A 65,000-nucleotide genomic window follows, 5' to 3' on the forward strand; every position below is an offset into this window, starting at 1 on the left:
CCCCACCCAGTCCGCAGACCCTTCTGGTCTGCAGCTGTCGCCCTCGCTTCAGCCGCAGCCGCCGCTGGCCAGAGAGGTGAGGATGCGGGCACCGAGGGCGGGAGCAGCGGTCCGGGATACTTGGTCCAAGGGTGGAATGGGCTACAGTTCAAAATGTCTGGGTCCCTAGAAAGACCGAGGTTGGACCAGAATTCCAGGGTTCTGGAGAGCAGAGGGTTGAGAACCTAGACTCCTACAGGTCACACATCTGAAAGAGGAGACTGTGGACTAGACCCCTGAAAGAGGGCTGGGGCCTAGGCTCCTGGGTCAGAGGGAGGAGGGCTGGGGGCTGGGTTCCTGCATCTGAGGGAAGAGGGGCTGGGGGCCTAGGCTTCTGGGTCTGTGGAAAGAGGGCTGGGTCCTGGACCCCGGGGTCTAAGGGAGGAGGGCTAGGGTCTGTAGCCTGGGTCTGAGGGAGGAGGCCTGAGGGTCTGTTCACCTGGGTATGAGGAAGGAGGGCTGGGGACTAAGTCCCTGTGTTAGAGGGAGGAGGGCTGGGATCCGAACTCCAGGGTCTGAGGGCGTGGACAGATGGGTCTCCCTCCTAAGTGTGGGGCTAGAATCTGGTGCGCTGAGGTGCTCTGGGGAAGCGGGGCATGGGGCTGTGAGTCCTGGGCTTGAGAAAGATAATGGTTGTAGTTCTTGATTTCTGATCCTCTCCGGATCCAGGGGACCCAAAGAATTGGAACTCTGGACTCGCTGCAAGGCTGAGACCCGGCTCCAGGGCTCCTGAAGTGCGGCTGGCGCTGAAAAGCCAGAAGACGAGACAAGGCTGAGGTCAGCTCCCGAAGTGGAGAGAGGCCGGATTCGGGGGCTCGGGGCCGCCCCTGAGTCTACTGGGTGAAGGGCGCGGCGTCTGGAGGGGCGGTGGGGCGGGTACTGGGTTGCTGGGTGTGGCCAGGGAATCAGCTCCTCGTGGAAACCCGAAGGGGCGTTTCCTCTCCCCGCTTGGGTCTGCGGCTGTGCATTCCAGAGCTCTGACCTCAAGCGGCGGCTGGCGGCCCTCTGGGCGGGGGTGGACTCCTTCGGTTCGCTGGATCCGCCTCGCCTTCCTTTCCGCTCCTAAACTGATCCACCTTCCGCGAAGACTGAATGAGCCCCGCCCCTGGCTCTTCCTCCTCCTCCCCCCGCCTGGGGCGGGGCAGCGCGGCGCCCTGAGCGCCGAGGGTGCGGCCCGCAGCGACTTCTGCTAACGGGTCCCAGCCGGTCGTGGCCTACCGGAGGTCCCGACTCGGCGTGGCCCCTCCCCGGTCCCCAGGAGGCCAGCCCTTGCCTGGGACCGGCGTTCATTGTGGCTAGCCAGCTCCCTTCGAACGGTTCTCATGGTTTCCGGCCTGGAGCCAGGGTGATGATAAGGGGTGGGTGTCTTCAAGGTAAACTCAGAAGTGTAGGGTTCCAGCTCATCTTTCTCTCCTATCCTCTCCTTTCTTCTCTCTTCTCCCTTCTCCTCTCTTTATGGATTGAACCCAGAAGCATTCAACCTCCAAGTATCAGCCCTTTTTACATTTATTTATTTATTTATTTATTTATTTGCGGGTCTGGGGATGGAACCCAGGGGCATTCGACCTCTGAGCTACAGCCCCTGTCCTATTTTTTTTTTTTTAAGTCTTTATTTTGAAACCGGGTCACATTGAGCTGCAGAGGGCCTCACTAAGTAGCTAAGGCTGTCTGCGAACCGCGATCCTCCGGTCTCGGCCTCCCGAATGCTGGGATTACAAGCGTGCGCCACCACACCCGGCTACTTTCTATTTTGAAACAAGGTCTCACTAAATTGCTAAGGCTGGCCCCGAACCTGGGATCAGCGTTGTCTCAGCCTCCCAAGTACTGGGATTGTAGGCATGTGGCCCCCCAACTGCCCCCTCCCCTCGTTCCACTTTTCTTAGAGACCCTCTAGCACTCCATCCAGGCTGCCAGCCCATCCTTATAGAAACTCCGAACTCATTCTTTTTGGACTCAGAAATTCGGGCTTCCAGCACTTTGCTAGGACCTGGGATTTGGGGCACCCCACCTTCGCCCATCCAGAACTGGGACCTGCAATGCCCTGACAGGCCTAGTGGCAGGGGTCCCCGCACCACCTCCGGATCCCGGCCACATTCCAGATGGCTTGGCCGACTGGAGGCCCTTATAAGGCCAGAAGACTTCAGGCCAGGCTGGGCCTCCCGCCCCCGCAGCCACCGCCCAGGGCCTCCCGCTGCTGGCCGCGCTGCCTTCCCGGGCCCTTCCCGCCTGGGTCGGACAGAGTTAAGATCACACACCACACACCCCCGGCTCGGCTCTCTCTCTCACCGGTGTCCTTTCACTCCCTCCTGCGCAGTTAGTGTAAGGGGAGGAAGAGGCGGCGCCTAGCTGGGGTCACCTCCGGGCCCCTTTTCGGGGTTTGGCGCTAAGTGCTGGTCCCGGGCCAGGCTGGGGGTGGGAGGGGGGCAAGGCGCCAAGCCCCTTCTCCGCAGGGAGGCACACCCAGGCTGAGGCACCTCTTGGCGGGGGCGGCGGCGGCTGGCTTCCTGAGCCCCGGGGGAGGAGCCCGCTCTGAGCTGACACCGAGGGCCTCTCTCTGCTTCAGGTGCTCTGTCTGACCCGCCTTTCCCAGGAGTGCGACTCAATCCATCTCCACAGCCGGATCTTTCTCCTTGGGGTTCTCAACTAAGACACCAGGTGAGTGTGCTGAGAGCCCAGACCACCCACCCCCCTGAGGGAGAAGAGCTGGGGTCTGAACTCCTGGATCTGGAGGAGGGGCCGAGGTCTAGGCTCCTGGGTCTGAAGGTGGAGGGCGGGCTAGGGCCTGGACCCCTGGGCTGGATGGCAGAGGGACCTGGAACTTGGGTTTCAGGAAAAGGGCCAGAGACACTCTCTTGTATAAGGAAGTAGTGTCCTGTGTCCTCTGAGCCCTTTGAACCGAGGGCTGGGAAGGGTAAAAAGCCTGTGCTATTGCTCTGTAAAAAGGAAGTTTGGTTTCCCAGTGCCTGGGAGCCATCTCCTGATATTTTTAGTGGTGTCAGCTGAGAGATGTTGCATCCTGAAAGGGGTCTGGGTATCTGGTCTCAATTTCTGAGCTTCTTTAAGACAGGGAGGTGGAAGGGGTAGGATTTGGAAGTGGGGACAAAGGAATTACTCTCTCCAGTGTGGGGCATGTGGCTTAGTCCAGGCCAAGGGCTGAGGGCTGAGTAATTGGCCTGGGAGGCAGATGTGATGCTGGACATTTGAGACTGTGGGGAGCTGCGTTTCCCAGAACTTGGGGAACCAGCTGGCTGAGTTTCTGGATGGGGGGTAGACTCAGCATGGAGGAGGGTAGAGGGAGGAAGAAACCACTGTTCCTGACCTCTGAAGCAGGGTGGACAGAAGTGAGGCAGGTAAGGTTTAGACTCTATTCCAAGCCCAGCATGGTGGCTCACACTTGTAACCCAGCATTTGAGAGGCTGAGACAGGAGGATCGCGGTTCGTGGACGGCCTCAGCTACTTAGTGAGGCCCTTTACAAAGTGAGACCCTGTTTCAAAATAAAGAATAAAAAAAAAAAAATCGGGGTAGGGGTGTAGCTCCAAGGTAGAATGGTCCGGGGTTCTCCAGTGCACAAAGTAAAAAAAAAAAAGACCCCATTCCAGAAGGGAGGGGGGAAAGAGGGCTTGGTCATCCAGGAGCTAAGAGTTCCATGAGAGGAGCTAGGTAGTAGGTCGGAAGCTCTGATCAGATGTGAGAACATAAAGCATTTTGAAGTTGGATGTGTCAAGACTGGAAATGTAGGCCGGGTGTGGTGGCGCACGCTTGTAATCCCAGCATTTGGGAGGCTGAGACCGGAGGATCGCGGTTTGCGGAAAGCCTCAGCTACTTAGTGAGGCCCTCTGCAACTCACTGAGACCCTGTTTCAAAATAAAGAATAAACAATTGGGCAGGGGGTGTAGCTCGGAGGTCGAATGCCCCTAGGTTCCATCCCCAGACCTGCAAAACAAAACAAAACAAGACTGGAAATGTCTGGGTTACTATTAGGTGAAAGGAGGAACTTTATTTACTGGGGCTGGGCTGCAGAGCCCTAGGTCTCCAAAGGGAGGAGGAAGTTGACAGGGGATTTTAGAGCCTGCAAAAGATTGGCCTCAGCCCAGGGTGGTGGTGGTGCACTCTTGTAATCCCAGCTTTTGGGAGGCTGAGACAGGAGGATCGAGGTTGGCGGACAGCCTCAGCTATTTAGTGAGGCCCTCTGCAACTCAAAAACTAGGGCTGGGGGTGTATCTCACAGGTAGAGTGCCCCTGGGTTTTATCCCCAGTAACACACACACACACACACACACACACACACACACACACAGAGAGAGAAAAGAATATAGGACTGGGGCTGTAGCTAGAAGGTAGAATGCCCCCTGGTTTCAATCCTAGTACCATAAAAAAAAATAAGACTGGCCTCTTATATTGACAGGTGGGTGGAGCTAGGAGAAGAGAGAGACAATGTTTAGACCACAGTATTATTTATTTACTCATTCTTTCATTTATTGGGACCCAGGAACACTCAATCTTCCGACTACATCTCTGCCTTTTATTTTTTTAGTTTGAAACTGGGAGGGTCTCACTAAGTTGCTGAGTCTGACCACAATCTTACGATCCTCCTGTCTCAGCCTCCCAAGTACTGGGATTAAAAGCATGTGCCGCCACGCCCTGCTTTTATTTATTTCTTTAGGTATTGGGGATTAAACCCAGGAGTTTTCTACTTTCAAGTCACACCCTCAGCCTTATTTATTTATTTAGTGGTGCTGAGGATTGATTCTAGGTGTGTTCTACCTCTAATATATACCCCCAGCCCTATTTTATTTTTAGTTTGAAATTTTTAGCTTACTTTGTTTTTATTTTTGTTTCAAAATAAGTTGCTGAAATCCTTCGCTAAGTAGCTGAGGCTGGCTGCAAACCTGCAATCCTCTTGTCTCGGCCTCCCAAGTACTAGGATTACTGTCGTGTGCCCCCACTGCTGGCTAGTCTTAATTGGTGGGGTTGCCTAGGGGAATGAAGAAGGGAGGGCAGCTTTGTATGTCTGAAGTGGGGAGGAGGAGAAAGATCAGAGCCTCAAATTCTGGGCCGTAGTGGGGTGTGGTAGTGCACGTTCATAATGCCGGCATTCGGGAGGCTGAGACCAGAGGATTGGGGTTCTCAGACAGCCTCAAGCTACTTAGTGAGACCCTTTGCAACTCAGTGAGCCTCTGTTTCAAAATTAAAAAGACTAGGCCGGGCGTGGTGGCGCACGCTTGTAATCCCCGCGCTTGGGAGGCTGAGACAGGAGGATCGCGCAGGTGCAAAGCCAGCCTCAACTACTTAGTGAGGCTCTCAGCAACTTAGTGAGACCCTGTTTCCAAATAAAATATAAATGGGTCTGGGAGTATAGCCCAGAGGTAGAAAGCCTCTGGGTTCTACCCCCAGTACCACCAAAAAAAAAAAAACCAAACAAAAAAACAAAACAAAATTCAAAAGATTAAAAAATAGGGCTGGGTTTGTAGCTTGGAGGTACAATGCCCCTGGGTTCCATCCCCAGTCCCCACACCCCGCAAAAAAAAAGAAAAGAAAAATTCTGGGTTGTGACATGAACCTGAAACTGGGGTGAGCAACTTGGCCCTAGATGCCTGGAACTGTTCTTGTTTGCAAAGGGAAAGCCCCAGTCCTGAGAATTCCCTCTCTAGAGTCCAAAGTCATTTGTTGCAGGAGAGGCGAGGGCTGGGAGCCTCGGTCCCTGTGTCCAGGATTTCATGGAGAAACCATCTTTTGCCTTTCCCAGCCATGCCGGTGACGGTGACCCGCACAACCATCACCACCACATCTTCATCCTCAGGGTCCCCAGTGGTCGTGGGGTCTCCTCGGGCCCTGACCCAGCCCCTGGGCCTCCTGCGCCTGCTGCAGCTGCTGTCCACCTGTGTGGCCTTCTCGCTGGTGGCCAGCGTGGGCGCCTGGGCAGGGCCCATGGGTAACTGGTCCATGTTCACCTGGTGCTTCTGCTTCTCGGTGACCCTCATCATCCTCATCGTGGAGCTGGGCGGCCTCCAGGCCCGCTTTCCCCTGTCGTGGCGTAACTTCCCCATCACCTATGCCTGCTACGCTGCCCTCTTCTGCCTGTCGTCCTCCATCATCTACCCTACCACCTACGTGCAGTTCTTGTCTCACGGCCGTTCCCGGGACCACGCCATTGCCGCCACCACCTTCTCCTGCATCGCCTGTGTGGCTTATGCCACCGAAGTGGCCTGGACCCGGGCCAGGCCCGGCGAGATCACCGGCTACATGGCTACAGTGCCGGGGCTGCTCAAGGTGCTGGAGACCTTCATTGCCTGCATCATCTTCGCCTTCATCAGCAACCCCAACGTGTACCAGCGCCAGCCAGCCCTGGAGTGGTGTGTGGCGGTATACGCCATCTGCTTCATCCTGGCAGCCGTGGCCATCTTGCTGAACCTGGGAGACTGCACCAATATGTTGCCCATCTCCTTCCCCAGCTTCCTGTCAGGACTGGCCTTGCTCTCTGTCATCTTCTACGCCACCGCCCTTGTTCTCTGGCCCCTGTATCAGTTTGACGAGAGGTACGGCGGCCAGCCCCAGAGGCGATGGGATCCGAACTGCGCTGTCAGACACCCCCACTTTGTGTGCGACTGGGACCGCCGCCTGGCTGTGGCCATCTTGACGGCCATCAACCTGCTGGCGTATGTGGCCGATCTGGTGTACTCTGCCCGCCTGGTGTTTGTCAAGGTCTAAGACTCACAAGGGGCTCCTGGATCCCAGATCCCTCTTTCCAACCTCTTCATTCTTCTTGCTCAGGTTTTTAATTCTGAGTCCTTATTTCTCGCCCACTCCTGTTTGGTATTCTCTGCCTGAATCCTCACCTAGTCTTTCTGGCTTCTTTTTTTCAAAACTCTTATCTATTTGCTGTTTCCTTCTGGTTTGATTTAGTTCCCCACATTCTGTTTTGCCCCAGAGCTGTCCCCAACCCTTCTTCTTTTCTACTGTTTTTTCATCTGCCAGTCTCTGATCCCATCTTCCTACTTCTTCAGGAGCCCTGACTTCTTTCTCTTCCACCCAACCCACCTCTAACGGTGCTCAGCTTCACACACCCCACACCCCTTTGCAATTGTTCATGCCATGGGCCCCCCCCCCAAGGGCCCTCATTGCCAAAGCATGCCTGCCTGCCCTAGCTGTGCCTTAGTTGATGTGTATTTGTGCGAGTTGGAGGGGTGGGTTGGGGTGGGGGGTGGGTAGCTAGGCATCAGCCTCCTCTCCCAGTAGAGGAGGGTGTACATGCACCTCCCCTTTAAATTAAATCTCTGGAGGTCAGTAATTCCCAGCGGATGGGAGGCTTTAAGCACCTAGGGAGCCCGCTTTTTCCCTAGGCCTCACCTGGCACTCAGTCTTGCTGAGATGGGCTCCAGAACTTTTGCCAGGCTTAGTAAAAACCCCCAGAGGCCATCCTTGGGAAGCAAGAGCTCTGGGTGTCTCTCATTTTAACTGTTCTCTGTGCTGTCACAAAAAGGAAACAGGCAAAGAACCACATGGTCTTGAAGATAGCCATCTCAAGTATTTGTAAGGGGTAGTGACGTGGCTCTCAGTGTTGAAAATAATTTGTTCTAGGCTGAGGTCGCAGGTTTGTAGACAGCCTCAGCTGCTTAGTGAGGCCCTCCACAACTTAGTGAGATCCTGTTTCAAGAAAAAAAAAAAAAAAGGCTGGGAGTATAGCTTGGAGGTAGAATGCCCCTGGGTTCCATCCCCAGTCCTGCAAAATAAATATATAAGTTATAATAATAAATGTGTTCTAGCTGGGGTGTGGTGACACATACCTGTAATCCTAGTACTTGGGAGGCTGAGACAGGAGGATCGCAGTTGCAGCCAGCCTCAGCAATCTTATGAGGCCCTCTGCAACCTTGTGAGACCTTATTTCAAAATAAAAAATAAGGCTGGGGGTAGAGCTCAGAGGTAGAATGTCTCTGGATTTAATCCCTAGTACTAAAAAAAAAAAAAAAGTGTTCTGTTTTGGTCAGAAATAACTGGCCAATGCCAGCCTTAAAGGCAATATTGGCCTGGTGTTTTGTTTTGTTTTGTTTCCTCCTTTTTTTTCTTTTTCTTTTTCCTGGTCATAAGGGCAAAAACTACAGAGTGGCCCTATTCTTCCATGGAGAAATTAAAACCAGGCATGGAACCGGGCATGGTGGCACACACTTGTAATCCCAGTACTTGGGAGGCTGAGACAGGAGGATTACACGTTCGCAGACAGCCTTAGTTACTTAGTGAGGCCCTCCGCAAGTTAGTGAGACCCTGTTTCAAAATAAAGAATAAAAAATAGGACTGGGGCTGTAGCTCAGAGGTAGACTGCCTTTGGGTTCCATCCCCAGTACCGTAAAACAAACAAACAACAACAACAACAAAAACTGATCATGGGGGTGCACAACTGTAATCCCAGTACTTGGGAGGCCGAGCTAGGAAGGATGCAGGTTTGAGGCCAGCCTCAGCAACTTAGCAAGACCCTGTTTCAAATAAAGTTGGGGGTGTAGCTTGGAGGTGAATGCCCCTGGGTTGAATCCCCAGTACCAAAGAAAGAACTGAAAAGGCAAAAGAGGGATGTCTCTCTTTGGTTTTTCTTTTGTTTTGGGGCGGGTGGGTAGGGAAATGAGGACCTCTGCAGACCTAGCCAGAGGGACATTGCTTGAATGTGTGGTGCACATGCCTGTGTGTTTTTGTGTGCCAGATGCTTCTCGCTGCTGCCTCCTGCTTCTCGCTGCTGCCTCCTGCTTCTCACTGCTGCTTCCTGCTTCTCGCTGCTGCTTCCTGCTTCTCGGGGACTCACATGCATAATATGACATATAAATGTATAAATATATATTTTATTTTTTTTAATGCCCTGGAGCTTTTGGTTCCAGTAGCTCCTGCTGGCAGTCATAGAAGCCTTGTCCCTCCTCCCACTGCCACATTCATAATGTTCTTTTTTTTTTAAAAAAAATCTCGATATAAAGATAAAAAAGAGGACTTGTGCTTTCTTTATTACTGGGGGAGGGCTCCAGGAAGAGTGCTGAAGCCCAGATTCTTCAATCTGGTGGGAGAAAGGAGTTGGAGCCAAGACAATCTTGGCCTGATCAGAAAACACTAGCAGAAGCCAGGAGTGGTGGCACATACTTGCAACCCTAGTACTTGGAAGGATGTGACAGGAGGATCACAGGTTCAAAGCCAGCCTCAGCAACTTAGTGAAGCCCTGTTTCAAAAAAAAAAAAAATTAAACAGGGCTAGGGTTGTAGGTCAGAGGCAGAATGCCCCTGGCTTCAGTCACCAGTACTTGGGAGGCTGAGACGGGAGGATTGCAGATTCAAGGCCAGTCTCAGCAATTTAGTAAGTCTGTTTCCAAATAAAAAGGGCTGGGGGTGCTAGGCATGGTGGCACAAGCCTGTAATCCCAGTACTTGGGAGGCTGAAACAGGAGGATTGCAGGTTCAAGGACACCCTCAGTAAGTAGTGAGACTCTCATCAACCTAGTGAGACCCTGCTTCAAAATAAAAATAAAAAAAATTAAATTAGGGCTGGGGGTATTGCTCCGAGGTAGATTGGTCCTGGGTTTAATCCCAAGTACCACAATATGAGCTGGGCGTGGTGGCACACACTTGTAATCCAGGGCTTGGGAGGCTGAGACAGGAGGATCACACAGGTTCAAAGCCAGCCTCAGCTACTGAGTGAGGCTCTCAGCAACATAGTGAGACCCTGTTTCCAAGTAAAATATTAAAAAAAAAAAGGTCTGAGCTGGGCGTGGTGGCGCACGATTGTAATCCCCGCGCTTGGGAGGCTGAGACAGGAGGATCGCACAGGTTCGAAGCCAGCCTCAGCTACTTCGTGAGGCTCTCAGCAACTTAGACCCTGTTTCCAAAGAAAATATAAAATAGGTCTGGGAGTATAGCCCAGAGGTAAAAAGCCCCTGGGTTCCACCCCCAATACCACCAAAAAAAAAAAAAAATAGGTCTGGGATATAGTCCGGAGGTAGAAAAGCCCCTGGGTTCCACCCCCAGTGCTACCCCCCCCAAAAAAAAAACCAAGTACCACACACAGAACAAAAGGCTGGTGGTATACCTTGGGGGTAGAATGCCCTGGGTTCAACCCCTAGTAACCTCCCACAAAAAGGCTGGGCATGGAGCTCGGCAGTTCAATCCCTAGTGCAAAAAGAGAAAACATTAGCAGAGCTGGGTCTTCTAAATTAATCTCTCGAGCCAGGAGGGTGGGGTGGGATAGTAATGAGAAAGATTTCTCCCTCCTTGGAATCCCATGGAAATAACAATGTCCCAATTTGAATTTGCATCTTTCCTTCAAAATCAATTCTCCCACGTTCCCCATCTCAACTGTAAACTTAGAAGGCAGAGAACCCAAACACTTGTTCTTTCTCCCCCATGGGTCAGTTTCTCATCAAACACCATCTAGTCTGGGCATGGTTGCGCACACTTGTAATCCCAGAACTTGGAAGGCTGAGACGGGAGGATCACAGGTTCGCGACCAGCCCCAACTCAATGAGGGACCCCGTTTCACGGGAGCCCAGTGTGGTGGTGAACACTTGTAATCCCAGTACTTAAGAGGCTGAGAGAGGAGGACTGCAGGTTCTCAGCCAACCTCAGGTACTTGGTGAGGCCCTTAGCAATTTAATGAGACCCTGTTTCAAAATAAAGAATAAAAAATAGGGCTGGGAGGTAGATCAGAGGTAGAATGCCTCTGGGTTTAATCCCCAGTACTGAAAAAAATTAATAAATTAAATAATAAACCGGGCGTGGTGGCGCACGCTTGTAATCCCAACATTTGGGAGGCTGAGACAGGAGGAGCACGGTTGGCAGACAGCCTCAGCTACTACTTATGCCCTTTGCAACTTAGTGAGACCCTGTTTCAATATAAAGAATAAAAAAGGGCTGGGGGTGTAGCTCGGAGGTAGAATGCCCCTGGGGTCCATCCCCAGTACCGCAAAATAATAAATAAATAAATAAATAAATAATAGGGCTCAGCTCAAGATCCATTTCATTTCTGCTGAGCTACTGTCCCAGCCTCCTTGACCAGAGGGATTAACTTTTAGCCCGCCCTGGATCCAGAGGGATTTTCCCAGCATCCTTGTCTAATCTTGCCCTCTCTGCTGAAATCCTTCCACATCCTCCACACTGCCTATAGGGGCTATCAAAGCCACTCAGTTTGGCATTGGAGGCCTTCGAGATCTGAACCTGCCTACATTCTCGTCATCAGCTCCCTGCACACTGCCTACACCTGGTCAGTAGAAGACCCTGAAGATCAAGTGAATTGCTACTGCGGTGACTCTGTCCCACGGAAGGGCCGTACATCTGGGAAAACTCCAGGATCACGCAATCCCCTCTCTGCACCTGCCCCCCTCCCCCACACGCGCACACTGGTGGACCTGCTGCAAAGTCGGGAAGGAGAGGGGGAAGGGCCAGGGGAGACACACTTTTTGATTGAGGAAAAGCCTTTTCGCCTCTGCAGTGTCCGCCCTAGCGTCCGATTTACTCCAATCCACACTCCCTGAGGGTGTGTCGCACACCCTTCCCCCGCCCCACCGCGTGCCACCGCCCCTGGGATGAAACTCTAACTCAGAAAAGGGCGTGGTCGAGGTGAGGCTCCGATGCCAAGCCTCGGGGCCACCCCGCCCGCTGTCTTCCACCGCCCATGCAGCCCACGTTTAGGGAAGGGGCAGGTAAAGGCCATACCTTTCCTCCCCCAAGAAAAGCAACTCACTTGCAGCCCCGGGCCCGAGGCCCCGCCCACCGCGCGCAGCATGCCGGGAGAAGAAGTTCCAGCGGCACGGCCTGCAGGTCCCAGAGTGCACCGCGCCCTCAGCCCCGGGCGGGCCGCGGTTGTCCTGGCAACGGGGCGGCCAATCCGAACAAGGACCCCGAAGCGCGTGAGAGGGGCGGGTCCCCGACTCGCGGACCCCGCCCAATAGAGGCGGGCGACTAGGGGTGCTCAGATTCTCAGAGACGCCGGAGGGACCCCCCTCCCCCCCCCCCCCGAGACGGAGAGCCCCAAGGAAACACAGGAGGTGCCGTCCTCAGAGACAGATTCCCGGGGAAAGACAGGGGGCGAGACCCCCCCGAGACATTCCCAGGGAGACACAGGAGAGAGATCCCGTTGACGGAGAGTCACAGGGAGACCCGAAGGGGGGTACACAACCCCCAGAGACAGATTTCCAGGGAGACAAGAGGGAGGACCCCTAGAGACCGGAGAAGCCCAGGGAGACACCGACACCCAGAGACAGATTCTTAGGGAGACACGGGGGGCGCAACCCCCTAAGGCAGATTCTTTTTAGGAGACATGGGGGAACAACCCCTAGAGACGAGAGCCCCAGGAAGACGCGGGAGAGGAAGTCAGGGAAGAAACCTCCAGAGGCAGAGATTCTTGGACACCAGAGTGCAACTCCCAGAGACAGGTTCTCTGGGAGACTGGGTGGGTGTGACCCCCAGACTGAGAGTCACAGGGAGATGGGGGTTGACCTCCAGAGACGCAGAAACCCAGGGAGAGGGGAAGGGAGCAACTCTTAGGGATGGAGATTCCTAAGAAGTAGGGACTACAGTCCCCAGGGATGAAGATTTCCAGGGAGACATGGAGCACAGAGACCCCAAAGACGGATTTGCAGGGAGACGGGGGAGTGGAGAGAGACGTTCGGAGATAGAGATTCTCGGGGAGGCGGAGGTCGGGGGGGGAGCGGGGTAGGGGCACCCAGACAGATTCCCAGAAAGCGACCCTTAGAGATGGAGATTCCCAGAAAGACACTGGGGTTGGGGGGGTTCCCAGAAAGAATCGCAGGAAGACACTGAGGGGTTAAGAGACCCCCGGAGTCAGAGAGATAGAGCGTAGATCAAAGAGAAAGGGACGTAGAAGACTGGAGAAAGACTGAATCGGAGACAGTTGTAAATATTTGGAGATGCCCCCTAGCGACAGAAAAAGAGTTTCGCAAAGCCGGGGAGAGGCTGGCACAGAGCAACATTGAATCGGAGAGACAGAGGCAAGCGAAAACCGAAGGAGATTGGCAGAAAAAGAGAAACAGAGATAAAAGTCTGCATAGACGAGGATGAGTGTGGGAGAAAGACAAAGGCAAAGGGTGACCCTTAGGACGAAAGATGCAGAGGGAAGGAGACAGAGACCCACAGAGTCACCGGCAGAGTGAAACAAAGAGAAGAGACGCAGGGACACAGGCGGAGGAATTGCTGACATACAGACAGAGAGAGACAGAGGGAGACTGAGCCCCAATGACACAGAAAGCAAAAAAGACAAGACCCAAAGAAGGTCAATGACACCAAGACCCAGAGAGGGTGACCGAGCTGGATATGCGCAGCAAAGGAAATAGAGAAACAGAAGCAGACATTCTCTGAGACAAGGAAAGGAAAACGCGAGAGAAAGGGGGGGGGGTCCGAGATATCTAGGAATAGAAGGGCAGGAACAGAGTTCAAGAGAAAAAGACTATCCCAGAGAGGAAGACATATCAATAAAAATTCTGTCGTTTCGAGAGAAATAAAGACTCCAGTGGCACCGCTGCGTCTGCCCCTCGGCTCACCATTGAATCCGCAGCACTGAGCAGAAAGTTTGCTGATTGAGGCAATGACAGGGTCAGAGACCCGGAGATTTCAGCAGAGACGCAGGGGGCTACCAGGACCCACCGCGGCCATTCAGTGGGGGCGGGCACGGGGGCGGGGCTGGATGACAGATGGGGGGACCAGGCTCGGAGGATGCCCCCTCCCTGCAGCCAACCTCCGGAGTGGGTGTGTGCACGTGTGAGAGGGAGGGAGGGCATTTGTCCCGAGTCTCCGGGAGGGGGGGCGCCTTTAAGCTGAAACCCCGCCCCCTCGGTCGCCATGGCAACGCCTCCCCCCACCCGGGGCTCCCACATTTGAGCAGGTGCGGAGCCCGAGCTCCCGCCGCCGCCGCCCGTGCCTCCGGCTCCGCGGCTCCCCTGCCCTGCTCTGCCGCTCCCGCCCCGCTCCCCCTGGCGGGGCCGGCCGGGGTGCCGCACCCTGCCCCGCGCTGCGCACCCGGAGGAGTCTCGCCTCGGTCCTCCCCAGCTCGGAGTCAGTCTCCCGAGTCCCGGCTCCTCTCGCGTCCACCTGTTTCCCCAGAAAGGCAGGATCCCGGTCCCTGCTGCATTCTTGGGGCCATGGCGGGTCTGGGCCCCGGCGGAGGCGATTCAGAGGGGGGCCCCCGGCCCCTGTTTTGCAGAAAGGGGGCTCTGAGGCAGAAGGTGGTCCACGAAGTCAAGAGCCACAAGTTCACCGCCCGCTTCTTCAAGCAGCCCACCTTCTGCAGCCACTGCACGGACTTCATCTGGTGAGGGAAGGGGCTGGGGCGGAGGGCAGAAGGCAGAGGGCGGAGGGCTGGGGCGCAGACTCCTGTCACAGACCCCCCAAGAATGAGCAGAGAGGGGGTGCAGCCTGACTTCTGGAACCTAGCATGGTGGGGGGCGGGGAGCTGAACTCCTGGATCTGATGGAGGAGGGGCTGGGGGCTGGACTCTAGGGTCGGGGGAGGAGGGGCTGGGGCCAGAATTCTGGGGTTCTAGAAAGCAGAGGTGCGGCTGGGGTTCAAACACCTGGGCCCTGCGCCGACGGTGCGAGGCCACAGCCCCCAGACCTCGGGTGGCTGGCGGAGGCGTAAGGGCTCAGGTCCCCTATCGGCACTGACTTCAGGTCCTTGACTCTTCAGGGGTATTGGAAAACAGGGCCTGCAGTGTCAAGGTAAGAGCGGGGACCAGACTTCTGGGACCCCTGGAGGGTGGAGGCTGGGGCCCCACAGCTAGGCTGCTGACACACGTGTTCTCCGGTCCCCAGAGAGGCGCGGGGGAGCCCGGGGCGGGGGGTGTGGCAGAGACAGCCTGTGGTGGGGTGGGAGCTCCGATGGCTGGGCCACCGCGGAGGTGGTGCTGGGGCCCCTCCCTCGGCCGGCTCCAGGTGGGGACAGATATTTGGAGAATCTGTTGCCATGGGAACAGGGAGATTTGGAAAAGGGGAGCCGAATGGGGGGGAAGGGGCTGGAGATGCAAAGCTAGAGCCCCCCCTGCCGTCACCATGACAACACCATCAGTCCTAGGCAGGGGCAGGCCGGGTGGGGTCACCCTTGGCGGGTGGGGGCCGTGAGGGCCGGCAGTTCTGGGGGGTGGAAAAGGGGGCGAGTCCTAAAGCACCAGCTGCCGCTGTTGGGAACAGAGTGAGTCAGGGTGGGGGGCGGGCCGGAGCAGCGCCCCCAGACTCACTTCTGCTCAAGTTGTTGCGCTCTCTGCGGTGTCTGAGGATATTTCTGTTTTCTCTCTTCAAATCTGTGCCTCTCTCCTGGCTTTCTCCTGTCTTATCTGTGGGCCTGGGTCTTTTTGTCCACAAGGTTTAATTTTCTTTCTCCCTGTCCCACCTGTGTGTGCACAGCGGGGTCTCTGTACTCCAACGTCTTTCTAATTTCCTACATCTCTGAGGCTTTCTCTTGGATTCTGTGTCCTGTGCGTGCTGGGGCTTCTACTTCGGGGATTTTTCGTCTGATTTTTTCCCCCCTCTCTGTTAGATTGTCTCTGTTGGGATCCTCTCTGTTTTCCTCTCTGATCAAATCTTTCTCTTTTCAATTTTGCACCTGTCGGGGGCTCTCTGAACTTCTCCCCACATCTCCCGGCCTCCGTATCTCTGTGTTTTTCGCCTTCAGTCTGCAGCTTTGTGGTTCATCGGCGATGCCACGAATTTGTGACCTTCGAATGTCCAGGCGCTGGGAAGGGCCCCCAGACGGACGTGAGTGCCCGGACACCTGGTTCTTCCTCCTCAAGCCGCGCCCCGCCCTCACCCCCTCGGCGTCCGTCCCAATTTCTCCTGCTATTTTTAAGGCTGGGAGGGGAGGGGGGCTGGATAGATAGGGGAGCTAGTCTGGCCCAGATTCTTTGCCCTTGGCCTGGAAAGGGGGAATGCGAGGGGGCCTGGGATAGGCTGGGGACACAGGTGGGGGAAAGAGAGGAGGTAGGGGTGAGGGGACCAAAGTCCAACACTGGCGAGGGTAGGCTGCCATCCAGGTGTGAGGGGATTTGAGGAAATTGAAGCCTGAAGGATAGCGGCACAGATCAATGCAGACACCAGGCTCCTGAGATAACACAGAGAGATGTTCAGAAAGAGGGACAGGAAAAGAAAGAGACCCAGGAGGAGAGATTGATGCGGAGGCAGAAAAACGGAACAGAGAAAGCAACAGAGTGGACAAGAGGGAGTCTGGAGGCACTGAGAGAGACAGGCGGAGAATCAGAGAGACAGAGGTGCGGATGCTGGAGAGAGAGAGGCTAAAATAGGAAACGATGGGTACTGGAGATGCTAGAGAGACCCTGCAGTGCACATCACTCACGTGTGCATGTACAGATGCCCCTGCAGCCACACAGGTGCACGCACTCAGATCTACACAGCCTCTCCACCCTGTCTCTGCCTACATCCGGGGCTAATGAAAACAATCAACTCTGGGGGCTCATCTCTGCCCCCTTCTTCATTTTTTGCCCAGCCTCGGTTTCCTCCCCCTATAAAATGGAGCTGATGATTAGCTCTGCCTAGGAGAATTGTCATGATAGAAATGGTATCTGTAAGCACTCTCTGGTAGGTGGCCCTCAGCCCCATGCAGCTATGAGCACAGGACATGGGACTACTTTAACCGGGGATCAGAATCCAACATTGTTTTTTGTTTTTCATTCAGAGCCACATGTATTCGGTGGCTTCTGAATGGGATGGCACAAATCTAGACATTGCCAGGCTTGTGTTGACAATTCAGTGAAGTCTAGTGATTTATGACTTTCATCTAAGATAGGCATGCTCGTGCGTGCCTATAATCCTAGTACTTAGGAGGCTGAAACGGGAGGATCACAGGTTTGAGGTCAGCCTTTGGCAATTCAGCAAGGCCCTCGGCGACTTAGCAAGACCCTGTTTCAAAATAAGGTGGCACACACCTGTAACCCCTGTACTTGGAAGACTAAAACAGGAGGAGTTCAGGTTTGAAGCCATCCTCGGCAACTTAGTGAGGCTCTCAGCAACTAAGACCCTGTTTCCAAATAAAAAAATAAACTAGGACTTGGGGTTGTAGCTCAAAGGTTGAATGCCCCTGGATTCCAGCACAGTAAAATTAATAAATAAGGAAGGCCGGAGGTGTAGCTTGAAGGCAGAATCCCCCTGAGTTCAACTGCCAGTACCAAAAAGACAAAAACAACTTTCATTCAGGGTTTGACATAAGGCAGAAAAAATTTTTCATGATCACTAGTTAAGAGGGGGTAGGGAAGAGATCCATAGAAATTCACAAGACATTTAGACAGCTTGTCAGGTGAGGAAAACACGTTTACGTGTGACTTACACTGGGCATCAGTGTCTCCCAGCATCTATATATGCTATTGCTTGCTGAAACACCGAGGTCTTCTACCAACACTGGCTCTGATCTCTAGTGTCCCTGTGTGCACCCATTAAGTATCTTATATATAGTATAGGATTGAGTCCACAGGACAGCTTATAAAGTTAGGTCCCCATTTGAAGAGAGGTTTGAGTCCCAGGCTTTCTGTGGGCTTCCCCCAAAGGATCTACTTCTTGCACTTCCTGATGCAAGAAGATGGGTTCGCACTCAGTCAGGTGCTCTCTTGCACACCTGTAAAATCTCAGTACTTGGGAGGCAGAGACAGAAGGAACGCAGGTTCACTGCCAGCCTCAGCAACTTAGTGAGGCCCTCTACAACTTAGTGAGACCCTATTTCAAACTAAAAAATAAGATAGGGCTCACGGGTAGAACTCCCCCAAGTTCAGTCTCCAGCACTAAATAAATAAATAAATAAATAAATAAATAAATAAATAATCAGCAAGGAAGCAGAGTGAGTAGTGAAGAGGAGGTTGTCATTCCTCTGCGCCCCCCCCCCTTTCTTCTTCTTCTTTTTTTTTTTTTGAGGGCTTGGGGATGGAACCCAGGGACATTTGACCTCCGAGCTACACCCCCCTGCCCTATTTTTATTCTTTATTTTGAAACAGGGTCTCACTAAGTTGCAGAGGGCCTCACTAAGTAGATGAGGCTGTCCATGAACTGCGATCCTCTGGTTTCAGCCTCCCGAATGCTGGGATTACAAGCGTGTGCCACCATGCCCGTCTTCTTCTTCTTCTTAATGCTTTTGATTTTGTTGTAAACAGCATGGATCCAGGGCTTTAGCTGTGCTAAAGGCTAGCCAGGGGTGGTGGTGCCTTGTGAGGCTGAGACAGGAGGATCACAGGTTTGTAGCCGGCCTCAGCAACTTTGTGAGACCCTGTTTCAAAATAAAAAATAAAAAAAGGATTGGGGGTGTAGCTCAGAGGTAGAATACTCCTGGGTTCAACCTTTGGTAACACACACACATACACACACACACACACACACACACACACACACACCATGCTAGGGATATAGCTCAGGGGAGAGTGCTTGCCTAGCAAGTATGAGGCCCTGTGTTCAATCCCCAGTACTATAAAGAAAAAAAGTGTTATTGGTTTGGAAGCATGACTTTGCTTTGTTATCACAGACCCCTTTGGGAGGGTCTCATAGTCTCCATTTTACAGAGGGAGTAGTGGGCAGAGTCAGTTTGGAGGTCAGCATTAGTGTGTGTGTGTGTGTGTGTGTGTGTGTGTGTGTGTGTGTGTGTGTGTTTTATGAAGGATTGAACTTGAACCCGGGAACTATAAAATAGGGTCTTCCTAAATTGCCAAGGGCCTCACTGAGTTCCCGAGGCTGGTCCTGAACCTGTGGTCCTCTGCCTAAGCCTCCTAAGTACTGGAATTACAGGTGTGCACCACCACACCTGGCTTCTCTTACCTTCCTAATCAGGACTTTCACTTTCAGAAGAATAACAGCTTCCGCCTGTGCGTAGCTTGTGTGTTGGGCACAGAACTCACATGCACCCACGCATGCTATGGATATCCTAGGGAGGGTTAGAGGCCTGGAACACTAAAAGAAATCATGAGAACTACAAACACCCTCCCCCCACCCAAACATATATATTCAAAATAGATACCCCACTAAAATAGAGTTCAGCCGGGCGTGGTGCTGCATGCTTGTAATCCCCTCCCTTGGGAGGCAGAGACAGGAGGATCACGCAGGTTTGAAGCCAGCCTTGCTGGCTTAAGAGACCCTGTTTCCAAATAAAAATATAAAAAGTAGGTATCTGGGAGTGTAGCCTAGAGGTAGAAGGGTTTCCAGGAACCCCAGTACCACCAATAAGTAAGTAAGTAAGTGAGTAAATAAATAATAGAGTTAAAAAATAAAGTCCTTTCTCCCTATATTTTTTTCAATGCAGTCTTAGAAAAAGGCAAAGATCGAATCTTTTTTTTTTTTTTTTCCGGTACTGGGGATGAAACCCAGGGGCATTCTACCTCCAAACTACACCCCAGCCCTATTTCGTATTCTTTATTTTGAAACAGGGTCTCACTGAGTTTCAAAGGCCCTCACTAAGTAGCTGAGGCTGTCGGTGAATGGCAATCCTCCTGTCGCCTCCGGAATGCTGGGATTACAAGTGTGCACCACCACGCCCTGCTCAAATCATTTTTTTTTTAACAACCAGACATTGCCCTGGAGGGTAGAGGGTGGGAGGACATGCGCTAGCATACTGAATTTATGTATAATTAGACTCTGGAAATTTAGCATGGTTTCAAGATATAAATTGTTGTTGTTGTTGCTGTTGTTTTGCAGGCCTGGGGATAGAACCCAGAGGCATTTGACCTCCAAGCTACACCCCCTGCTCTATTTTTTATTCTTTATTTTGAAACAGGGTCTCACTAAGCTGCGGAAGGCCTCACTAAGTAGCTGAGGCTGTCCGCGAACCGCAATCCTCTAGTCTCAGCCTCCTGAATGCTGGGATTACGAAGTTGCACCACCCCACCTGGCTAAGATATACATTGTTTATTTCCATTTGACAGAGGAGGATGCTGAGGATCAAAATTGGGAAGGAACTTATGTGTAAAACCACACAGCCGGAAAATAGCCTATCTCTTATTTAAACTCAGGACTGTGTGACTGGTAAATAAATAAATAAATAAATCACAAATAATGACCACAGCAGCAATAATGCATTAAGAGTAATGTTAAACACATCTAACATGCTAAGTCCTGTTGTGTGTTTTATACTAGTTCACTCAGTCTTTTTGGATGGGTACTCTAACTGCGGGGGCATGATCTCTATCCCATATAGGACTCAGAGGAGGCGGGCCATGCAGCTGGCAGACACTGACAGAGGCTGCAGGGAACAACCCAGGGGTCAGGGTGGCCCACAAGGCCTCTGAAAACACCTCGTGAGAGGATGATGGTAGCCCCTTCCTCCTCATGTTCTGACCAAATGCCATTTAGTAGGGCATCCCCTGACCACACTTTATTTCAAATTTCAACCTCTTAACTTCTAGTGGACCCCATCCAGCTTCTTTTTAATAATTTATTTTGGCACTGGGGATTGACTTCGGAGGCATTCTATTTTCGAGTTACCACCCACAGCCTGTGTGTGTGTGTGTGTGTGTGTGTGTGTGTGTGTGTGTGTGTGTGGTACTGAAGGTGGAACCCAGGGGCTTTTTTTACCTCCGGGCTATACCCCCAGACCTATTTTATAGTTTATTTGGAAACGGGGTCTCACTAAGTTGCTGAGAGCCTCACTAAGTAGCTGAGGCTGGCTTGGAACTTGTGCGATCCTCCTGTCTCAGCCTCCCAAGTGCTGGAATTACAAGCATGTGCCACCACGCTCGGCTTTCCACAGCCTCTTTTTAAAACATTTTATTTTGAAGCTTGTAACCCCCACACTTGGGAGGCTGAGACAGGAGGATCACACAGGTTCCAAGCCAGCCTCAGCTGCTTAGTGAGGCTCTCAGCAACTTAGTGAGACCCTGTTTCCAAATAAACTATAAAATAGGTCTGGGAGCATAGCCTGGAGGTAGAAAGCCTCTGGGTTCCACCCCCAGTACCCCCAAAATAAATAAATAAATAAATAAATAAATAAAACATTTTATTTTGAAACAGGGTCTAAGCTGCAGTGGGGGGAGGGGGAGTGTGCCTCCCCAAGTTTCTGAGACTGACCTTAAACCTGTGATCTTCTTGTCTCTGCCTCCCAAGTAGGGATTACAGGCATGCACCACTGAGCCCGGCTCCCATTTGCCTTCATTTTTCTCCAGAGTACATAGCATCCATCACACTATATATTTATTTATCCTGTTAAGTCTCCACTAGAAAGTAAGCTCCAAATAGCAACTTTTCATTTGATTTGTTCGGTGCTGGATCCTATTATCAACAAAAACAAGTGTGTGACACAAAGTAGGCGCCCAGTGAATATTCTGTGTGGAGTGGGCGAGATGGAGCAGGAAGCAGGCAGGGAAGGGTCCTGGGACCCGCTGGCGTCCCGCTAAATGACTCTCCTCTGCCCAGGACCCCCGGAACAAGCACAAATTCCGCCTGCACAGCTACAGCAGCCCCACCTTCTGCGACCACTGCGGCTCCCTGCTCTACGGACTGGTGCACCAGGGCATGAAGTGCTCGTGTGAGTGCGGCTGTGGCCTGCCCCAGCTTCCCGGCCGCTCAAAAGCGCAGGGTCTGGGTTCCTGGAAAGACAGGGTTGCCGCGCGGGGGCGGGGCGGCCTGGAAGTGCTACCCCCGGTTTTGTCCTGCCAGGTTGTGAGATGAACGTGCACCGGCGCTGTGTGCGTAGCGTGCCCTCGCTGTGCGGTGTGGACCACACCGAGCGCCGTGGGCGCCTGCAGCTGGAAATCCGGGCTCCAACAGCCGACGAGATTCACGTCACCGGTGAGGCCCCGCCCCTCCCCAGGTGCGAGGCCCCGCCCAGCGAGCCCACCATGCTGTCCATCCCCTCCAAACCCAGAGGCCAGGCCCTTCTCAAGGGCCACGCCCACACCTTCCACACCTGGAGCGGGATCGGCCAAGCCACGCCCCTTTCAGCTGTAGCTGAGTCTGCAGCTTGGACCCTTGAAATAGGATTTGGTAGGCCGGGCGTGGTGGCGCACGCTTGTAATCCCCGCGCTTGGGAGGCTGAGACAGGAGGATCGCACGGGTTCGAAGTCAGCCTCAGCTACTTAGTGAGGCTCTCAGCAACATAGTGAGACCCTGTTTCCAAATTAAAAAAAAAAAAAAACGGTCTGGGAGTATAGCCTCTGGTAGAAAGCCTCTGGGTTCTACCCTCAGTACCACCACCACCAAAAAAAAAAAAAAAAAAAAAAAAATAGGATTTGGTTCCCCAGGGGATCTAGTTTTCTACTGGTGATAGGGTCAGGGCCTAGGGGTCAGATTTCTGGGTGAATGGTTGGGTAGGGGCCTTGTGCCCTGTTTTCTGGTCTTGGAGAGGTGAAAGATCATGAGAAAGGTGTCTGAGTTTAGGATATTTGACTGTGACTTGGGGGGCGGCGGGGGTAAGGCTGAAAGCCTCTTTCAAGGTCTCTAACCCAAGTAAATGACCCTCCCTCATCTCGCCCTTCAGTTGGTGAGGCCCGTAACCTCATTCCTATGGACCCCAATGGTCTGTCTGATCCCTATGTTAAGCTGAAGCTCATCCCAGACCCTCGGAACCTGACAAAACAGAAGACCCGGACTGTGAAAGCCACGCTAAACCCCGTGTGGAACGAGACCTTTGTGTTGTGAGCTGGGGTGCTGGGGAGGCTATGGTGACAGGCAGTATGGTCCGAGGGCCCTGGTGGCCCTCACAACCCCAGAGAGAAGCTGGTGGGGGGTGTTAGCATGAAGGGAAATCCTAAAAGGGGGACAGAAAAACATGGTGGGAGAAAGGGATGGAGCGACTGAGGGAGAAGGATGGAGATACAGAAGCTGAGAGACAGGTCTCTAGAGTGAGACAGAGGTCAGAAGAGAGACAGAGCAAGAGGTCCATAAAAAAAGAAGTTCAGAGGACAGGGAGATGGGCACACAACTACTCAGAGAACTGGTGAAAACAGGCAGGAGAGAGAGGGAGGGAGGGAGTGAGGGAGAGAGAGAGAGAGAGAGAGAGAGAGAGAGAGAGAAGGAAGGAGAGAAGGAGACAGGAGACACCGAGACCTGGAGGGAAAGCAAGATCCAGACAAAGAGTCTAGAAAAGGAAAAAGAGAAAAGGGTTGGAGGGGTGTAGAGAGAAACAGGGAGAGACAGAGGTGGTCACGTAGGGAAAAAAGAGGTGAACAACGCGGAAGGAAAGAGGAGAGACGTGGCAGGACAGAAGGAGAAGCCAGAAAGACAGGAGGACAGAGACCCGGGGAAAGGAGACCAGAGCTGGGAAGTCTGGAGAGACAGAGAGACAGACAGACAGACAGACAGACAGACAGACAGACAGACAGTCACCAGGAGACAGGGACTCCTGGAAGAGGGCCTGGAGCCCTTTTCCCTATGGCCCCAACAGCCAAAGCAAGAGAGGAGGCTCACCCGGCCTTCAGCACCAAGGACAGGGAAAGGGGGCGTGGCCCCTCACGATGCCCCACCCTCCCGCAGCAACCTGAAGCCCGGGGACGTGGAGCGCAGGCTCAGCGTGGAGGTGTGGGACTGGGACCGGACCTCCCGCAATGACTTCATGGGTGCCATGTCCTTTGGCGTCTCGGAACTTCTCAAGACGCCCGTGGATGGCTGGTGAGGGGCAAGGCTGGGGCTGGGGGCGGAGCTCGGCATCACCTTCTCCATCCGGGCGTGGTCTCCCCAGACCACCATCTTCCCCTCTGCCTCGCAGCACTACTCCCTCCTCCTCTCCCTACCCCTCCTCTACTTTTTCCTCCCCTTTTTCTCCTCCTCTTCTTTTCTCCTTCCTTCCCTTCCTCCTTCTCCTACCCATCTTTCTCTTCTTTCTGTTCTTTCTCCTCTCCTTCCTCTTCTTCTTTCTCCTTCCCCCTTTTTCTCCTCCCACCTCCTTTACCCCTCCTCTTCCTCTTCCTCCTCCTTCCCCTCCTCTTTCTCTTCTTTCTGTTCTTTCTCCTCTCCTTTCCCCTCCATCTACTCTCTCCTCTTCCTCTCCCTCCTTCTCCATTTTTCTTTTTTCCCTCCTTCTCTTCCTCTTTCTCCTCCTTTTCTTCTTCTCTTGTTTCCTTCTTCCTCCTCTTCTTTCTCCTTCCCTTCCTCCTCTCCCTCCTTCTCTTTCCCTCCCCTCTTTCTCCTTTCTTCTTTGCTTCCCCTGCACTTTTTCTCTCCTTCCTTCTCTCCCTCCTCCTCCTCCTCTCTCCCCCTTCTCCCTCTCCCTCCTCTCCTTATCTCACTCTTTCTTTCCATCTCTGTGTCCGTCTCTCTGTGTCTCTTTCCTCCCCTTGGTTGTCTTTGCCTCTCCCATGGGTGCCTGCTTCCCCCACCCCTGCCCGGCCCTGGTCTCCGTCTGTATGTCAGGTACAAGTTACTGAACCAGGAGGAGGGTGAATATTACAATGTGCCGGTGGCCGATGCTGACAACTGCAGCCTCCTCCAGAAGTTTGAGGTACCCAGATGGCTTCCCCGGGGGAGCCCAGCCCAGCCTCCCCCAGTTCAGAGCTGGCCTTGCTCTCTGCCCGCTGGGTGTCCACTGGTCCTGGGACTACAATTCCCAGAAGACCCTGGGGCTTTTTCCTTTATCCTTCTAGGGGCTTTGGCCCCGTGGCCTGATGGGAATTGTAGTTACTCTTCATCCCATGGCTCAGGGATGACTGGAGCCCCTGGCTCCCAATCTAGGGCAATAGCTTACTCCTTTCAGGGCCCTAACTCTTGCTTTTTTTCTCCCCCAGGCCTGTAACTACCCCTTGGAGTTGTATGAGGTGAGTACAGCTGAGGCTTTAACAAGGCTCTCTCTCCCTGTCCCCCTTTTGACTAGCTTCCAGTTCTATATGTGGGTTGAAAGCATACTTTGTGCCAGGTCCTTTCTGTGCTTGTTAAACAATGCTAGTGATCCTTAGGTGAATCTGGCCCTCCAGTGACTTCCCAAGGCAGGGACACATCACAGATACTTAAAATACAGGAAGATGTGCTAAATTAGAAGTGGCCACGCCCCGGAGAGGCTTGGGAAGGTGCCACCCAGCCTGAGGGCGCCTGTGGCCAGGAAGGGCTTCCCTGAGTCAGTAGCCTCATTTGACTCTTGGCATTTTCTGCCTATCATGGCTGAGACACTTCTCCCTCCATCACTCACTTGAACACTAGTTTGTGGGGTGTGACCTCAGCCAGGCCCCCGTTCCAGAGTAGAATCAGGCTTTTTTTTTTTTTTTCCCCTGGGGGAACCTCTTCTAATGGAAGAGGCAGTCTGAGATGGTCAAGACAGGGAGATGTACATTTGACAATAGTGATGATTTCAGGCACCAGGGAGCCCACAGCCAGGGAAGTCAAACAGCTTCCCAGACAGCTGATACTAGCAGAAGGAAGGAGAGCTCTCTTCCTCAGTCACTTTTTCTCCCCCCCCCCACAACTTTTTAAAAAATTCTCTTATGAGATTTGCATTTGGAGGAAGACATGAAGCAAAATAAACAAGCACATGATAGCCAGGTGTGGTGGGGCACGCCTGTAATTCCAGTAAATGGGAGGCTGAGACAGGAGGATCAAAGGTTGGAGGCCAGCTTCAACAACTTAACGAGACTCTATTTCAAAATAAAATAAAATAAAATAAGCCAAGTGTGGTGGTGCACACTTCTTGTAATCCCAGCATTCGGGAGGCTGAGACAGGAAGATCTCAGTTCACAGCCAACCTCAGCTACTTAGTGAGGTCCTTTGCAACTCAGTAAGATCCTGTTTCAAAACAAAGAATCAAAAACAGGGCTGGGGGTGTAGCTCAGAAGTAGAATGCCCCTGGGTTCCATCCTCAGTCCTGCAAATAAATAAATAAAATAAGGCTGGGGTGTACCTTAGAGGTAGAATGTCCCTGAGTTCAACTCCAGTACCACATTAAAAGTTCATGATAATGTGCCAAAAGGTGAAAAGCAAAAAAGAGGAAAATGGGCTTTGCACTAGATAAGAAATGCTACTGGTAGAAGATTTTGAAGTTTTAATTGCAGTAAGCACAAGAGCTTCGCCAAGAAAGTGACTATTGGGCAAAGACCTAAAAAGAGTGCGGGAGAACACTGTGAGGATCCCTGGGAGAAAGGCTTTCCAGGCAGAGGGAAAGGCATGTGCAAGGGTCCTGGGTGGGAGCAGGCTTGGAGTACCAGCACAGTGAAGTCCTTGTGGAGAAAGGGGTGTGGAGGAGACAGGGATGGAATCAGAGAGGGAAGGCATGCCTCTTCATCCCTTGTGAGGATGTTGGTTGGCTCTTAAACCAAGCGAGAGGAGAAGGCATAGGAGGGAGAAGTTCTGAGCAGTGGAGTTGCCTGAGATGATTTCGATTTTAACAAAGCTCCTGGCACTGTGTATAGTAGGCAATGAAGCAGAGGTAGAAGCAGGAGACAGGCAGTCTTGAAGTCAGGCAGGGGATGGGTTTGCTCCGATGGATGGGTGGTACTGCATTCAGCATCCATTCCCCATCTTCATCCATTCAACACCCGTTTGCTGAGATCTTTCATGTACCAAGCTACTTGATGGGTGATGTTGGAGAAACAGAGGGAGACATGGTCTCTAACTCTAAGCTGCTCACTTTCTGCTGCAGAAAAAGTCTCAGAATCCTCAGTACAAATTACTAGGACAGAGAAGTTGTAGGCACAATGGAGATCTTGCAGGCCAAGGCAGGAGCCCTGAGGAGGCCTCAACACCCAGCCTGGAGGCTTCCCAGAAGAGGCGCTCTCATTTAGGTTGAGATCCGAAATATAGATACTCTCAGTAAGGATTTTGAAGGTTAAATAGCAATTTGCTATCGTCTTTCCTCGAATCTCAGAATAGCTCCCACCAAGGTTTTCCAGTTGTTTGTGGCCACTTGAATCAGACTTATAAGAGCACTTGCTTCAAAAATCATATTTTTCACCAGGTGTTGTGGTGCATGCCTATAATACCAGGTCTTGGGAGACCAGACAGGAGGAATTGCAGGTTCAAAGCCAGATTCAGCAACTTATCAGTGTTCTCAGCAACTTGGAGAGACCCTCTTTCAAAAGCAAAAAGTAAAATAGGTCTGGGGGTATAGCTTGGAAGTAGAATGCCCCTGTGCTCAATGCTCAACACCACAAAAAATTATATTTCTTATATCTTTGCAGACTAAGTGAGACTCTCTGCTTAGTATTATTATCACTATCGTTATTGTTATTATTATTATTATTATTATTATTATTATTATTATTAGTGGTAGTAATGGATACTGAACCCATGAACATTCTGTCTCTGTGCTATACCCCCAGCCCTTTTAATTTTTATTTTTTAATTAATTTATTTTATTTTATTGTGGTACTGGGGATGGAACCCAGGGGCCTTATACCTCTAGACTATACTCCCAGACCTATTTTTTTGTTGTTGTTTGCAAGTCTGGGAATGAAACCCAGGGGCATTTAACCTCCAAGCTATACCCCTGCCCCATTTTTTATTCTTTATTTTGAAACCGGGTCTCACTGAGTTGCAAAGGGCCTCACCAAGTAGCTGAGGCTGTCCGCGAACCACGATCCTCTGGTCTCAGCCTCCTAAATGCTGGGATTACAAGCCTGTGCAACCACGCCCAGATCAGACCTGTGTTTTATATTTTGTTTGAAAACAGGGTCTCACTAAGTTGCTGAGAGCCTCACTAAGTAGCTGAGGCTGGCTTTGAACCTGTGCGATCTTCCTGTCTCAGCCTCCCAAGTGCTGGGATTACAAGCGTGCGGCACCACACCCGGCTCTTAATTTTTTATTTTGAAACAGATTCTCACTAAATTGCTGAGGCTGACTTCAAACCTGCAGTCTTCCTGTTTCAGCCTCTGAAGTACTGGGATTACAGACATGCGTCACTGTGCTTGCCTTTTTAGACTCGACTCATTCCACAGCTTCTTTGGCTCATTCTTTTGCATAGTTAAGTTTAACCACTGGGTATTCTCTCCACCTTTTGGGGGTTAACATGTCCCATAAAAATTAGGTATTCTAGGCCAGGCATTGTGGTGCATGCTTGTAATCCCAATATTTGGGAGGCTGAGACTGGAGGATTGCGGTTTGCGGCCGGCCTCCGCTACTTAGTGAGGCCCCTTTGCAACTCAGTGAGACCCAGTTTCAAAACAAAGAATTAAAAATAGTGTCGGGGCCGGGCGTGGTGGCACACACTTGTAATCTCCGTACTTGGGAGGCAGAGACAGGAGGATCGTGCAGGTTCAAAGCCAGCCACACTGGCTTAAGAGACCCTATTTCCAAATAAAAATATAAAAATAGGTCTGGGAGTGTATCCCGGAGGTAGAAGGGTTTCCGGGAACCCCAGTACCCCCCCCCACACACACATACACACATGCACACACACACAAAATAGTGTTGGGGTGTAGCTTGGAGGTAGAATGCTTCTGGGTTCCATCCCCAGTACTGCCACAAAAAAAAAAAAAAATAGGTATTCTGCACTGAGGAAAACAAAGTAAAGCAAAATAAAGTATAAGCATGTGATAGCATGCATAATTTTCTTTGAATTCTACCTTTGGATTGTTATCAATTAATACCTTAATCCATGCCCATCACTGATAGGGCAGGATGCGTTTACGATGTCTATGGTATTGTTCTCAACTGTCTCCAATAACTCAGTAGGTGCCAATTAGTGTTACCAATGCTCACCCATGTGCCAGACACTGGGCTAGGTCCCAGGGATGTAACAGTAACAGCAAACAGAAACAACCCTCATTGCATTCTGGGCACCCGTTCTGAGCGCTTTGCATTTACTCATTTATGTACTCGGCACAACTCCTCTATGGAAGTTGGCCCTGCATTCTAGATGAGGTTCTGGAGATAGCGCAACAGTGACTGGGCCCAAATCCAGGAGGTCAGCCTGCCCTTCTGCACAAGAGTGCATCATTCAGCAAACATTTATTGAGTTCCAGTTATGCCCCAGGCACTGTCACTGTGTCTCGGAGAACAAAACGGACCTCCTGCCATGAGAAGCTCTTAGGGGCAAGCAGATAGTCACACGGACGGAAATTACTAAGCACGATGGAGGAGCTGTCCATGGTAGCAAAGGTCAGGACGGCAGCAAAGGCCAGGAGAGCAGGACCGGAGCTGTCCATCGTGACAAAGATCAGTAGAGAAGAAACTGATTCTATTAAAGGGATCAAAAGCCTCTGGAAAAGTGGAGCCTGAGCCGGGCGTGGTGGCACACGCTTGTAATCCCAGCATTTGGGAGGCTGAGACAGGAGGATCGCGCTTCACAGACAGCCTCAGCTACTTAGTGAGGCCCTTTGCAACTCAGGGAGACCCTGTTTCAAAACAAAGAATTAAACATAGGACTGGGGGTGTAGCTTGGAGGTAGAATGTTCCTGGGTTTCATCCCCAGTACCACACACAAAAAAGTGAAGCCTGAGTCAAGGTCTCAAAGATGTTTGAGAAAAAGGAGAGGGGAATGCCGGGCATGGTGGCACACGCTTGTAATCCCCACACTTGGGAGGTGGAGACAGGAGGATGGTGCAGGTTTGAAGCCAGCTGCACTGGCTTAAGAGACCCTGTTTCCAAAAAAATATATAAAATAGGTCTGGGAGTGTAGCCCGGAGGTAGTAGGGCTTCCAGGGCTTTCAGGAATCCCAGTACCACCAAAAGAAAAAAGAAAAATAAAAAGAGAAAATAAAGAGAGGGGAAATGAGAATTTCTTGGGGCTACATCCCTGAGATGGAAGAAAGAACAGTTTATATAAGGCTAGGATGGCTGGACATGGAGGTGGGGGGAGGAGAGGGACCTGCAGGATCCGCCAGAACCTGGTCTTAAAGCCACGTGGAACACTGTCTCAACACAGAGAGAAGCCATTAGAGGGTTTGAAAGCATAGGGGAGACATGACCTGGTTTATTTATTTTTAAATCAGTCTCTCTGCCTGCTGCGTGGAGAATGCACTAGAAAGGGCAGCGGTGCATGTGGATGGACAGTGCGGAAGCTATTACAGGAGTCCAGTTGGTAGACCCCCTCCTGGGAGTGGAGGCAGGAAAAGGTAGAGGAGGTGCCCTAACTAAAAGCCCAGGGTGGTCTCCAGACCCACAGTAGGCAACACCATCCAGGAACTTGTTGGAAGTGCAAATTATCAGCCAGGCATGTGGTGCACGCCTGTAATCCCAGTACTTAGGGGGCTAGCTGGGAGAATCACAGGTTTTTGGCCATCTCAACAATTTGTTGAGGCCTTCAGCAACTTAGTGAGACCCCATTTTAAAACAGAAAATAAAAAAGGGCTGGGGTGTAGCTCAGAGGTGCAATACCCCTGGGTTTAATCTCTAGAACAACAGAAGAAAGAGAGAAAGATAAAGGAAAACAAAGATAAAGACAAAGAAATTCTCAGGCCCCACACCAAACTTACAGAATCAGAAAACCTGGGAGTGGGACCCCATAATTTATTTTTTATCAAACCCTCTAGGGGTTTGTGGTTTAAGAGGATAAGAGTGGCAAGATTCTAGGGAAGGACTGCGTGAGTTTTATTTCTGGCTCAGTTATATGCCCGATTTGGGACAAATTATTTAACCTCTCTGTGCTGATTTCTTTTTATATAAAATGGAAAGTATAGCAAGGTCTTCCTCCAGGAGGATCCAGAGAAAGTTCTTTTTTTTTTTTTTTTTTTTTTTTTGGTGGTGCTGGGGTTTCTGGAAACCCTTCTCTGGGCTACACTCCCAGACCTATTTTATATTTTTATTGGAAACAGGGTCTCTTAAGCCAGTGAGGCTGGCTTCGAACCTGCGCGATCCTCCTGTCTCTGCCTCCCAAGCGCAGGGATTACAAGCGCGCGCCACCACGCTTGGCCAGAGAAAGTTCTTAACAAGCACACCCCCTTATTATCTTTTCCCACCCTTATTGTCCCCCCCACCCCCTTATTATCTCTTCCTATCCCTGTCACCCTTGAACACTGTCTCTTTTGAGGACATCTCCTTATCTCTGTCTGGGCTCTGACTGCCTTTGAACCTGTCTCTCCCCTCTCTCACAGCGAGTGCGGATGGGTCCTTCTTCCTCCCCCATCCCCTCTCCATCTCCTAGTCCCACGGACCCCAAACGCTGCTTCTTCGGGGCTGGCCCAGGACGATTGCACATCTCGGACTTCAGTTTCCTCATGGTTCTAGGAAAAGGAAGTTTCGGGAAGGTTGTATTCCTGGGGGGCTCTGGGGGAAGGGGAGGATGTCTGTGGGAAGGTTGAATTTGTGATTCTTATGGAGGTGGGGAAGCCAGCTCTCTTGAACTCCTTAGTTCAAGAGAATAGAGGAGGTTGACCTTCTTAGGTTCCTGAAGAGGAGAAGTTCATAGATGCAGATACTTTCCTTGATGGGATGGAACAAAGCCAAGGTACCAGGTCCCTTGAGAGAGGGAGAAAGGCCTGGGATCCCATTCTCTGTCCCTGGCAGGAGCAGGGGTAAGACCTTGCACTACTGAGTTTCTAAAACAAACTGGCCTATTTGGACCTCTGTCTCTAGGTGATGCTGGCTGAGCGCAGGGGTTCCGATGAGCTCTACGCCATCAAGATCCTGAAAAAGGATGTGATCGTCCAGGACGATGACGTGGATTGTACCCTGGTGGAAAAACGAGTGCTGGCGCTGGGGGGCCGAGGTCCTGGTGGCCGGCCCCACTTTCTCACTCAGCTCCACTCCACTTTCCAGACACCGGTGAGGAAGGAAGGGGACAGAGGATGGCGCTGTAGCCCTGACTTGTCCCCCTCTGGATGGCTTTGATGTCAGCTTTGAGATTCTAAGTTTAGGGTCAGGCAAAAGAAACTAATGGATCCTGAGTGGGCTTAGCCTGTGGGCTAATTGATGGACACAACCAAGATGTAGGTGTTCTGGGGATATGGCCAGGTGATGGGATCTGGAGCGGCCGTGGCCAGGATGCCAGCCTCCCAGGTGAGCTTCGTCTTGAGCGTATGTAGACAGCACTCTGGATTATTGAGCACAGGTGAATGGGAAATCAGTCTTCTGAATGATGTGCCTAGAATTGGGCTCTGAGTGATGAGGTAATTACTTCTGGATTCTGACGGAAGGATATGTCTAAAATGATGTGTTTCCTTAAAATTGTAGCATGGAGCAAAGGAATATGATCTTTGGAATTTTGAGAGCATGTGACTCAAATTCCAAGGGCTGTAAATGAGTATAGCTAGCATTCTTAATTAGCTGGGGCGTGGTGGTGCATGCTTGCACCACCTAGTACTTGGGAGACTGAGACAGGAGGATCCCAGGTTCACAGCCAGCCTCAGCTACTTAGTGAGGCCATCTGTAACTTAGTGAAACCCTGTCTCCAAATAAAGAATAAAAAGTAGGGCTGGGAATGTAGCTCAGAGGCAGAATGTCTCTGGTTCCAATCACAGTACTGTAATTAATAATAATAATAATAATGATGATAATAATAATAATAATAATAAAAGTGATGCCAGGCATGGTGGTGCACACTTGTAATTCCAGTTCTTGGGAGGCTGAGAGAGGAGGATCACAGGTTCATGGCCAGCCTCAGCTACTTAGTGAGGCTCTCCACAACTTAATGAGATCCTGTTTCAAAATAAAGAATAAAAATAGGGCTGGGGGTATAGGTTAGAGGTAGAATGCCCTTGCGTCTAATCCCTAGTACTGCAAAATAATAATAATAATAATAATAATAATAATAATAATAATGAGGAGGAGGAGGAGGAGGAGTTAGTCGGGCATGGCAGTGCTCACCTGTAATCCCAGTACTTGGGAGACTGAGTCAGGAGAATTGCAGGTTTAAGGACAGCTTCAGCAACTTAGTGAGACCTTGTTTCAAAATAAAAAGGGCTGAGATGGGCATGCTGGCAAATACTTGTAATACCAGTACTTAGGGTGCTGAGATAAGAGGATCGCAGGTTCACAGCCAGCCACAGTTACATAGTGAGGCCCTCTGCAACTTAGTGAGATTCTGTTTCCAAATAATAAATAAGCCAGGCATGGTGGCGCACGCTTGTAATCCCAGCATTTGGGAGGCTGAGACCAGAGGATCGTGGTTCGCGGACAGCCTCAGATACTTAGTGAGGCCCTCTGCAACTTAGTGAGACCCTGTTTCAAACATAAAGAATAAAAAATAGGGCAGAGGGTGTAGCTCGGAGGTCAAATGCCCCTGGGTTCCATTCCCCCCCCCAAAAAAAAACAAAAAATAAAAATAGCCGGGCGTGGTGGCGCACGCTTGTAATCCCCACGCTTGGGAGGCAGAGACAGGAGGATCGCGCAGGTTCTAAGCCACCCGCGCGTGTTGGCTTAGGAGACCCTGTTTCCAAATAAAAATGTAAAAAATAGGTCTGGGAGTATAGCCTGGAGGTAGAAGGGCTTCCAGGAACCCCAGTACCACCAAAATGAATAAATAAATAAATAAAAATAAAAATAAATAAAAATAGTGCTGGGGCTGTAGCTCAGAGGTAGAATGCCCCCAGGTTCAATCCCCAGGACCACACACAGACAAAAAAAAAAAAATAAAAATAAAAAAATAAAAAGGGCATGAGGTATAGTTCAGAGATAGAGTGTTTTTAAGTTAAATTTCCAGAATAATAATAATTATTCATTCAGGTATAGCATGAACACTTTAGCCATGAGTATCCAGAATTACTTGTGTAGTATAGCTGGATATGGAAAAAAGGTTTTAGCAAGCCTGGTTTTCAGGCGAATGGTGAGGACCTTGGTATTCAATTTTAGGAGGGCAGGGAGGGCCAGAACACCTAATGCTTAGTAGAAAGGAGGAATGATCTATCGGGCTATGGAGATGGAGGAGGCAGGGCTCTCCTAGGGCTCTTCCTGGGGGTTGGCCAGTTGCTCGGGATTTCTAATAGGATGAATCCAGAGCCCTCCACATTTGCTCCGAGTGGGCAGGAAAAGACTTTTTCTGCTCACTTTTCCTACCGGAGGCAAGCCCTGGCCACTCCTTCCCAGGACCGCCTGTATTTCGTGATGGAGTACGTCACCGGGGGCGACTTGATGTACCACATCCAGCAGTTGGGCAAGTTTAAGGAGCCCCATGCAGCGTGAGTCCCAGCTGGGAGAGAAGGGAGGGGAGGGAGGAAGGGGCCGGGTCCAACCACTGACCTTCCGACTTCACACCTGCTCCTCCAGGTTCTATGCAGCAGAAATTGCCATCGGCCTCTTCTTCCTTCACAATCAGGGCATCATCTACAGGTTAGCAGCTCAGGACTTTCCATGGAGGGAAGTCGGGTCCCTAGAGGGGAAGGGTTTAGAACACATGGCTCCCGGCTGATGAACTGATGAGCCCTTCCCACAATTCCCATGGCCACTCCCATCCTCCAGGGACCTGAAGCTGGACAACGTGATGCTGGATGCTGAAGGACACATCAAGATCACTGACTTTGGCATGTGTAAGGAGAATGTCTTCCCTGGGACCACTACCCGTACCTTCTGCGGGACCCCAGACTACATAGCCCCTGAGGTAATCCTAAACTGGCTGCTCCACCTATTAATCGGTGTGACTGTCTAGTATTCATGGTGGGTGAGGCCTGGGGCTTGTTCTAACCAGGTGAGGCCTCTCTCCGGGGATCTGCATGGAGATGTGTGGGCTGAGCACTCTAGCTGGGTCTTTAAATTGGTAAAATGAGCAGGACCTGATGGCTGATGCTCTAAGACAGTGGGACCAACTTGTAGGAATTCTGTGTGAGCAGGGTATGGATCATTGAAAGAAGGTGGAGACTGTTTCTAGGGCTCTCTGAGTAGGCAAGGGTCTGTGCCCTGAGAACACTATGTGTCATCTGAGGCTGTCTGCAAGTGTATTCTAACTGGGTGAACTTGCCCTTGAGTATTCCGCTGGGTGAAAGCTCATTGATAAATATTGTATACAGTGGATTTGGGGAGTTTTTGGTTGTTGTTGTTTGTTTTGTTGAGGGATACTAAAAATTGGATTTAAGGCCTGGGGTACACACATGGTTCTTTGATCTATGTAGGTCACCCCTCTGCCATTCCAAAGGGACAGGGCCTGATCCCTAAGAATCCCAAGAGAGCGGCTGCTGTCCCTTAATTATTTTTAGTGGGTGGAGAATCATTCTAATTCTAAGCAAACTAGAACTGGTGTTGTGAATGTCCATACAGATGGGTGGTATGTGTCCCAAATTTGTGTGTGTGTGTGTGTGTGTGTGTGTGTGGTGATGTTGTAGACTGAACCCAGGGGCATTCTACTTCTGAGCTATATCCCCAGCCCTATTTTATTTTTTATTTGGAAACAGGGTGTTGCTAAATTGATGCAAGCCTCACTGAATTGCTGAGACTGGCTTAAACCTGCAGTCCTCCTGTCTTAGCCTCCCAAGTACTGAGATTGCAGGTGTGCACCACCATGCCTGGCTGTCATAACCTTCCTAAGTTGAGGAGGAGGTTGTGTTGGGAGTGTAGTCCCTCCATCTTTTCAATTGACTAATGCAAATGCTGAAGTAATTAGTGTCAGTGGTCACAAAACCCGGTTGGAAAATTAGAAAACTATGCAAAGACTCCTGACTACCACTTGTGTTTATTGAGGCCAGGTTTCTTCAGGTATGGCAACATCTTTTTTTTTTTTTTTTTTTGGTTGTACTGGGATTCCTGGAAGCCCTTCTACCTCCAGGCTACACTCCCAGACCTATTTTTACATTTTATATTTGGAAACAGGGTCTCCTAAGCCAGTGCGTGTGGCTGGCTTCGAACCTGCGCGATCCTCCTGTCTCCGCCTCCCAAGCGCGGGGATTACAAGCGTGCGCCACCACGCCCGGCTGGCAACATCTTTTTAAACAGTCCCTAAAGCCGGGCGTGGTGGTGCACTCTTGCGATCCCCGCGCTTGGGAGGCTGAGACAGGAGGATCGCACGGGTTCGAAGCCAGCCTCAGCTATTTAGTGAGGCTTTCAGCAACTTAGTGAGACCCTGATTCCAAATAAAATATAAAACAAGGTCTGGGAGTATGGCCCAGAGGTAGAAAGCCTCTGGGTTCCACCCCCAGTACCACCAAAATAAAATAAAATAAAATAAATAAAAAATAAAAAATAAACAGTACCTAAGATGAATCTAATGTGCATTCAAGAATCTGTGGGGCCAGGCGTGCTGGTGCACACATGTAATCCCAGAATTGGGGCAGTTGAGACAAATGGATCATGGTTCGTGGACAGCCACAGCTACTTAGTGAGGCCCCTTGCAACTCAGTGATACCCTGTTTTAAAAACAAAAAATAGGCCAGGCGTGGTGGTGCACTCTTGTAATCCCAGCATTTGGGAGGCTGAAACCAGAGGATCATGGTTCGTGGACAGCCCCAGCTACTTAGTGAGGCCCTCTGCAACTCAGTGAGACCCTGTTTCAAAATAAAGAATGAAAAATAGGGCAGGGGGTGTAGCTTGGAGGTTGAATGCCCCTGGGTTCCATCCCCAGACCTTCAAAAAAATAGGGCAGGGGGGTGTATCTCGGAGGTCAAATGCCCCTGGGTTCCATCCCCAAACCCACAAAAATGAAATAAAATAAAATAAAAATAAAAATAAAAATAAAAACTAGCCGGGTGTGGTGGCGCATGCTTGTAATCCCCGCGCTTGGGAGGCAGAGACAGGAGGATCACGCAGGTTCGAAGCCAGCCGCGCTGGCTAAGAGACCCTGTTTCAAAAAAAAAAAAAAATAGGTTTGGGAGTGTAGCGTGGAGGTAAAAGGGCTTCCAGGAACCCCAGTACCACACACACACAAAAATTAGGGCTGGGTATATCACTAAGAGGTAGAATGCCCTTGGGTTTCCAGTACCGTAAAAAAAAAAATGTGATCTCTGAAATTTAGCCCCCATATACCTGACATTGAAAGGAAAGATCCAGTTATCCAAATATTCTGGGTGGGTGCCCTTTGGTAGTCCGTGTGTGTGTGTGTGTGTGTGTGTGTGTGTGTGTGTGTGTGTATTTCACTGGGGATTGAACCCAGGACATTCTACCTCTGAGCTACACCTCTAGCTCTAATATATTTTTATTTGGAAACAGAGTCTCATTAGGTTGATGAGAGGCATACAACTTGCTAAGGCTGTCCTCAAACCTGCAATCCTCCTCTCTCAGCCTCCCAAGTACTGGGATTACAGGCGTGTGCTGTCACGCCCAACCCTTAGTTTGTCTTTATATTTGAGAGTAAAAGAGTGTTTTAAGTAGGTAAACTTTCTTTCCTGAAGAGTGGAGCTGTAGCCAAAATACTGAGTGGGAAGAGTTTGTGCTGAAAAGCACTTGAAGTGGGTAGGGATCCTGGGAGTGGGGCCAGAGGAATCCTAGGCTTCTTAAAGAAAAATTATGATTTCTTGCCTTCTACCTTCTCTTCAGATCATCGCATACCAGCCCTACGGGAAGTCTGTCGATTGGTGGTCCTTTGGAGTTCTGCTATACGAGATGTTGGCAGGACAGGTAAGGGAAAATGGTTTGACTATAGGTAACAGGGTGAGGTACCCCCTCTTATGTGGCCCTTGTCTCCAGAAAGAGCAGGGTAGAAAGGAGTTCTATAGTTTAGGGAGGTATGTGGAAGCCAGGGGAAGGGCAAGCCTGGGTCGCAACCAGGGTCGCTGTCCAGGGTCCTGAAGCATTATTTTACTAGAATCCAGGAGTGTGTTAGTTACTGGGTGTTGAACCCAGGGGTATTCTACCTCTAAGCTACTCCCCTCACCCCTTTTTATTTTTTAATTTGAAACGGAATCTCACTAAATTGCTGAGGCTGGCCTCAAACCTGTGATCCTCCCGTCTCAGCCTGCCAAGTACTAGGATTACATTCATGAACCACCACACTGTTCGGAGTCCAGGGGCTAATGTCTTACTTCCAGCAGCAGTCTGGAAAAACATGAACTCTTTTTTTTCAGTACTGGGGATGGAACCCAGGGATATTCTACCTTCGAGCTACACCCCCAGCCCTATTTTTAATTCTTTCTTTCTTTCTTTCTTATTTATTTATTTATTGGTGGTACTGGGGATGTAACCCAGGGGCCTTCTACATCCAGGCTACACTCCCAGACCTATTTTATATTTTATTTGGAAACAGGGTCTCTTAAGCCAGCAAGGCTGGCTTCGAACCTACATGATCCTCCTGTCTCCGCCTCCCAAGCACGGGGATTACAAGCATGTGCCACCACACCTGGCTTAATTCTTTCTTTCTTATTTATTTATTTATTTATTTATTTATTTATTTATGATACTGGGGTTGCTGGAAGCCCTTCTACCTCCAGGCTACACTCCCAGACCTATTTTATTTTTGGGAAACAGGGTCTCTTAAGCCAGTGTAGCTGGCTTCGAACCTGCGCGATCCTCCTGTCTCCACCTCCCAAGTGTGGGGATTACAAGCGTGCGCCACCACGCCTTGCTAATTCTTTATTTTTGAAACAGGGTCTCACTAAGTTGCAGAAGGCCTCACTAAATAGCTGAAGTATTCTGTGAACCCAGATCCTCCTGTCTCAGCCTCCCAAATGCTGGGATTACAAGCATGTGCCACCATGCCCGGCTTATGATTTCTTTCTTGAAGCACTGTTTTCATGTATATAAAATAATGGAGTGACAAATTAAATCACTCATATAGTTATTAAAACAAAATTTAGCCAGGCATGGTGGTGCACGCTTGTAATCCCCATGCTTGGGAGGCTGGGACAGGAGGATTGTGCAGGGTTGAAGCCAACCTCATCTGGCTTAAGAGACCCTGTTTCCAAATAAAATATAAAATAGGTCTGGGAGTGTAGCCCATAGGTAGAAGGCCCCTGGGTTCCATCCCCAGTACCACCAAAAAAATTTAATTGAATCTTACTTAACCAACTAAATTAAGTATACACAGTTGTCTAAATATTAAAAAATGTCCATTTATGCTATTTTCTATCAATTCATTAAATAGTAAGCTGTAACAATAATGGGAAGAAAAAAGGAAGGTCTGACAGTAGTTTCGAGGGAGAAATGATCATTTAAAATATCTCCAACTCTCATGATAAAATATCCGTGACTTCTATTGGCAAGAAAGTCACACGTACTCCTGTTGGAGATTTTTTGCCCACAACCATAATTGGAGGAAATGATAACTTTCAGTGAGCAGCTTAAAGAAATAAAGGTGCTAGCTGGGGATGGTGGCGCATGCTTGTAATCCTAGTACTTGGGAGACTGAGACAGGAGGATCGCAGGTTTGCGGCCAGCCTCAGCTACTTAATGAGGCCTTCTGAAACTTAGTGAGACCCTGTTTCAAAATCAAGAATAAAAAAATAGAGTTGGGTGTAGCTCAGAGGTAGAATTCCCCTGGGTTCCTTCCCTAGTAACACACACACACACACACACACACACACACACACACACACACACACGCTGTTTTTTTCCCTATCCACCCTCACAGACCCCCCACCCCCACCCCCGTTGTATATAAACCAGCCAGACTCCAAATTCAGAACTCTTGTCTTTCCTGACCTCAGAAGACTGGGTGACACTCATCTAACCAGGAGAATGCATTTACAGTCTTTCCTGCAGTTTCTCTCTCTTCTATTTAAGTGACATATTGCTTCATTAACACCCTGTTGATTTACATATTAGATAAATAGAGCCAGCCAGTGGAGAGAGGCACAGGACTGAAGCATGAGGAGGTAGAAAGCTGGAGAGAGGGAGAAAAAAAATCAGCTTTGGTGTTGTGGTTGGCTTCTTCCCCAGGAAATTGTGTAGGGCGAAATCACTGGATGGTCATTGGTTGGTTGTTTTCATGGTGGGAAATGAGGATGTGATGGTTTGGGAAAGGTAGTTTGGGGAGTCTCTGACTATTTCTTCCATTTTCGTAGCCTCCCTTTGATGGGGAAGATGAGGAGGAGTTATTTCAGGCCATCATGGAGCAAACGGTCACCTACCCCAAGTCACTCTCCCGGGAAGCTGTGGCCATCTGCAAGGGGGTGAGAGCCCCAATTCCCAGTTTCTCCAAACTTGCACCCCATTGTTATCTTTTAGAAAAAGACCCCCAAGTTGGATGTGGTGGCACACACCTGTAATTCCAGTACTCGGGAGCTGAGACAGGAGAATCACAGGTTCAAATACAGCCTTAGCAAGTAGTGAGGCTCTCATAAACTTAGAGAGACCCTGTTTCTTAAGAAAAAATAAAATAGAGCTGGGGATAGAGCTCAGAGGTAGTAGAATGTCCCTGGGTTCAATCCCAGTAAACCCTTCCAAGAGAAAAGAAAAGACAAGAAATACCAAACTGGGTATGGTGGTACACACCTGTAATTCCAGTACTTGGGAAGCGGAAGCAAGAGGAATACAGGTTCAAAGCCAGCCTCAGCAACATCGAGAGACTCAGCAAGTTTGCCAAGACCCTGTGTCAAAACAAAAAATAAAAAGGGCTGGAGGTATAGCTTGGAGGTAGAATGCCTCTGGGTTCAATTGCCAGTACCAAACAATAACAATAACCAAAAAACCAGACCCCCCATTTCCTCAAGTCTCTTTACCTTCCATTTTCTGGAAAAATTGACAGGATACACAGGTTTTGTTAGAACAGTAATTTGCTCCAGCTAGAACATGGCCTCAGCCCTATCCCCCTCTAGCTTTCCACTCCCTGGCTCACTGCAGAAAGTGCTCAAGAACTCGGGGGGCAGGGGTCCAGGAGACCTGACTGCTACAGCTTTTGGTCTGGTGAGCTCATGGAAATCACCAAAACTGTGAGCCTCAGTCTCCTCTCTAGAGTTGCAGAGTAAAGGCAGGAGAAAGTGCCTGGCTTTTGTTGCAAACCTCCCTTGGCATACTTCTTCCAGCTCCTATTTCTCATCTCTGTCTCTCTTGGGTTTCTGTCCCATACCTCTGCCTCCATCCATATATGATGGGCTTTCCTGTCCCTCCTACTTCTTTGTGTCTACTTCTGTATCTCTGTCCACACTTGGGCACCTATCCCATTCTCTCCTCTTCTCTCTCTCTCTCTCTCTCTCTCTCTCTCTCTCTCTCTCTCTCTCTCCCTCCCTCCCTCCCTCCCTCCCCCTCTCCCTCTCCCTCTCCCTCTCCCTCTCCCTCTCCCTCTCCCTCTTTTCTTTTTTTCCTTCCTTCTCTGTCCCCTGGCCATTCTTCTTCCTGCGGATCTGTGTCTGTGCCTCCCCATTCTTTACTTGTGGTCTCCCTCCCTCTCCTTCTCTGGGACTCCCTCTCCGGGACTCTGTCTGTCCACTTCTCTGTGTGTGTGTTTCCCACAGTTCCTGACCAAGCACCCAGGGAAGCGCCTGGGCTCAGGGCCAGACGGGGAGCCCACCATCCGAGCACACGGCTTTTTCCGCTGGATCGACTGGGAAAGGCTGGAGCGACTGGAGATCGCGCCTCCCTTCAGGCCGCGCCCGGTCAGTCACTCAGTCCCCCTGGGAGCATAAAACCTTAGTCTCTGGGGGTGGGGGTGGGGCAGTCCTGAGCATCAGTACCTATTGTATGTGGAGGCGGGGCCCCTCTGCAGAGACACCTCCGAAAGGGGGTGCAGAGACCATAGAGGATGTGTGCTGACTCTGGAGGGGACAGGAGAGGGGTGCAGGTGACACAGAGCCCCCAGGAGCCGGCTGAGCCAGCGCCTGACTCCCTCCCCACCCGTCTCACAGTGTGGCCGAAGCGGCGAGAACTTCGACAAGTTCTTCACACGGGCGGCGCCAGCGCTAACCCCGCCGGACCGCCTGGTCCTGGCCAGCATCGACCAGTCAGATTTCCAGGGCTTCACCTATGTCAACCCCGACTTCGTGCACCCGGATGCCCGCAGCCCCACCAGCCCCGTGCCCGTGCCGGTCATGTAATCTCACCTGCCGCCGCTAGGTGTCCCCAGTGCCCCCTCTGCTCTCTGGCCGTAACCCCCACCTCACCGCCCCCTTGGGGATTCTAGACCCTGCCCCCAGCATTCCGGCCGCTGCCCCCACGGATTCTAGATGCGCCTTTCAAACGTTCCCGGCATTCTGAACTCCATACAGTTTCTAGAGCCTTCCGGCGTTCTAGATTCGGCTGTGCTGAGCCCTATATTTCTCCCCACTCTACTCCCAGCATTCCGGACGCTGCTCCAACAGTTTTCCAGAATCCCCACCACTGCCCCAACTCTGTGGGGTTCTAGACTCCATCTTCGTAGCTCTATCCCTCTTTCTCCTTACTCACCCTAGGGCAGTAGTCTCTTGGGGTTGCCTGCTCCAGACATAATTTCAGATCCGCCCCATCCTCCCAGGCCCCTCCCACTTCCACTCCAGTGGTAAAGTAACTGAGAGGCTGCGCCCCCGGAATCCAAACCTCCTCCCTTTCACACTCGGGGCTTCCTGGGATACACGGAGGATTCTTTCCCCAACTGTTCTCGATCAGCTTTTGTTCTAGACTCTTCTACCCTGCACCCATTAAGGCTCACCTGCCCCTGCATGGCTCCAGTCTCACTCGGAACCACCCCCCCTCCCCAGTGCCTGCCGCTCTCGGGGACTCTCTGCTCTTCCTCCTCCTCTTCCCTTTGCCTCTCACACCCGGCCACAGCTGCTGGAGAATAAATTTGGGATGCTGATGCTGAAATGTTTCGATGTTTTCTTGTAAGCTTGGGGAATGAAGGGGGTGCGGAGGTGGCCCAATGACTGTACACAGAAACAAATAGAGAGACAGGCTGGAGGGGGGCATAAAGAGAAGAGGAAAGCACATAAAATGAGAGAAAGGATACCTACAGCAGAAAAGAGAGGGATAAGCAGAAATTCCCCGAGAGAGCAGACAGAGCACCTGCCTTATTGAGGACCAAACGTGGACACTTACACAATGAGAAAGTCCGTCTAGACCACTGTCAGGTAGACCCCCAGCAGAGAGACACAGCATGCCCATATCCACCAGAGCGACGTGAAAGTGCGTACAGGCATACACACACACCACCCCCACCCCCGCAGAGACCAGAGACAGGGAGAAGTCCTAGGAAAGGACACGAAAGGCTGGCCTCCCCCACCATGGAGAAGCCTAAACAACCAGAGAGAGCCTGGGAGCTTAGGAATCAGCGAGTGAGGCAGAAAGCAGACAGACACATCCTCCCGGCCTCTCTCCGCTGACCCACTTGCAAGTGTATGTGTGTGTGTGGGGGGGAGGGGGCCCAGTCCATGTGACTACATTTCCCAGCAGACATCGCGGCAGACCCTTCCCTCAGGTGTGGTCCCTGGTCGCCGGGGCTGATGGTGAATGTAGTCCTTGGACGGGGCAGGCCAGCAAAGTGGTGTGCCTGTCTGTGTGTTCGGAAGGGACTGAGTCCCAAAGCTTCGCAGGCTCCCTTGAAGGCCCCGCTGCTGCTGCTGCTGCTTCTTCTTCTTCTTCTTCTTCTTCTTCTTCTTCTTCTTCTTCTTCTTCTTCTTCTTCTTCTTCTTCTTTTTTTTTTTGTCTGCAGGCTCTGGGGTTTCCGGGCCTCAGTCCAAGTGGATGCTGAGGCTTACTCTGTCTCCGGCATCACAGCCGCTGTACCCCTATCCCGTGCCCGCAGGGCCCAGCCCCCTCCACCCAGCTTCGACCCTCGGCGGGCGGCCTGCCCCTTTAAGAGTGTCCCCGCTGACATCACGGCGGGAGGGGGGGGGCTGGCCCGGCTCCCAGCTCCGCGGCGGCTGCAGGACCCAGCTCTGCTCTGCGCCCGCCCGCTGCTCTAGGGACCCGGGCCCGGGACGCCCCCTCCCGCCTCCACCAGCCTCCCAGACCCCAGGCCCCGCCCCTGGCCTGGCTAGAGCCCCAGTCTTCCTCACGGGACCCCTGGCTTGCCCTGCTGCCCCTCCTTCTCAGGGTCTCTGTCTCCTTTTCCATTTCTGCCTGTCTCTCTATCGCAAGCTCAAGGTCTCTGGATTTCAGCATCTCTCGGCCCAAGGCCGCTGAGCTCTCTCTATCTCTCCTTTTGTTTTTCTGGGTCTCTGAATCTCTGAGCCTCGGCAGTGGTGGGGACCGCGGGGTGGGGGGTCTTAAACTCCGACTCTGTCTCTCCTTTCTCTCTGTCTCCGCCTCCCCCCGTCTCAGCACCTGCGAGTCTCGGAATCGCTTAGCCTCAAGGCCTGTGACTCTCTTTCTGCCTCTGCCCCTCTCGGGCTCTCTGCCTCCCCCATCCTCAAGGCCCATCTTCCTCCCTCTCTCCCTCCCTGCATCCTTCCCCCTTCCTCCCCGCCCCTCCCCTCCTCCGCAGTAGCCAATGAGCGGCCGCGGGTCCCAGCTCCCGGCTCCGTCCGCCGAGTGAGGCCGCGGGCGCGGGGGGTGGGGGGTGGGAGGCCGGGAGGGGGCCGGGACGCCGGGCTCCGGGGCGGGGGCGGGGGGCGCGGGCACCCGGGACCCCGGTGGCGGCGGCGGCGGCCGGGGGAAGCCGCGGAGCCGGTCATGCGGCTGCGGGGCCCGCGGCCCGGAGCGTCCGCCCAGCCCTGAGCGAGGTGAGCGCGGGGGGAGGGTCCTGGCAGGCGGAGGGGGCGCCCCTGAAGGAGGCTGCGAGCCCGGGCGGGGGCGAAAAGGGGCCTGAGTAGCTCCAGGGGGTGGGATTCTGGTGATCAGGACCGCTTGGATTCAAGAGGCTGTGAGGGATGGAGGGAAATTTGGGCCTGGCGAATCCCGGAGGACGAGGTCCGAGGGTCCCGGAGCCGGGAAACTACTCCTGGAGTCTGAGTTCTAGTCCGTGCCACTGCGGATTGTCCGGGCAGGGTCCTTGGGGAAGGCGGTAGCGAGTGACAGTGGAGGGCTTAGGCCGTAAAAGCAGAGTGTGAGTCTGGAGAGGGGTCCCCAGAAAGGGGGAGTTTACCGACTCCCAAGTGATTCAAAGGAAACAGAGTTTGCACTTAGGCTTTGAGGAATGGGACCTCAGGGATGCGAAAGCCTGGATCCAGGAGAGGCTGGGATAAAGGATGAGAAGGAGGCTCCAGGCGTGGGGGGGAGGGTCCCAGAGGAGAAACGGCTGCAGAGTAAGGAGCTCTGGGCCGGCCAGGTACAGCGAGGGGGAACTGGAGCTAGGAAGGAGGGGGCTTAGCAGAGCAAGTGGGAGGAGGGAGAATGGGCAAGGTCTGCCTGGATTCGAGGGGCAGTCGGGGAAGCTGTGGTCAGCTACCTGGACTAAAACAGGCTAGGTGACAGGGTTTATGAGGCTCGTTTCCGAGCCGGGAGGACTGGAAGCGGAGCCGGCGTTTGGCGGTCAAGCCCCGGAGCCACTGCGGGGCATTGGAGGACTAGCGGCCGAGCTTTGCTGGCCTCTGGGTCCCGGGGTCTTGTAAGGAGGTCGGGGATGGAGGTGTTCAAGACCCTGGGAGTGCGAGGGAGGGGGGCTGCCTCAGAATCCAGGATCCTTATTGGTGTGAGGGCACGATTTCAAGGCTTCAAATATTCTGATTAAGGAAGATAGATGGACTTATGTCTTGATTACACCTTTGGGAGAGGTTTTTTTTGGGGGGAAGGGATGTCTTCAAATTTCCTGGTCAAGAAAATGATGGGTGTTGTTGGTATTCAGAGATATAGAGGTCTGTGTCTGAGGTAGACTGGGGACCCCAAGATTGGTCCCCACCTCATGGCATTAAATGGCTTGGGGAAGGTTTTTATGCAGAAAAGGAAGTATGAGGTTTATAGATAAGGAATTTTAGGTCCTTCTGTTTCAGGTTGAGGAGTCCCCATTTGGAATGTCTGGGTTCCTAATTGGGATTTGGGAGGCCATAGCTCTGAACTGGGGATTTTTTTGTTCAGAGGATGGAGTGTTGAGAGTACTACATCCTTGAATTGTTGAATTGTTAAAGGTAGTCTGGGATTGGAAGCCCTAGAATGGGAAAATGGGATCCAGAATCTCTGGTAGGGAATTTTGAGGTCATGTGAAGGGGGATGGGGTCCCAGAATTGCTGGTTGGATTTTCAGAGTACAGACACTGATTCCAAATCAGCACAATGAAGGTCCCTTGTTTTACTGGAGTGCTGTTTGGAAATGCTGGGCTGAAGGGTCCCAGCTCATATATATATTTTTTACACTCTGAAGTCTCTCTAGTCAAGATATGGATCCGAATCTCTAGGTCCCAATGTTCTGGAATCTGAACAAGACCTAGAATCCCAGGTTCAGGAGCTTGCCTGGACCTGGGTGAGTAGAACTAGGGTTCTGGAATCTTGGCTCTAGAATGTGGACTGTGATCTTAGATTGGGGTACCAAATTGAGGTCAAGACATGGGATCAGACTTAGAAGGTCTTGGGTCAAGTTCTCTTTCTTCCTTTGTTTCTTTCTTTCTTTTGAGGTACTGGGGATGGAACCCAGGGGCATTCTATCTTCGGACTGCACCTCCAGTTCTATTTTTTATTCTTTATTTTGAAGCAGGATCTCACTGAGTTGCAGAGAGCCGCACTAAGTAGCTGAGGCTGTTTGAGAACTGCAATCCTCCTGTCTCAGCCTTCCAAATGCTGGGATTACAAGAGTGCACCACCATGCCCAGCTCTGGGTCAAATTCTTAAAGTTAGAATTGGTATTGGATGAGGATACAGGAGTTTAAGAAGGCTCAAAATCTTACTAGGCTTGAGGTCAAGGGTCTCAGGCCAGGGTATGGGTTTAAGGATCCTTGATTAGTGATCCATTTGGGAGATTTTAGGATGCAGTTCAGAGACAGTATCTAGAGAAACAGTGGCAGAGTATCAATTCAGGGCATGGAGTTAAATTGGGTGGCATGGGTTAGAGTTTCTAGACAGGCCAAGGTGTATATAGCATCTAGTGTCTACGCCAAATGCCCTAGGTCCAGGTATTCAGTTTCTGGTTCAAAGTTGAGCTGATGGTTGCTTGTTTGGTGTCCACAGCTGAATCAAGGCACAAAGAGAGGGTTGTGAGTGCCAAGTCTTAGGGTTGAAGCTGTTAGTTAACCGAATAGCTTCTAGGGTCTAATTTCTAAGACTAGGCTCTCAGGTCAAGACAGGAGGTTAGGACTGAAAGCATGGCTATGGGGTTATCAATCTGGAATTCAAATTTTTGGTCAGAATCATGGTATTTGGAACCTAGGTCCAGGCACAATTGGAGTCAAAATTTAATCTGCGGTTTGAGCTGAATAAAGGTCATGGTTAGAAATCTCGTCCTGAGTTGGGTATGGTGGCAGAGTTGTACTCCCAGTACTTGTGAGGCTGAGACAGGAGGATCACACGCTCAAGGCCAGCCTCAGAAACTTAGCAAGGCTATTATCAGCAACTTGGTGAGCTCCTGTTTCAAAATTTAAAAAATAGGGCTGAGGGTATAACCTCAGAGGTAACAATGGCCCTGGGTTCAATCTCCAGTACCACACATAATAATAGTAATAATAATAATAATAATAATAATAATAATAATAATGATGATGGAGGATGGATAGACGGACATGGTGGCACATGCTTGTAATACCAGCATTCAGGAAGTAGAGACTGGAGGATCTTGGTTCATGTACAGCCTCAGCTACTTAGTGAGGCCCTTCGCAACTCAGTGAGACCCTATTTAAAAAAATAATAAGATGAGCCAGGCATGATGGCAAGTACTGGCTTGTAATCCCAGTACTTGGGAGACTGAGACAAGAGGATCACACAGATTCGAAGCCAGCCTCAGCTATTTAGTGAGGCTCTCAGCAACTTAGTGAGACCTCGTTTCCAAATAAATTATAAAATAGGGCTGAGGGTATAGCCCGGAGATAGAAAGCCCCTGGGTTCCACCCCCCAGTACCACTAAATAAATAAATAAATAAATAATGAAAAAATAGGGCTGGGGTGTAGCTCGGAGGTACCACTTCCAGTAATGCAAAAACAAAACAAACAAACAAAAAGGATGGGGTGTAGCTCAGAGGTAGAATACCCCTGGGTTCAATCTCCAGTACCAAGAAGAAGAGGAAGAGGAGAAGGAGGAGGAGGAGGAGGAGGAGGAGGAGGAGGAGGAGAAGGAGGAGGAAGAGGAGGAGGAGGAGGAGGAGGAGGAGGAGGAGGAGGAGGAGGAGGAGGAGGAGGAGAGGAAGAAAGAAAAAGAAGACAGAAATTTTATCCTGGGATTGGGGATCTGGGTTTAAGCCAGACAGATCACAGTTGGGGGGTCTGGGAAGCCCAACCCTGAGGTTTGGGAACAATAAAGTTGTGTTTCCAGTCAGAGTCCAGGGCTGAGGTCCAGGACCCAATTTGAGAGAGTTCCGTTTTGGAGTCAGTCTCTCTGGCCGGGGTGCAGTGTCCGCTGGTCGCATGGGGCTGGGGACGTGCAGTGTCCGCGCCAGGCTCCTCACCACAGTTCTCTGCCCTAGCAGGCCCCGCAGGGCGCCCCCCGCCGCTGAGGATGAGTCACTGCAGCAGCCGCGCTCTGACCCTGCTGAGCAGCGTGTTTGGCGCGTGCGGCTTGCTCCTCGTGGGCATCGCGGTCAGCACTGACTACTGGCTGTACATGGAGGAAGGGACCGTGTTGCCGCAGAACCAGACCACCGAGGTCAAGATGGCACTGCACGCTGGCCTCTGGAGAGTCTGCTTCTTTGCAGGTGAGGCCCTCACCTGCTGTCCAATTACCTGTCCTGCTTTCCTGTGCCCATAGAGTCCTCGTCCATGGCCCCATCCCGTGGGTTCTAGAAATCCAGAAGCTGCCCCTGTTTCCACCATGCCTAGCACTTTATTCCCTACATCTAGGGACCCCATGCTCAAACTCCAATCTTTTCTTCCCCCACTCCCTTAGAGCAAGCAATCCAGATTCAGAACTTTTCTCTTGGATAGTTCCAGATAAAAGGACCCAGGCCTCCCAGTGGACCGCTGAAACCCTTTCCTTTCAGGATCCCAGGCTCTTGAGATCTTCTCCTCTTTAGAGACCCAGCCCTACCATTCCACAGCCCCCTCCTTACTTAGAAACCAGGAGTGCACCCTTGCCCTTCTCTATCCAGGGGTGTCCAGGGCACATGGTGGCATACACCTGTCATCCCAGGAGTCAGAAGGCTGAGACAGGATGATCGCAGGTTCGAGGCCAGCCTCAGTGTCGTAGCCAGACCCTCAGCTATTTAACAAGACCCTGTTTCAAAATAAAAAGTAAAAACAGTGCTGGGTGTAGTGGTGCACACTTGTAATCCCAGTACTTGGGAGGCTAAGTCAGGAGGATTGCAGGTTCAAGGACAGCTTCAGCAAAAGAGTGAGACTATCATTAACCTAGAGAAAACCTGTCTCAAAATAAAAACAAAAGTAAGCTGGGCGTGGTGGCACACCCTTGTAATCCCAGTACTTGGGAGGGTGAGACAGGAGGATCATGCAGGTTCGGAGCCAACCTCAGCTACTTATTGAGGCTCTCAGCAACTTAGTGAGACCTTGTTTCCAAATAAAATACAAAATAGGTTTGGGAGTGTAGCCTGGAGGTAGAAAGCCTCTGAGTTCCATCCCCAGCAACACACACACACACACACACACACACACACACACACACACACACACAGTAAAAGCAGGGGTGGGGATGTAGCTTGGAATTAGAATGCCTCTGAATTCAATCTCTAGTACCAAAAATAAATAAATAAATAAATTCTCAAATATCTTGCTCACCTTTCCCCCACACCCCTCAACCCCCGCTGGTGGAACACACAGAAGCCCTTGGGTGGGGCCCATCATCTTCTTCTTAGGTCTCCCCACTGTCTGTCCTTCCCCCGTGACCTTTCTGGAGTTTAGGAACTTTTACCCAGCCCCACCTTTGTTCCCCACCAGGGCGGGAGAAGGGTCGCTGCGTGGCCTCGGAATACTTCCTTGAACCGGAGATCAACTTGGTGACGGAAAACACGGAGAATATTCTGAGTGAGGGGAAGAGGAGGGAGGGGCCAGGCGAAAGGGGTCATGGGAGTAAGGGCGAGATTAGGGAAGGATGTGCTCCAAGAAAGGGAGTGGAGGCTGGAAAGGAGCCGAGAAGCCGGGTGTGGTGGTGCAAGCCTGTGAACTCAGTACTTGGGAAGCTGAAAATGGAGAATCGAAGGTTCCAGGATGGCCTCAGCAACTTTTAAAAGAAAAAGAGCTGAGGATGTGATTTGGAGGTAGAATGGCCCTGGGTTCAATCCTCAAAGAAGATGTTGGAGAGGAAAGAGGAGGAAGAGGAGAAGGTGGAAGAGGAAAGGAGGAGGAGGAGAGGAGGACAAGGTGAAAGAGGAGGAGGAGGGGAGGAGAGGGAGAAGGAGGAGGAGGGGGGAGGAGGAGAGGAGAGGGAGAAGGAGGAGGAGGGGGGAGGAGGAGGGGAGAGGGAGAAGGAGAAGGAGGAGGAGGGGGAAGGAGGAGAGGAGGAGGAGGAGAGGAGGGGGGAGGAGGCCTTTGAGAAGAGGGGAAGCAGAAAGAGCTGGGTGCAAATGTCTGCCTGGACAGGGAGGAGTCTGCAGGAAAGTGGAGGGATCAAACAAGGGAGTGTGAGCCAGGCGTGGTGGTGCACGCTTGTAATCCCAGCATTTGGGAGGCTGAGACAGGAGGATCGCAGTTAGCAGACAGCCTCAGCTACTTAGTGAGACCCTTTGCAACTCAGTGAGACCCTGTTTCAAAATTAAGAATGAAAAATAGGGCTGGGGGTGTAGCTTGGAGGTAGAATTCCCCTGGGTTCCATCCCCAGTACTGCAGAAAATAAAAAGAAAATAAAAGGATGCCTGCTGAGCAGTGGAGTTGGTGGGGAAGTATCACAAAGGGGAGGGGGCCAATGGAAATGGGGAAGGGCCAAATGGATAGAGACAGGGAACCCAGAGGCCTAGGGGAGGTGTCCCACTGGCGATTCCCTCCTCACCCTGCCTCTCCCCCTGTCCACCTCTCCCAGAGACAGTGCGCACGGCCACTCCCTTCCCCATGGTCAGTCTGTTCCTCGTGTTCACCGCCTTCGTCATCAGCAACATCGGCCACATTCGCCCACAGAGGACCATTCTAGCTTTCGTGTCTGGCATCTTCTTCATCCTGTCTGGTGAGCACAGGGAGGGACTTGTGGGCTGGGAGACTGAAGTTCCGGGAGCTGGGGTCCCTCTTCCACTTAGAAAGCTGTGTCCTTGCTGTGTGACCTGGGGGAACCTGCGAGACTGTTTTCAGGTTCCAGGAGCCTGACTCTCTCTTCCACTTAGAAAATTTTGTCCTTGCCGGGTGTATACATTTGTAATCCCAGCATCTGGGAGGCTGAACAGGAGGATTGCGGTTCGCAGCCAGCCTCAGCTACTTAGTGAGGCCTTCTGCAACTCAGTGAGACTCTCTTTCAAAATAAAGAATAGAATATTGGGCTGGGGGGTGTAGCTTGGAGGTAGAATGCCTGGTTTAATCCCCAGAACTGCAGGAAGAAAGAAAGAAAGAAAAAAGAAAGAAAGAAAGGAAAGAAGGAAGAAAGAAAAGAAAGAGAGGAAGAGAAGAAAGCTATGTCGTTGCCATGTGACCCCGGGGAACCTGCAGAACCTCTTTGAGCCCCACTTTCCTTCTCTGAAATAGAGCTAGCACAGTGCCCATTACGCAGCACCGTTTAGAGGACCAGATCATAGCACATGCTTTTGGGTGCTAATTAGGTGCCAGGCTGTGTTCTATTACAAAAACCCAATGAGGTTAATTCTATTTATAGCCCATTTTACAGATCTGGAAGCAAACACTCAGAGGGACGAGGGCATTTGCCTAGGACCACACAACTAGTGAGAGGCAGAGCTGGGACTCAAACTCACACAGTTCGCCTCCAGAGGCTATATTTTTAACCTCCGCTGGTATTTTAGCAATTAACAGTTTACAAGGCTCTATTTTCTGTGCAACATTTCAATTTTTTCAAACAAACAAAAAAATCAAGAGTCTTGTAGCACACGCTATGCACCCACTACGAGGAGTCAACTCGTAGCATAGTAATATGCTAATATTAGCATATTACTAGATTTGCATTAGCCTGTATCTGTCTCTCTAGCTATGTTTTCAGCCATCCATCCATCTATTTTATTATATATTTGAAGCATTTCAAAGTAAGTTTGGGGTGCCAGTTTACTTCACCCTAAATAATTCACCATGCATGTCATTATCTAGAATTTAATATTTATTTACAGTTCATTTTCTATTTCTTTGGAGGTGCGAGTCTCTTTGGCATGTGCGAGCCCACACCCAGATCATAGCATCTCTGCCTAGGAGTTATTATTAGCACTCACTTGACAAAGTGGGGATACTACAATCCAGAATTGTGCAGGAAGTTGCCCAAGACACCAAAATAAACAGGTGCCAACTAACCCCTATGTCCAAAGCTCCAGAGTAGAGTTCATTCTGGAGACGTAACCTTCCAAATTCAATCCAGTCCAATCCAATTCACTTCAGTTCAACTCAAACACATTTAACCACTGGCCATGCTGATAATCCCAGTACTTGGGAGACTGAGACAGGAGTCACAGGTTTAAGGCCAGCCTTGGCAAGTCAGTGAGACCTTCAGCAACATAGCAAGACCCTGTTTCAAAATAAAAACTAAAAGCCAGGTGTGGTGGTGTGTTCTGTAATCCCATCACCTGGGAGGCTGAGCTAGGAAGACCCCAGGTTCACTGCCAGCCTCAGCAAATTAGCAAGCCCCTCAGCAATTTAGCGAGACCCCATTTCAAAATAAAATAGGGGCCAGGCATGGTGGTGCACGCTTGTAATCCCTGCACTTGGGAGGCGAAGACAGGAGGATTATGCAGGTTCCAAGCCAGCCTTGCTGGCTTAAAAGACCCTGTTTTCAAATAAGAAAAAATATAAAAATAGGTCTGGGAGTGTAGCTCAGGGGTAGAAGGGTTTCCAGGAACCCCAGTACCACCAAAAATAATAAATAAATAAATAAATAAATAAATAAATAAATAAATAAAATAGGGCTGGAGATGTAGCCAAGAGGTAGAAAGCCCCTAAATTCAATCCTCAGTACCAACTTCCCACCAAAGAAAAAGAGCTGGAGGCATAGCTCAGAGGTAGAATGCCCCTAAATTCAATCCTCAGTACCAAAACAAACAAAAACATCCAGGAGGTAACACACAACTGTAATCTCAGTACTTGGGAAGCTGAGACAGGAGGATTGTACGTTCCAGGCCAGCCTCAGCAATTTAGGAAAACCCTCAGCAACTTAGCAACACCCTGTTTCAATAAATAAATAAAGGGGATTTGGGTATAGCTCAGAAGCAGAATGTTCAATCCTCAATACCACAAAAAAACCAAAACAATAAACAAACACACATTTAATCCTGTCACTCAAGTCCAATTGACCCCCCCACTCACATCTATTCTCAGTTCTCCAACTCATTTTCAGTTCTCCAATTCAATCCTAATCAACTCAGTACAAATTGCTGGGTATGGTGATGCACACCTGTAATCTCAGTAGTTGGGAGGCTGAGACAGGAGGATCGCAGGTTCAAGGACAGCCTCAGCAAGTAGTGAGACTCTCAACAACTTAGCGAGACCCAGTTTCAAAATAAAAATAAAAGATGGGCGTAGTGGCACATGCTTGTAATCCCAGTACTTGGGAGGCTGAGACAGGAGGATCTCAGGTTTGTGGCCAGCCTCAGCAACCTTGTGAGGCTCTAAACAACTTAGGGAGACCCTGTTTCAAAATAAAGAATAAAATAGAGCTGGGGTATAGCTCAGAGGTAGAATGCCTCTGAGTCCAATCCCCAGTATCACAAAATAAGTGAAATAGGGCATGGGGAGCCAGGCGTGGTGGTACATGTTTGTAATCCCAGCATTTGGGAGACTGAGACAGAAGGATCACGGTTCAAGGACAGCCTCAGCTACTTAGTGAGGCCCTTTGCAACTCTGTAAGACCCTGTTTCAAAATAAAGAATAAAAAAAAAAAAAACTAGGACTGAGGGTGGTGTAGCTGGGAGGTAGAATACCCCTGGGTTTCATCCCCAGTACCACAAAAAACAAAATAAAAAATAAAAAAATAGGGCTCGAGGTGTTAACAGGATCCCCCTGAGTTCAATCTCCAGTAACACACACACACACACACACACACACACACACACACACACACACACAAATTTTCAGTTGAGCTGGTATTTTGTTTATTTATTTATTTAGCTTTTTGTGTGGTATTGGGAATGGAACCCAGGGGCCTTCTGCCTCTGGACTATACCCTCAGCCCTATTTTATTTTTTATTTTTGAAACAGGGTCTCACTAAGTTGCAGAGGGCCTCACTAAATTGTTGAGGCTGGCCATGGACCTGCGGTCCTCCTGATTGAGCCTCCTGAGTACTGGGATTACAAGTGTGCAGCACCATGCCCGGCTGAGCTGGTATTTATAAACAAACCCTGCCACTGTATCCCTCTCCTCCCCCTGCTCCCCTCCACACACACATACCCCAGAGACCCACACTCAGCTCTGTCTCTCTGATTGTCCTTGCAAAGAGTTGGAGAAGGATCCTCAGCGTCTCCTCCTCCTCCTCCTCCACCTCCTCCTCCTCTTCCTCCTCCTCCTCCTCCTCCTCCTCCTCCTCCTCCTCCTCCTCCCCCTCCTATCTCTTCCCCGCTGCACACCCAGCTCTCTCTAGGCCAAACCTCCCCCAGCCTTAAACCTAACCTGACGAGACCTTTTCCAGGGAAACCAGGGTGCAACCTCCGTGCAAACTGGGATCACGGCATGCGAAGCCAGACACTGTGCTAAAATAAGACACGTACAATATCACGATCTGAGAGTGTCGGAGCGGAAAGGTCTCATCATTTTTCAGATGGAAAAATAGTGGCCTAGAGAAGAGAAAGTGGGGCAGGAGTAGGTAGCATAGGGATTTTTATTCAGCCTTCCCCAAAACATTATAAGGAAAGCCCCATTGTTTGCGCTTCACAGAAATGGAAAAGGGCTGGGGGGTGGCGACACTGCTAGTCAGCCGCAGAACTGGGATGAGAACCAAGGGTATTCTGATTCCAAAACACGTGCTCACACCACTGCACCGGGAACGACTGCCCAAGGTCGAGCTGAGGATCAATGGTGCAGGGCAGCCGGAAGTCAGCCTTTCCCATCACACAATAGAGAACTCTGTTGTTGCTTGGGACTGGGGCCTGAACTCAGGAGCATTCTACCTCTCTCTGAGCTACACCCTGACCCGATTTTATTTCATTGCAGTACAGGGAATTGAACCCAGGGGCACTCCACCTCCTAGCTATACCCTCAGTCCTATTTTCTTTCTCTTTTTTTTATTCTTTAATTTGAAACAGGATCTCACTAAGTAGTTGTGGAATGCCTCACGAAGTAGCTGAGGCTGGCTGCAAACCCACGAGCATCCTGTCTCAGCCTCCCAAATACTGGGATGACAAGCGTGGGCTACGACGCCTGGCTGCAATTTTATTTTATTAAAAAAAATGTGTGTGTGTGGTGCTGGGGATTGAACCCAGGGGCATTCTACTCCGAGCTACACCCCCAGCCCAATATTTCATTCTTTATTTTGAAACAAGTTCTTACTAAGTTGTGGATGACCTCACTAAATAGCTGAGGCTGGCTGCTAACCTACAACCCTCCTGTCTCAACCTCCCAAATACTGGGATTACAAGCGTGTGCCACCACACCTGGCTCTGATTTTATTTTATTTTTTAATTTTGAAGTAGGGTCTCACTAAATTGCTGAGGCTGGTCTAGAACCTGTGATCCTCCAGTCTCAGTCTCCCAAGTATTGCGATTACAGGTATGCACCACTAAGTTCAGCTATAATTGGAAGAGATTGAACCCCAATGGCCCAACTTCTTCCCTGAGTTCATTTCAAGGACTGTAACCTATGTACCTCGCCCCCAGCTATGCCCTCATGTGCCCTCAAGCTTGTGGGGACCGCAGCAGGTGAAGGCACGTGCTGTGGACCTAGAACGACCAGGGTTCCAATTCTACCACTGCCACTTCCTGCGGGAGCTAAAGTCTTGTGGAACTTTCACCACTCACAAACACTTCATTGATGGACTCTGAATTTGAATTCAATGTAATTTTCATGTGTCATGAAATAGTATGATCTTTTGGGGTTCTTTTTCTACTTTTTTTTGTTGTTGTTGTTGCAAAAACTATACTTAGCAGACAAAAGCAGGTGGTGGACTGAATTCTTTTTTTTTTTTTTGGTGGTACTGGGGTTCCTGGAAGCCCTTCTACCTCCGGGCTACACTCCCAGACCTATTTTATATTTTTGAAACAGGGTCTCTTACGCCAGCGCAGCTGGCTTTGAACCTGCGCGATCCTCCTGTCTCCGCCTCCCAAGCGCGGGGATTACAAGCGTGCGCCACCACGCCCGGCTTGGACCGAATTCAAATTGGGCAACCCCTGATCTAGATCATGGGTACACAATACTGGGACTGTAACAATAAGTGTTCACTATGTAATAGAAATAAATGAATAATGCTTCATGTGGTGGTGCATGCCAGTAATCCCGGGACTTGGGTGACTGAGACAGGAAGATCAAAGGTTTGAGGCCAGCCTCTGCAATTTAATGAGACCCTATTTAAAAAAAATAAAATAGGGCTGGGGGTGTTGGCCAGAGGTAGAATGCCCCTGGATTCAATCCCTAATGATATTACAATAAAGTAGAATATGCCAGGCATGGTGACACATGTTTATAATCTCAGTACTTGAGAGGCTGAGACAGGAGGATCACAGGTTCCAGGAAAGCTTTAACAATTTAACAAGATCCGGTTTCAAAATAAACATTAGGCTGGGTATGGTGCTGCACACTTGTAATCCCAGTAGTTGGGCGTGGAGGCTGAGACAGGAGGATCACAGGTTCATTGCTAATCTCAGGAATTTAGTGAGGCTGTTAACACCTTAAGGAGACCCTGTTTCCAAGTAAAAAAAAAAAGAAAAGAAAATATATAAAGCAGGGCTGGAAGTTTAGTTCAGAGGTAGAAGCCCCTGTATTTCATCCCCAGTACTACAAAAACTAACAAAATAAACAATAAAAAGGTCTAGAGCCAGGCATGGTGGTGCATGCCTGTAATCTCAGTATTTAGGAGGCTGAGCCAGGAAGATCGTGGGTTCACAGACAGCCTCAACTACTTAGCGAGGCCCTCCACAAGTTAGTGAGACCCTGTTTCAAAATAAAGAATAAAAATAGGGCCAGGTATGGTGGTGCACACTTGTAATCCCAGTACTTGGGAGGCTGAGACAGGAGGATTCCAGGTTCGTGGCCTGCTTCAGATACTTAGTGAGACCCTCCGTAACTTAGTGAGTCAAAATAAAGAATAAAATAGGGTTGGGAGTATAGCTCAGAAGTAGAATGCCTTTAGGTTCAGTCCCTGGTACTGCAAATAAATTAAATAAATAAATAAATAAATAAATAAATAAATAAATAAGGGCTTGGAATGTAACTCAGAGAACATACATCCCTGGGTTCAATCCCAAGTGCCAAAATAAGTAAATAAATACAGAGTGACCTGTCCCAATCATCTCGTGTTCCCAATGAGGACACGAAGGTCTCAGAGGGAGACAGGAGTTGCCCGAGGTCCAGCCATCGATGGAGTTGGCATTCAGGCCTAGAGAAAATAGTGGGAAGGTTAGGGCAGGGCAGAGAGAGAGAGAGAATCACACCAAGGGGCTAAACACCCCTCAGGGATCACTTTGGGAATGGGCTAGAGACTGGAACTAGACAAATAGAGGAAGAGGCTTCTGCAGTGGTCCAGGCAATAGCAGATGAAGTCTGTGCTGGGCTGGAGATATGAGAGAGAAGGAGAGTCAACAAATGCAAATACTGACTGGACACCTTTGGTGGTGGGGATGGGGGAGCTAGAATGGCATTGATTTTCTTCTTCCAGGCCAGAAGAAGAATGCACAATTCTTCTAGGGATGGAACCCAGGGGCATTCATCCCCCGAGCCACACCCCCTGTCCTATTTTTTTAATTCTTTATTTTGAAACCGGGTCTCACTGAGTTGCAGAGGGCCTCACTAAGTAGCTGAGGCTGTCCGCGAACCGTGATCCTCTGGTCTCAGCCTCCCGAATGCTGGGATTACAAGTGTGCGCCACCACACCCGGCTAAGAATGCACAATATTAACCCCAATCCTCGTGCATGAGCTGTGCACCTGCTCATTCATTCAGTTATCAGATATCCTGGGTCCCAGGCCCTGTGCTTGGCACTGGAGACAATAGAGTCTGAATGGAAGCCCACATACAGTCCATCGCAGTCCAACTGCAAGTCAGTCAGAGTCCATCAGGCATCTGCTCAAATCCCTCCCACTGTACATAGAACACATTCAGAATCCTTACTCTGGCCTGCAAGGTGTCCCATGTCTTGGCTGCTGCTGAGACCTCAGACCTCTCCTGACCCATGAACAACTCTCTGCACTGGGAATGAGAGTCTTCGCCTCACTCCAGAACTCCTATACTCTATTTCTCCCTGCATGGGTCTCTTGTTCCCAATCCCCAAAGGTCTGGGACTTTTCCTCTGCAGAGTTGTCTTCTCTGTCCACAGTTTCTAATTTTGCCTTGTTTCCACTACACTACCTACCAGTCTCCTTATTTTATGTTTCTTTGCATAATAATAGGATTTAAAGAGAATTAAAAAGATGAGAGCAGGCAGGGTGTTTTCCTCTTTAAGCACAAACCACTTATTGCTATTCTCATCCTGTTTGTTTTCTGTCCCCTTCCACCAGAATGAAAACTTTAAAAGAGCAGAAACCTTTTAAAATATGTTCTTGTTTGTATCTGCAGAGCCTAGATCAGTTGCTGGTAGACACCAGAGAATTTGTAGACTGGATGAGTGTAAACTAGATGAGTGACATTTTAGGTTATTCTGGAAAAAGGGAAGAGGCAGCCAGGCATGGTGCCCATCTCTGTAATCCCAGTACTTGGGAGACAGAGACAGGAGGATCATAGGCTCAAAGCCAGCCTCGGCAACTTAGAGAGGCTCTCAGCAACCTGGCAATACCCTGTTTCCAAGTAAGAAATAAAAAATTGGAAGCCAGGCATGGAGGTACGCCTTTGTAATCCCAGTACTTGAGAGGCTGAAACAGGAAGATTGTGGGTTCGGGCTACTTAGTGATTAGTGAGTCCCTCCTCAACTTAGTGAGACCTTGTTTCAAAATAAAGAATAAAAAATAGGGCTGGAGGCCGGGCACGGTGGCGCATGCTTGTAATCCCCACACTTGGGAGGTGGAGACAGGAGGATCGCGCTGATTTGAAGCCAGTCTTGCTGGCTTAAGAGACCCTGTTTCCAAATAAAAAAAAAAAGTATAAAAAATAGGTCTGGGAGTGTAGCATGGAGGTAGAAGGGTTTCCAGGAACCCCAATACCACCACAAAAAAAAAAAAAAAAAAATAGGGCTGGAGGTGTAACTTGGAGGTAGAACGCCCCTGGGTTTAATCCTCAAGTAAATACAATACAACACAAAACAAAAACAGAAAGAGAACATGTAGGGATACATGAATGTGATACAATAGGGTGGTGTGGGGAGTGACCTGGGAGGGCTCCCAAGAAAAGAGGATGTCTACATGATCTAGAAAAGGCGTGGAGGGATGGTTTTACCAATGAAGAGAGGAAAGTGCTTTGTATGGAAATGCATTCACAGCGTGCACGGTGAGGCGCTGGTGCTGCTGTCCATGGTCCTGAAACGCCATTGTTCTAAGGCTAGGTTGGACTGTAGGTAATTTTTGCCTATTGTGATCTAGGAATTACAAAGCAAATAGATTTGTGAGAGCAGGAAGCGAGTAAGAGAGTTGGATTGCAGAGATAAGAAGGGGAAAGGGAAGGAGAAAAAAAAAAGACAAGTTATTTTTTTGAAAATCAGAGTCACTATCAAATAGCCAGAGAGAACAAATGACTTAGTTGGTTTGTTGTTATTTGTTTTGTTTTGTTTTGTTTTGTCACTGAGGATTGAACCCAGAGACATTCCACCTCCAAGTTATACCCCTGGCCCTTTTTAAAATTATTTTTTGTTTTAGCCGGGCGTGGTGGCGCATGCTTGTAATCCCAGCATTCGGGAGGCTGAAACCTGGAGGATCACAGTTCGCGGACAGCCTCAGCTACTTAGTGAGGCCCTCTGCAACTCAGTGAGACCCGGTTTCAAAATAAAGAATAAAAAATAGGGCAGGGGGTGTAACTCGGAGGTCAAATGCCCCTGGGTTCCATCCCCAGACCCGCCAAAAATAAATAAATAAATAAATAAATTATTTTTTGTTTTGTAACAGGGTCTCACTAGGCTGCTGAGAGTCTTGCTATCTTGCTGAGGCTGTCCTTGAACCTAGGATCCTGCTCTCTCAGCCTCTCAAGTACTGTGATTACAGGAACTTGCCAATACACCTGAAAATGACTTAGTTTTTTTTTTTAATTTTTCTTTGCCTGGAGTGGTGGAACAAGCTTGTAATCCCAGTTCTTAGGAGGCTGAGACAGGAGGATAACAGGTTCATGGCCAGCCTCAACAACTTAATGAGGCCCTCTGCAACTTAGTGAGACCCTATTTAAAAATAAAGACTGAAAAATGGGGAGCTCAGAGGTAAAATGCACCTGGGTTTCATCCGCAGCACTGGAAAAAAAAAAAGCAAAATAAAAGAATAAAATAGGACTGAGAGTGTAGATTGGAAGTAGAATGTCCCTGGGTTCCATCCTCAGTTTAAACAAAATTTAAACATAAAAGTAAATAAATAAAAGTCTCTTCCTCAGGCTGGGTATGATAGCTTATGCCTGTAATGCCAGTACTTGGGAGGCTGAGCAAGGAGAATTGAAGGTTTGAGACCAGTCTTGGGAATTTGGCAAGTCCCTGTTACAAAATAAAAAATAAAATAGGGCTGGGGATGTAGCTCACAGACAGAATGCGTCTAGGTTCAATCCCCAGCGTCCCCCCCCCCCACCACACACACAAAGTTATGGAAGAATGGTGGGACTTAGAATTACAAAGACAAAGCCGGGCATGGTGATGCATGCTTGTGATCCCAGTACTTGGGAGGCTGAGACTGGAGGATTGCAGTTGAGCCGGGTGTGGTGGCGCACGCTTATAATCCCCGCGCTTGGGAGGTGGAGACGGGAGGATCATGCAGGTTCGAAGCCAGCCACGCTGGTTTAGGAGACCCTGTTTCCAAATGAAACAAATAAATAAATAAAATAGGTCTGGGAGTGTAGCCCAGAGGAGGATTGCAGTTTGTGGACAGCCTCAGCTACTTAGTGAGGCCCTTTGCAATTCAGTGAGACCCTGTTTCAAAATAAAGAATAAAGCCAGGTGTGGTGGCGCACAGTTGTAATCCCAGCATTAGGGAGGATGAGAGAGGAGGATCGCTTTTCGTTGACATCCTCAGCTACTTAGTGAGGCCCTTTGCAACTCAGTATGACCCTGCTTCAAAATGAAAAATAAAGCCAGGCCTGGTGGCACACGCTTGTAATCCCAGCATTCGGGAGGCTGAGACTGGAGGATTGCGGTTCAAGACAGCCTCAGCTACTTAGTGAGGCCCTCCGCAACTTAGTGAGACCCTGTTTCAAAATAAAGAATAAAAAATAGGACAAGGGGTGTAGCTCAGAGGTCCAATGCCTCTGGGTTCCATCCCCAAACCCACATACACAAAACAAAAATAGGGCTGGGGATGTAGCTCAGAGGTAGAATTCCCAGGGGTTTCATCCCCAGTACCACACACACACACACACACACACACACACACACACTACAAAGACAATAGCAGGGGCAGGGTGCAGTGGAATACACTCACAGTCCCAGCTATTCCGGAGGCGGAGGCGGAAGGATTTCAAGTTCAAAGCCAGCCTGGGCAAACTAGTGAGATCCTGCCTCAAAATAAGAAATAAAATGGCTGGGAGCCAGGTGTGGTGGCGCACACTTGTAATCCCAGTACTTGGGAGGCTGAGATAGGAAGATCACATGTTTGCAGCTAGTTTCAGCTACTTAGTGAGGGTGTCTGCAACTTAGTGAGACCCTGTTTCAAAATAAAGAATAAAAACTAGGGTTGGGTATTTAACTCAAGGTAGAGTTACATCCCCAGGCCTCCCTTTTGCAGTACTGGATTCAATCCTCAGTACTGCAAAAGGGGAGGCCTGGGGATGGAGCTCAGTGGTAGAGCACCCCTGGGTTCAATCCTCATTACCACACCAAGGAGGGGGAAAGAAGGTAACTAATGTCAACTCCTGTGCTTTTTCAGAAGTTCTGTTTGCATAGCTAGGGCATTCATCTACTCAACTAGGTTCTATTATGTGCTAGCGATTGTGTTAGATGCTGAGAATGCAGTAAAAAAAAACAATGTGGACTTGTTTCTGGTATTGTGGAGTAGACAGCTTCCTAGTAAGGAGGGGAAGAGACCACAAAAGTGATAGAGAATATAACGTTAGGTTGTGAAAATACTATGCAGAGAAATAAAGCAATTTAAGACGGAGTTGTCATTATTTTATCCTCTCCATTTGAATTCCCCTCCTTTTTGGGGGGACGTACTGGGAATTGAACCCAGGAGCATTCTACCTCTGAGCTACTCCTCCAGCCCTTTTTATTTTTTATTTTGAAATAGGGTCTCACCAAGTTGCTGAGTCTCACTACCTTGCTGAGGCTTACTCTGAACCTGTGATCCTAACTCAGCCTCCGAAGCACTGTGATTATAGCTGTGCACCACCGTGCCTGGTTTCTTCCTCTTTTCTTTTTACATACACCATTTATTTATTTATTTAGCTTTGTCATTTGAAAGTAAAAACTGTAGATAGTTCATTTCTAAAAAAAAAATAAATGGCAGTATATATCTTACGAGTATGGATATTTTGAGAGGGCATGGTGGTGCACCCTTGTAATCCCAGTACTGTACTTGAGAGGCTGAGATAGGAAGATTGCAGGTTTGTAGCCAGCCTCAGCAACTTAATGGGGCCCTCTGCAATTTAGTGAGATTCTGTTTCAAAATAAAATACTAAAATATGGCTGGATATGTAGCTCAGAGGTAGAATTGCCTCTGCTTCCTCAGTAACACACACACACACACACACACACACACAGAGAGAGAGAGAGAGAGAGAGAGAGAGAGAGAGAGAGAGAATAAATACAGATATTCTATAACACACCATTAGCACTTAGAAACTTGACAACAATTCTGTAATATAATTTAATCCATTTTCCAACTCTCCCACTTGTTTCAAGATGTCTTTTTTAGGACTGGGATGTATTTTCATCGTAGAACACTTACCTAGCACACAGAAGGCCTGGATCCCATCCTCAGCATTGTTAAAAAAAAAAAAGTAGGAAAAAGAAAAGAATATCTTTTTCTGCTTTCCCTTCATAACAAAGGCTCAAATTATGTTCATGGATGATATTTGGTTAATAAGCCTCTTTTAGTCAATAGCTTTTCACATTGACTGTGTGTGTGTGTGTGTGTGTGAGAGAGAGAGAGAGAGAGAGAGAGAGAGAGAGAGAGAGAGAGAGAGAGAGAGAGAGAGAGAGAGGGCAGGCAGGCACTAGGCATTGAAGGATTGAATCCAGGGACATTTTATCTCCAAGCTCCACCCCCAACCCCAGCCCTATTTTGTTTTGCTTTGAAACCCAAGATATCACTAGGTTTCTGAGGCTGCCCTCGAACTTGCAATCCTCCTGTCTCAGCCTCCTAACTACTGAGATTACAGACATACGCCACCACGCCTAGCTACAACATTGACTTTTAAAATATATTTCATTCTGAAAATATAGAGGGAATAGTGTAAGGAAATTTCATGCACCCTTCACTCGGTTCCAACAATTACCAACATATGGCGGGTCTGTTTTTAGTCACACTGCTGTGTCCCCTTTCTGTACTTCATTGCCTTATTTTAAAGCCAGCCTTAGACAGCAACCCATTTTGTCCACAGTATTTTAGTATATCCCTGAGTAAGAAGTACTCTTTTATTTACTATAGCCACAATGCAAATTACCGGGCAAAACAAATAAGAATAACTGCTTAATAGCATCTAATATCTAGTTAAGTGCTCAATCCTACCCACTGGGCCCATCTATTCCTTTTTTATGGTTAGTTTGCTGCAAATCAGGATCTAAATTTCACAGTTGCATTTAGTTGATAGATCTCTGAAGCCTCTTTGATTCTCAGACAGTCCCTTTTCTCCTCCTGCCTTCTTTTTCTCCTCCTCCTCAACGTCCTCCTCCTCCTTTTTCGTTTTCTTTTTGAGAAATCTGGTCATCGGTGGTGTAGAATTCCCACACTGAAGTTTTAGAATCCTGTTCCCATGTTGTGGCTCGGTACATTCAGGTTGGTCCTTCAGCCAACCCTGCTGGAGGTGCAGCTCTGAGGTAGAATGCCCCTGGGTGCAATCCCCAGCACTAAATATACATACATACACCCTAAACATACACACATATGTATCAGTGGAACCACTTAAATATAAGATGCAAACAGTTTTCCACTAGCAAGTGATGAGCACTGCCAGGATTGTTTCTTTTTAAACTAAGCTCTTGAAGGTTGCCGGGCGCAGCGGTACAACCTGTAATCGCAGTATCTGGGAGACGGAAACAGGAAGATTGCGGGTTCTAAACCAGCCGCGGCAACTTAATGAGGCCCTCAGTCACGCAGTGAGACCTGTTTCAAAACAAAATAGAACCAAGGGTTTAGATGGGAGGTAGAATGCTTCTGTCTTCAATTCCCAATACAAAAAAAAAAAAAAAAAAAATCTAGATAGAGCTTAAACAGACCTAGGTCTGAGTTTTTTCTTTGGCAAGAACATCATAGATAGGTGGTGCTGTTTGCACCCTACTGCCTTACATCAGGATACACAGAACGGCAGTTCTGCTCTTCTTCCTGTCTGAGCCACAAAGATTGATTGCGGGCTCAGACATTTTCAGGCTAATCCCTATTATCATCCTAGAGAGGCTACAGGGCAGGGGGTCCTGTAGAGTCTCCACTACCCTGTTTTGGGGTATTCGTTTTTAAGCTTTTTATTTTAGAAAAAATGCAAACCTACAGAAAAGTTGAAAAATCATATAAAAATGAATATGCCATTCACTTAGAACAGTTTTTAAATATTTGTCCCCGTGTGTGTGTGTGTGTGTGTGTGTGTGTGTGTGTGTGTGTGTGTGCCAGGTGTGGTGGTAATCCCAGTACTTGGGAGGCCGAGATAAGAGGATCATATTTTCAAGACCAGCCTCAGCAACTTAGGCTCCCAGCAATTTAGTCAGACCCTGTTTCAAAGTAAAAAATAAAATAGGGCTGGAGGTATAGCTCTGAGGTAGAATGCCCCTGGGTGCAATCTCCAGCACATACATACATACATACATACACATATACATATAGACACATATGTATCAGTGGAATCACTTAATATAAGTTGCAAAAACTTTTCCACTAGCAAGTGATTAG

The 65,000-nt window shown here is 49.9% G+C and overlaps 3 protein-coding genes across 4 annotated transcripts in view; all 3 read left to right on the top strand.

Moving 5' to 3' along the window:
- Nucleotides 1-5,788: 5,788 nt before the first annotated feature.
- On the top strand, nt 5,789-6,748 carry MYADM (myeloid associated differentiation marker; the record flags this gene model as incomplete). The annotated part of the gene is made up of 1 exon (XM_080704070.1): nt 5,789-6,748. The coding sequence occupies one exon, from the start codon at nt 5,789-5,791 to the stop codon at nt 6,746-6,748; it is 960 nt and encodes a 319-aa protein (XP_080560196.1).
- A 7,407-nt stretch (nt 6,749-14,155) lies between these two features.
- Nucleotides 14,156-41,667, top strand: PRKCG (protein kinase C gamma; the record flags this gene model as incomplete). 2 transcript variants are annotated; one of them, XM_080704688.1, is made up of 18 exons in its annotated part: nt 14,156-14,325; nt 14,700-14,731; nt 15,681-15,763; nt 21,401-21,512; nt 21,644-21,775; nt 22,464-22,620; nt 23,459-23,593; nt 24,335-24,422; nt 24,706-24,735; nt 30,937-31,089; nt 31,418-31,606; nt 33,866-33,957; nt 34,046-34,108; nt 34,238-34,376; nt 37,238-37,318; nt 39,700-39,807; nt 41,089-41,229; nt 41,479-41,667. In XM_080704688.1, the coding sequence occupies 18 exons, from the start codon at nt 14,156-14,158 to the stop codon at nt 41,665-41,667; spliced, it is 2,094 nt and encodes a 697-aa protein (XP_080560814.1). The 2 variants fall into 2 exon arrangements, with proteins under 2 accessions (XP_080560814.1, XP_080560815.1); XM_080704689.1 differs by lacking the exon at nt 30,937-31,089.
- Nucleotides 41,668-48,118: 6,451 nt separating this feature from the next.
- The window catches only part of CACNG7 (calcium voltage-gated channel auxiliary subunit gamma 7), a gene marked incomplete at both ends in the record, with an annotated part of 30,058 nt that continues 13,176 nt past the window's right edge, over nt 48,119-65,000 (top strand). The window contains 3 exons of the mRNA XM_080703218.1: nt 48,119-48,314; nt 49,510-49,596; nt 50,588-50,728. Of these exons, the coding sequence (XP_080559344.1) occupies nt 48,119-48,314; nt 49,510-49,596; nt 50,588-50,728 (424 nt within the window). The remainder of the gene's footprint in view (nt 48,315-49,509; nt 49,597-50,587; nt 50,729-65,000) is intronic.

This window comes from Muscardinus avellanarius (genome assembly GCF_963383645.1).
Source record: "Muscardinus avellanarius genome assembly, chromosome: 10".
Classification (NCBI taxonomy): Eukaryota; Metazoa; Chordata; class Mammalia; order Rodentia; family Gliridae; genus Muscardinus; species Muscardinus avellanarius.